Source organism: Salvia miltiorrhiza, chromosome 8 (genome assembly GCF_028751815.1).
Source record: "Salvia miltiorrhiza cultivar Shanhuang (shh) chromosome 8, IMPLAD_Smil_shh, whole genome shotgun sequence".
Classification (NCBI taxonomy): domain Eukaryota; kingdom Viridiplantae; phylum Streptophyta; class Magnoliopsida; order Lamiales; family Lamiaceae; genus Salvia; species Salvia miltiorrhiza.
In genome coordinates, this window is record NC_080394.1 from 39,214,508 (window position 1) to 39,281,751 (window position 67,244).

General features: G+C 38.2%; 4 protein-coding genes and 3 long non-coding RNA genes across 7 annotated transcripts; 6 read left to right on the forward strand and 1 right to left on the reverse strand.

Annotated features, from left to right (window-relative positions):
- The first annotated feature begins 7,622 nt into the window (after window positions 1–7,622).
- On the forward strand, window positions 7,623–9,575 carry LOC130996712 (uncharacterized). Its single transcript, XR_009092751.1, has 4 exons — window positions 7,623–7,909; window positions 8,009–8,084; window positions 8,509–8,626; window positions 9,199–9,575. It is a non-coding gene; the product is annotated as an uncharacterized LOC130996712 (long non-coding RNA).
- Window positions 9,576–22,500: 12,925 nt separating this feature from the next.
- On the forward strand, window positions 22,501–26,894 carry LOC130998460 (uncharacterized). The gene is made up of 8 exons (XM_057923879.1): window positions 22,501–22,698; window positions 22,744–23,205; window positions 23,280–23,510; window positions 23,694–24,342; window positions 24,447–24,507; window positions 24,608–25,559; window positions 25,606–25,848; window positions 26,766–26,894. The coding sequence occupies exons 1-8, from the start codon at window positions 22,501–22,503 to the stop codon at window positions 26,892–26,894; spliced, it is 2,925 nt and encodes a 974-aa protein (XP_057779862.1).
- An 8,826-nt stretch (window positions 26,895–35,720) lies between these two features.
- LOC130996713 (secoisolariciresinol dehydrogenase-like) lies at window positions 35,721–37,092 on the forward strand. Its single transcript, XM_057922021.1, has 2 exons — window positions 35,721–35,927; window positions 36,167–37,092. Exons 1-2 carry the CDS (start codon window positions 35,890–35,892, stop codon window positions 36,954–36,956), a joined length of 828 nt encoding a protein of 275 aa, XP_057778004.1. The 5' UTR covers window positions 35,721–35,889; the 3' UTR covers window positions 36,957–37,092.
- A 4,691-nt stretch (window positions 37,093–41,783) lies between these two features.
- LOC130996714 (uncharacterized) lies at window positions 41,784–42,671 on the reverse strand. Its single transcript, XM_057922022.1, has 4 exons — window positions 42,356–42,671; window positions 42,206–42,272; window positions 42,024–42,104; window positions 41,784–41,921 (listed from the first exon to the last, which is right to left on the reverse strand). The coding sequence occupies exons 1-4, from the start codon at window positions 42,619–42,621 to the stop codon at window positions 41,916–41,918; spliced, it is 420 nt and encodes a 139-aa protein (XP_057778005.1). The 5' UTR covers window positions 42,622–42,671; the 3' UTR covers window positions 41,784–41,915.
- Window positions 42,672–43,815: 1,144 nt separating this feature from the next.
- Window positions 43,816–46,703, forward strand: LOC130996715 (uncharacterized). Its single transcript, XR_009092752.1, has 3 exons — window positions 43,816–44,023; window positions 46,084–46,287; window positions 46,370–46,703. It is a non-coding gene; the product is annotated as an uncharacterized LOC130996715 (long non-coding RNA).
- Window positions 46,704–46,990: 287 nt separating this feature from the next.
- Window positions 46,991–47,839, forward strand: LOC130998461 (DNA repair protein XRCC3 homolog). Its single transcript, XM_057923880.1, has one exon. The coding sequence runs from the start codon at window positions 46,991–46,993 to the stop codon at window positions 47,837–47,839; it is 849 nt and encodes a 282-aa protein (XP_057779863.1).
- A 9,897-nt stretch (window positions 47,840–57,736) lies between these two features.
- Window positions 57,737–60,724, forward strand: LOC130996716 (uncharacterized). The gene is made up of 3 exons (XR_009092753.1): window positions 57,737–57,927; window positions 59,782–59,848; window positions 60,448–60,724. It is a non-coding gene; the product is annotated as an uncharacterized LOC130996716 (long non-coding RNA).
- Window positions 60,725–67,244: the final 6,520 nt, after the last annotated feature.

Below are 67,244 nucleotides of genomic sequence, written 5' to 3' on the forward strand. Positions count from 1 at the left end.
GATCACAAATCAACCTCCAGAACCTGTCAATTCCTAGGAAACAAGCTCATCTCATGGTTTTTAAAGAAGCAGACTTCAGTCGCCACCTCCACAACTGAAGCTGAATATGTTGCTGCCGGAAGCTGCTGTTCACAACTCCTATGGTTAGTCCAACAGTTGAAGGACTATGGGATAGACGAAAAGGAAGTCCCAATCTATTGCGACAGCTCCAGTGCTATTGCAATCTCCCACAATCCAGTTCATCACACCAGAGTCAAGCATATTGCTATTCGACATCACTTTATTCGTGATCACGTTGAAAAGAAGGACATCTCTATTGAATGGATTCCGACCGCAGTTCAGAGAGCAGACTTGCTGACCAAAGCTCTTCTAGAAGAAAGGTTCAACGATCTGTGTGGAAGGATCGGCCTCATCAACCCAGAAGAGTGATGTTGTGTTTGAAAATCTTCTCAAACAGTCATGCTGACTAGTGGTCAACCAATTGTTGTTCTACGACCGCTGATGTGGAAAGCAATGAAGACAAGCTCTCATCTGAAGAGAAGTCATCTTGATAAATCAACCAGGATTAAGTGGTATCGACTGACTACAATGATCAGTCGATCAGTAAGTATTTTTAAACTTACTACTTAAAATCAGTTATATCAGTTAAGAGTGTTGTGTTTTAGTTCAAAATTTTTCTCTAACTGATCAGTTTCTTTCAAAATCTTTAACTGATTGTTGGAAAATGGAATATCCGAGAAGGACAAGTATTTTTAAAAGGGGAAATTCGTATTTGATTGAACTTGTCCTGATCTTTTCTAAAAATCTTTCTAACCTTGTGCCTCTGTGATCAAATTTCTTGAGAACCTCATTGACATGACATAATGCAATGATATCTCTCACCTTTTGAAGCTTCCGTCCTCTGCAGTGACGGCGGACGTGAATTTTTTACTTCAAAAACATTTTAGGCACAGTTTTCGAAAAACTTTTCATCTTCTTACTTGGTAAATTTGTCTATTTATACCATGATGTCTTCACATATTTTCTTCATCAACTAACAACTTTCCACAGCCTTCACTGTGAGAAAAATTTCCAATCTTTCCAAAGTTGCAGAGAAAATTTGTTCCGACGAAAGGAGAAATCAATGACTGCAAAGTCATGGAGTGGGAGAATGACGCTCACATAGTTGGTCTTCACCGGACCCTTCCACTGGATCTCAACGTCTCTCCGACGTCAATGTTTGCTCTACCCTCACTTGTATCCAGCGAAGCGAGTGTCTTCCATCCTCATGCCCGGACCATATGGTTTGAAATACATGTCTCAAGAAGATGGATTTCACATGTTTCTCAGGCAAGTTTCTCACCTTTTTGTGAAGCTTCCATGTGGTGCAACAGCAATGAGCAGGAGCTCATTGTCAGCCGGCCCAACCCACTGCACAAGGTCTTCTCCTCATGGGCCTAGTGCTGGGTCATCGATAGTGGTTGTCCTCACGATTGGCACTGATTCGATTCTTCATCCTCACTTTCACTCTCTACATGTATGACAAGTCGCGCTTTGATCTAATTCTTTCATCAAAGGCTCGTCATGCATTTCCTTCATTTCTTCTCCCCCTCCTCTCGAACTCCTCTTTCCCATCCTTCCTTGTCTCTCTACCTCTCCCCTCGGACTGTATGCATAGCCGCATCTCTTGAATATCTCCAAGATGCTATGCATACTTTCCTTTCCTTCACTTTGCTCGTCTCCATCTCTCCGTCTCCTTCACTTCTCCGTCTCCCTTCTCATCTCTCTACCTCTCCACTGGCGTCCTCCTCCTTCTACATCTCGGGACCATTCCTCTTCTCAAGCCCTCCCACAAATGCTTGAGAATCGGAGTTGAAGTCCCATCCGATCATAGCTTCCATCATCAGCTCTCTTTTTGATGTTGGCAAAAAGGGGGAAAGTCAGAAGTCAGAGAGAAACCTTCATTCTCTAAGGTTTTTCCTGCATCTTCTTTCTTGACTGAAGATGGGATAGCAAAAGGATCACCAGAAGTTGTAAGGATGACGTTCCAGTAAAGACCTCAAATCAACGGAAAACAAGTGAGAGTGGAACAAGCTTAGGAACACGAAGACAGAAGATGAAGATCAAGAAGTTCAAGACGCAGTGATGCAGACTGTTGGAGTCCATGGGTTTCCCATGATGTTTTTGTTTTTCTTTTTTACTCCAATGTAAGTCTTGCTCTGTACCTCGGCTGATGGCTTATCAGTCTCACTTTTAATGAAAAGAACTTCTTTTTTATCTCAACCTGAAGACAATGACTCTTTGTCCAGGCTCTAATTAATGTTTTACTGTCTTCTCCTTGTTCTGTTTTAGAACTGTTGCGTTCTTGACTCTAAGTACAAGTTTATAGGTTCTATTGTTAAGGGGGAATTGTATTCACCCAGTTTTAGAACTTGTGCTCTGAGTTCAGTCTTTTTGTTTGTCTAGAACTGCTGTATGGTTTTGGCATCATCAAAAAGGGGGAAATTGTTGGGAACTTTGTGGAATATCCTAATCATTGTTTTGATGATACCAAAATCCATAGGTCTTAATTGTAATAGACTAGAACTGTTTGAACTCAAGTGTTAGAGTTCGTTTCTAGTTTAGCTTGCGGTTCTGAAGACTGAAGGACGAAGGACTGAAGATACCAACTGAAGTATCAGTTGAAGAATCAGTTCGGAACTGATTACTTAATGCGTGCCGCGTGGACTCAACGGACTGATACTAAACTCAAGTATCAGTTTAAACATTCTTCCTCGGACTGAACTTCCAACGTTCAAAGGAAGCCACGTAATCCAAAAAAGGACAGCCGCATTAAATGCAGAGATCTCAGGATCATCCCTCTTTATAGAGGTCATTCCTATTTGGTGGCTACTTTATCAGAGACGTCACATCTCCTGCTCTTCAAGATAGCCGTTCCCACCAAACAAGGAACCTCGAAGATTGAAGCCTCAGCCTAAATTCGAAATGCTCTCCAACGGAAGAAATCTTGAAGACGTTCTCCACCTACTAGGGCTGGGAATTTCGGGATCGGGTATCGGGTACCCGATTACCTGACCCAAAAAAATCGGGTATCGGGTACCCAATACCCAAAAAAATCGGGTTCGGGTTCGGGTTCGGGATCAGGTATTTAGGGTGTTAGAAAATTGGGTATCGGGTATACCCGATCGGGTATCGGGTATACCCGAAATACCCGAATTAATTAATTTAATATATTTTGAATTATTTTAAATTATTTAATATATTGGCACAACTGTAATCCAATCCCAGCCCTATTTCCCTTGAATCCCTTCGGCCCTTCCAATTTCGCAAATCCCAAATCCCAAATTTCCAATCCCAGCTCGCCCGGCTGCCCCCACTCCACAATCGTTTCCATTTCCGGCGACCTAGCGGCGCCCCTTGCCCGCCCGCAGTCGCCGTTGTCCTCGGCCGTCGCCGTCGTTCACAGACCACCAGTCCCACCGCGACCCTCGCACAGTCGCGCCGCCGTGCCGCCAGTGGAGCCCCGCAGCATCTTGCTGCCCCCGCCAGCCGCGACCTCGCCCAGCCCCCCCAGCCGCTTGTTCCGCCGCCGAGCTTGTCTACGCCTTTTCTTATTCTTCTTCTTCTTCTTCTTCTTCTTCTTCTTTTTCTTCTTTTTTTAAATATAGATTTTCTATGTTAATGTTGAATTTGCTGCTTTGAATTTCGTCATTGTCTCATTGAATTGGAATTGATTTGTATGATTTTCTTGATCTGTATGAATTTCGATTGAATTTAATGATTTGCCTCATTTGAATTTGCTGCCCTGCTGCTGCTTTGAATTGGCTCGGTTTAGGGAAATGGCGTAAAAACTATCGGGTATTAGGGTACCCAATTTCGTTTTCGGGGTCGGGGTCGGGTATAGGGTTTAGGGGATTTTCGGGTTCGGGTACCCGATTTTTTCGGGTAGGGTACCCGAACCCGACCCGATTCCCAGCCCTACCGCCAACGGATCTATTCAAGACCTCTCCTATAAATAGCATTCGAGGATCACTTCAATCTTCACCGATTCAACGACATAAGCTGAAACTCTGCCAAAATAGTTTCTCAGCCAAAAGCTTAACCTCCCCAAAGCTTGAATCGAAGAAGAGAATTCCAAAGCCAAAAATCAGTCACTACTGATTACACACATTCTCTTAGACCCTAGGCAAACCTCTGTTTACCCAGAAGCCTAGGTCAAACTTGCTCCAAAGAACTTGTTCTTTGAAGTATAGTTGGCAAGTTTTCAAACCTCCTTTCGAGAGAAAGAGTCGAGTGTTTGAGTGTTTAGAAGTTCAGGAAGGTACTCTGACTCCGTGAGATCTTAGCACGGGTTGTGCTAGGAGTGAGAAATCCGACACGAGTGAAGTATGGGTACTGAAGAGTGGAATCTTCAGTGGTACGGTTGTGTGCACCCGGCAAGCACACGGTTCGGTTTGCAGTGCACCAGTTAAGCACTTGCGGAGTGGATTGTTGGTCTGATCAATCGACCGTGGATGTAGGAAGTATTTTCCGAACCACGTAAATTTTTTTGTGTTATTTACAGCTTTCAGTTTTACCTTCTTACTTGTGTTGTTTCATTTGATAAACTGAATACTGAATAACTGCAAAGAGAAACATAAGACTAACAACGTGCTCAACCGAGGTTATTACGAAACAAAGTTATTTTCGCTGCGTATGATATCAGTTTGACTGATCTATCCTCTGATAGTCAGGAAGAGTGTTATCATCTCTGTTTTAACAAACTCGATGGAAGCCCTTACGTGCATCAGTTAAGTTCCAGTAACTTAACTGATAACTCTTTACTGAAGAGTTTTCAGTATCAATCGTTAACAGGTGTCAGAGTTTGCTTGTAAAGTTTCGTTTTGATCTCTATCTTGAGATCCCTCTGTTTTTAGGGGAGAAAAATAGCCTATTGGTGTATTCCCCCCCCCCCATACACCTATTCGAGACTCTCCGGACCTAACACTCTCAAAGGAAAGCTTGCTAACCTTTTCCCAAGCTTTCTGTATTTTCTAATGTTGCGGGTAATTTGTTGGATTTGAGTGATGTTGCATAGGCACACCCAAATGATGATACAATGAAGGTAGGTAGTATTAGTATGTCAAATTGTGAAATATCCTCTTTGTAACTACAACACATTTACAAAGTTGAGCATTGTTCTAGTGTTGTATATGATACATACTTTTGGTGCATTACTAGGGATAATTGTCTGTTCATGTCGCTCTAAATTATGAAATATGAAATCAATAGATGCATTCGACAAATGCAGAAACAACGGGGGTTATAGGTATTACCTCAACGTAGAGAGTTTAAGAGTTTATTTTGCCAAATACTTTGAAGAAGCTTATAAGCTCCTAAACAGTTTACAAGCTACTTTAAAGAGCTTATAAGATCCTAGCTCAGCCAAACACTGGTTGAAGCCTATTGCCTATAAATACATGAACTATACCTAAATTTTGGGTTTTAATCAGATTTATTTTTTTGGTTAAAAATACATAAACTTTTAATTTTTTGGAATTTAACTTGAGTCAAAAAGTTCATTCGCAAATAACTTGATTGTTTGCAGTCTGGTGGACAATTCGAAGGTACCATTGAAAACCTTTTGGTGATAACTATCTAATGATAAGGGTTTCGGTCACCTAAAGTGGTCGAAAAAAAGAAAAAAAAATATAGACTTTCATGAAATTAACTTTCATGTCATTTTTCACCTAATTCCGATGATCAAAATCCAATAATATAACTATCATTAGAAAGATAATGTCAAATATTTTTCAATGATGCCTTCAGATTGCCAATCGAATTCTAGACAATCAAGATATAATCAACAAATTTTAAACTCAGGTCAAATTTAAAAAAAATAAAAATTATATATGTATTTTTTGAAATCATCCTTTCACACACACACACATATATGTGGTTGTGTGTATGCATAGATTGTATGTATTACGAAAATTAGTGATTGACATTTATTCAATGGCATGGCTCATAAGCATATTTGCGTAGATTTATGCATATATATATATATAGGGTTGGGTTCCTGTAGTATCCAAGCTTATAATAGATCCGTAGGTCCAAATCTAGACCACACATTTATGACATGTGGCGCATCAAGATGGTGACACGTGGCAAGAAGCTTCCAAGTATTTCAAGGTAAAATCTGGAGAGGGGTAAAATTGGAATGTAATTTTCGGATTTAATAATTAAAAAAAAAATTAGATTTTCTCAAAATAGATACAGTATATTTTAGATGCATAAAGTATAATACGAAAATGCATGAAGGTTCATATAAAAATGCATAAAGTTTCATATAAAAATGCATAAGATTTCACCCCACCCCACCCCACCCCCACCCCCTCACACCCTTGAACCCCACCCCACCCACCCCCCCACCCCTGAACCCCACCCCCACCCACCCCCACCCCCACCCACCCCCCCCACCCCACCCCCACAATTTTTTTTAAACTGATTTTCTGACCACTGACCCACCCCTACCCCCCCCCACCCCCCCCCAAATTTTTATTTTTTATTTTTTATTTTTTATTTTCTCAAAAACTGATTTTCTGACAACTGACCCCCTCACCCACCCACCCCCACCCACCCCACCCCGCAATTTTTTTTAAAAAAAACTCATTTTTGCATGCATTAAAAAATTACATGTTTTACATGCATATACTTTCGCACAGAAATGCATATACTTTAACACAAAAATGCATTACATTTTTTGAAAAAATATAATTTTTTTTGGGCTGGAGGGTGGGTGGGGGGTCAGCGGTCTGAAAATCAGTTTTTGAAAAAAAATTTAAAAAAAATTGGGGGGGGGGAGGGGTGGGTGGGTGGGGGGTGCGGGGGGGTGGGTGGGTCAGCGACTCAATCAGTTTTGAAAAAAAAAAATTGGAGGGGGGGTTGGGTGGGGGGTTGGGGGGGGTCAGTGGGCAGAAAATCAGTTTAAAAAAAAATTGGGTGGGGGGTGGGGGGTGGGGTGGGGGTGGGGCAGGGGTGGGGTGGCGAAAATACCAGATTTATTAAAATGAAATGCATTTTTTGTATAATTTAATGCATTTTTATGTAAAATCTTTATGCACTTTTGTTTGATTTTGTATGCATGTGAAACATGACTATTTTGGGGGGTGGTAATGGGGAGGGTTGGGGGGTGGTGTGGGGTGGGTTGGGGGTGGTGTGGGGTGGGGTGGTGAAAATACCAAAACTGTAAAAATTAAATGCATTTTTCTGTTCAAAGTTATGCATTTCATGTGAAAACTTTATGCATCTTTGTGTGAAACTATATGCATCTAAAATATATCTATTTTGAGAAAATCTAAAAAAAATATATATTTTTTTAATTATTAAATCCGAAAATTACATTCCAATTTTACCCCTCTCCAGATTTTGCCTTGAAATACCTTGCCAAGTGTCACCATCTTGATGCGCCACATGTCATAAATGTGTGGTCAAGATTTGGACCTACGGATCTATTATAAGCATTGGATACTACATGATCTCATTCCTATATATATATATATAAATATATATATATATAGGGTCAAGTTAAACAAAGAAATACCCTATGTATAGAGAATAGAGAATAAATCTTGGCCCTTAAAACCGCTTAATCGTGCGGTTTAAAATAAATCCGCTGCCCAATTTTAATTACCACAAATATTGTTCGAAATTACATTTTAAATAGAATAAGGGCATTTTGGTATCTGTGCAAATCATTAAAAACTGCAACCACCGGATTTTACTCTCATTTACCGCATTTCATCCCCCCCAACATTTACTGTCAACCTAATCGATTCAAAATCCGATTTGAGGTTCCGAGGAGATTTCGACGCAACAAATCCAATTGAAGGTGGGTAATCGTCCGATTTGAGGTTCCAAGGAGATTTCGACGCAACAAATCCGATTGAAGGTGGGTAATCGTTTGAAGTTTCGATTTTTCACCAAACAAATCAATTCAAAATCTTATGGTTCAATAACTTTTGTTTTGTTATTTCGATTTCAATGTCAGAATCGTCGGCGACTTGTTCGTAAAGGGTTAGGTTTTGAAGATCTGCTGAAATCGAACGGACCAACTTCGATTGCAGGTAGCTATTCGTTTCAAGTTCTGATTTTTCACAAAACAAATCAGTGCTTTTTTTCGATTTTTGTTTGCCTTTCCATGGAATTAATTTAGGTAATATTGCTTCGAATATGATGTTTTGAACAACTGATTGTTGTTGACGATGAAGAAATTTTTTGTAAAATTGCAATTCGAGATTATGAGATTTCAGATATTGGGCTTTCAATTTTTTGAATATAATTTCAGTTTTTCAATTTCTTGAAGATATGGGTTTATGAAATATAAGTGTATTATAAAATTTGTGGTTTTGATTTTGAGGCTTTGGATGTCGATTTAAAGCATGATTGGATTTTGTTTAAAGTATTTGGGGTGTTGGTTGATATGTACAAATGCAGAAGAAAAAAAACGGTCATCGTTTCAATCGTCGGCATCTGCGACGAACGCGGAAGTCGCTCGCTGACTTTACGTGACGGGCTTGTCGAAGCACACGACTGCTGCCGCTGCTGGTTCGAGCGCGCATCCTGGCACCGCAGCACCCCGTGCTTGCTGCCCATCTCGCCGATCAAGGTGAGGATTTCAGTTGGCATTTTTTTTTTTTGGCACTTTTATGGAATTATAATTCAGGGCAAATCAACCACATGAACAAGTTTAAATTGAATTTACTTTGACAACTTAGTTAAATGCGAACTACACAATATATGTTTGTTGAAAGTTCAAAACCGAAATCATAAGACCTCATTTCCAACTTCAATATACTCTGGTTTTGATTGCATATTCGTTTTGGGTTTGTAGAACAATCAATAATATTCTATTAATGATCTCCAAATTTTCCACTGTAATAATCAAATGTTGTTTCGTTGAATTCTTTTAAATTTGTTGGAAAAAGAAGGTTTCACCAATATATCAGTTCATAAAACTTTGAGTTGTTGCTTTACCACCCGTTCGAAATATTTGTCGGATTGTTCAATTCATTCTCCATGTTTGTTCAAAATGTTTATTGCGAAATTATTATTTGATAAACATCTTATTTGTTTTTTTGTCATGTGTTCTAAATATTTCTTTGGTTGTTCAATTTGTTCTCCATATTTGTTCAAAATATATTTTGCGAAATTATTATTTGATAGACTTCCTATTGCGAGATATCATTGTCGTCATCCGATCCGAGCCCCAAGACGTTGGAAACATACTGAAGGCAGATGAACGGCTGATGCTGGTGGTGGAGCACGCAAGCGGAGCAGATCGCGGATAATACGCCCAGGTGAGGGATGCAGTGGACGAGGATCGGGGCTAACAAACAAAATGCATAATTCCCGATCCGCCATGAAAGTGGGTTTTCTGGCATAGTTCAAGATTTTCGAGAATGAGGAATGATTGTGAGAGTAGGAGGATGAAGAAAGATGCCTTTTTCTTTTCCATTTTTCTATTTTATTTTATAAATTTATTTTATTAATTTGTGAACAAATTTTCTATAGTTGATAGAGACGAATGAAGAGATTTTTCATAAGTATGATTTTTATTTGGCTGTTTATTTAAAAATTTGTTTTTTTTTTTCATTGAAAAAAATATGTTCTGTTAATTTTGAAATTGTGGTTTGTTCATCTATAAATTATGTTATGTTCATTGAAAATTAGAGTGCGTGTTCATTGATAAGATATAATTATTCGTTACGTATTATATTCCTGAATACTACTATTGATATCTAATTGAAAATTGTAAAAATATTTAACATATAACATTTCGAACAAGCTTAAAAAAAATACGAACATCTAAATAAAATATTCGAATTTTTTTTTACTGACATTAAATACTCTGTGATTATTCATTACATATGACATTCATGAATAATATGATCTTATTCATCTTAATGTTTTTAATATTCACAATTCTTGAATAATATTATCTTGCTGATATAAAATATTTAACATAAAGCATTTCGAACAAGCATTAAAACATTATGAACATAAAAATATTTTTGAATTTTTCTTGCTGACATAAAATATTTAACATAGAACTTTTTGAACAAGCATAATAAAATTACGAACACCTGAATAAAAATATTTGAATTTTTCTTACTGACAATTCCTACCAACATAAAATGAATTATATTCAAAGTGAGACTTGATATTATGTTACATTATATAGGTATCTCTCAAATTGAAATATTCATTCCAAAATCACAATCATAAATAACTGAAAAAGTTCCCAATGGGATCGAACTTCAATACCGTATAAACCACATGGACTTTTTCATAATCCTGCATTTCATTCACAATGGCGAATCAGATAAGGTTAATGTGAATCAACGAGTTAGATACAGAGCAAATTCTAGATCTCCATAAAATCAACTAATAAACAGTCGAAATAATATACGGATAATCCGACTAATAAATCGACAGAAAATGGCGATCTAGCTGTATACACATCAAAAAATCCACAAAATAAAATGAAAAAAAAATAAACAAATCATTGAAGCTAAACATGAAAAGAGTTCCTAACAGCAACGTCAGTGACGAGAACACGAACTTGATTGTTGGCCATTAGATTTGCCATCTGAAAAAAATCGAAGGAGACAAAGATAGCTTTTTTAGAGTTTGCAAATATCTGCCTCTCATAATGTTTAGTATTCTCCTCTCAAGGAGGAAAAACAAAAAAAATGTGAATTCAATGAGCACCATTTAACAAATGAATTAGCAATTTAAGTAAACGAACAGAAACAATTAATAAACGAACAGAGAATTACGCACAACAGTAAACAACCAAATGACGTAGATATATTATTTAAAACTAAAGTTTGATGAAGTGTTAATGCTAGTTTAATTGATTAAAAGCAGGTATTTTATAAAAGAAAAAACAAAGGAAGAACAAACCCATGAAGGCACAGAGACGCCAACTATGGGACGAGTGTACTTGACAAGAGCAGAACAAAAAAGCAAACGAGCGGAAGGAAACACTTCAGGAACTCCGGCCTCACCATCGTTCCCAAGTAAATCCGGCTCAAACAAACAAAAGACAAAGACCAAAGAACCCAAGCAGCCATGAAGCAGGCCAAGACGGGCACGGAACAACAACAATCACAAGCACCCCTAACGGGACTTAGATGCGACGAAGATGACTATGGCTCACGATGTCTCGGATGACAGCGTCCTCAATGACCTCAATCCCATTGCTCCAAAAACCCTCTTGTCTCGCAGGGTTTGCCATAATGTCCGCCACAACGTTCCCCACCCGATAAATATGCGAAACCCGAAAAGTGATCTCATGTAAGCGAGCTAACGTCTCCTTCCAATAACTGATGAAACGCCAAGGAACCTCCATCGATCGCTGCTGTAGGAGACGAACAACATATGAGGAGTCCGCCTCGAGCCAGAGCTTGCGCCATCCACGGTTATAAGCTATCGCAATGGCAGTGATCGCCGCAAGTAGCTCAGCTTCAAAAGCGAAGCCCGATCCTCCCTTTGTGTGGAAACACCCCTGAACAGTTGCAGCGTGGTCTCTGAACACTCCACCACCAGCAATTAAACCCGGTGAGCCGGACGCAGAGCCGTCCGTATTTACTTTGATCCAACCAATATCCGGCGGCCACCAATGCACAAATAAGAATTCCGGCGGAGGTGCAGGCCGAGAAGAAACCCCAATGGATCGTAAAGTGAGGTAATCGTTCCATTCATTGGCCATGTAGCCGAGCTTCAACGGCAACGCCTCGGCTTCCTTGAAAGCCGTCTTTATAAAGCTCAGAACCTTTATGGCAGTAAAAGCCTGATCGTCAAATATGCATGCATTCCTGCTAGTCCAAATCATCCAAATAGCGCTTAGAATTCCAATCTTCCACAGTCTTCCCAGAAGAGAGCTAAAATTCATATTCCACGCCATGACCAATAAACTCTGGATGTCAAGGCAGTCAAGCAGATGCAACTGCCTAAACCAGCCAAGAAAGGCTTGCCAAATCGGAATCACCCTAGAACATCCCCAGAAAGTGTGATTAATAGATTCCGCAGCAGTAAGGCAAATTGGACAAGCATTGGGAACAATGAGCCCCTGCCTAATCATGCAATCAATCGTAGGAAGCCTCCCATGAATGAGTCTCCAGCAGACAATGGAGCGGCATATAGGAACAGCCGGATCCCAGATCCACTTCCCCCAAACAACTTTGGGGTATCTATGTGATATATTGGCGAAAGCCAACGAGGAAGTAACATCTCCGCGCAAAGAGGCCTTCCAAAAGCGCTCATCATGCCCAGTCTCCCAAATGGATAAGAAGGATATCGCACACAATTTCAGGGAAATTATCAACAAAGTTTTCAGAGAAATGCCACTTGCCATCAAAGAAGTAATCTGAAATTGGCTGTTGTAATAAACCCCATAAAAAGACAGGAATGCCAAGTTTATCACGAATCCTATACCCCAACCAATCATCAAGCCAAAAGAGGGTGTACCGCCCGTTCCCCACCATGACATAAGAGTCATCCACCAGTACATTAATTTCATGCTTAACACCTATCCAGATCGAGGAGTTTGCCACATTCTCTTTGGCATAGCCCTGCGGATTGAGATAACGAGAAGAAAGGGTTTTGTGTGCAAAGGAATTACCTTTTATAATATTCCAAGCCAGCTTCATTAGAAAGCTCTTGTTCATTAAAGTAAACGAGCGTATTCCTAATCCACCCTCCTCCTTAATGGCGCAGCATCTGCTCCATTTTACCGAACAAGAAGGCTTTTGCTCAGTGTTCCCAGTCCATATAAAGTTTCTGCATTTTCGATCCAGCTCATAAAGAAGCGAACTTTGGCCAGCTGTAAACCATCATAGTGTGAGTTAAGGAACTTTGAATGACAGAATTCACAAGGCAAATTCGGCCAGCCATCGAAAGATGCAAACCCGCCCATCTTGAAAATTTATGAATAATTTTATCTTTGATGCTTGTGAGATGAGAAGCCCTTGGCTTCCCCACAAATAACGGCGCTCCCAGGTAAGTAATATGATCATTCCCTTGAGTGAAATTCAAGACCTGATTTATTCCACGCTTCATAGACGTAGAAACTCCCTTCGCAAAGTATATCCGTGATTTCTCCAAGCTGCAAACTTGTCCAGACAGCTCCCCATAGTACTCCAGAATATGTTTTATCGTTTTAGCATTACGAATGGAAGACCTGCAAAAAATGAGAATATCATCGCCATAGAGAAGATGAGTTGGGAACAACATGGATCTACAAAAGCTCATAGGAGTGAGGCGACGAGCAGCGACACAATTCAAGATCAGGTGACTAAGCATGTCTTCGGCGATGCCAAAGATAATAGGAGAAAGAGGATCTCCTTGTCTGACCCCTCTAGTGCAAGCAAAATAACCACTGAGATGTCCATTGTAAAGTATGGAAATTCTGGCCGAGCTGAAAATGATGGAAATCCATTGAATGAATCTTTCATGGAAGCCCAAAACACGAAAAACCTTGAGAATGAAATCCCAGTTCATGGTGTCAAATGCTTTCTTGATATCAATCTTGCAAGCCATGTTCGCGCTTCGATTAGTGCGATTCATGCAGTTGAAGCCTTCTGAACCAAGCATGATGCAATCATGGATAGACCGACCGCTGATAAAGCCAAATTGATTCTGGGAAACAATATCAGAAGCAACTCTGTTGAGCCTGACCGCCAAAACTTTAGAGATGATTTTAAAGAAGAAATTCGAAAGGATGATCGGCCTTAGGTCAGAGACCGAAGACACCGCCTCTGCCTTAGGAATCAGCACCAGAGTATTAGCATTGCAACCATCGGGGAGATAAGAATTTAGGAAGAAACAACGCACAGCACGGATTATATCTTCCTTAATTATATCCCAACAGTGATGAAAGAACACCCCTGAGAACCCATCCGGCCCCGGAGCGCTGGAAGCATCCATGCTGCGGACAGTAGCCGCGATTTCCTCATCAGAAGGAATATCAATCAAGCACCTATTATGTGCCTCGTTGACCTGCATGTCGATGTGTACTTCCAAATCAACCAAATCCACATTGGTGGCAGCTCCTTGCGAAAAAAGAGCAGTAAAATGTTCCACAATGTGGCGCTCAATAGCTGACTGCTCATAAACCATGTCACCCTCAAAGTTGAGATGATTAATGACCAGACCCGATTTCCTATTCCGAAGCGCCTTATGGAAAAAAGCCGTGTTTCTATCACCATCTTGAAGCCACTTGACCCGACTTTGCTGCTAAAGTTGTACGTTCTTTCTGGTAAGCATCGTGTTTATAGCAGCTTGCTTAGTTACTTCCTCATCAAAGTTATCATCCGTGTACCCTTCCCTTGAAATACGCGCCTGAACAGAAGCAAGCTCCTCCTGTGCTTCAGCTAACTTAGCATCAAGGTTGCCAAAGGTAGTTCTGTTCCATTCCCTTAGCACACTTTTTAATCTTTTCAACTTTATCATAATCTTAAAGATCGGGCAAGGAGTGTAAACCACGGCATCCCAGGAGTCCCGCACAAGATCAAGAAAACCAGCGTGGCCCACCCACAAATGCTGGAATCGGAATGGCCTTTTTCCAGGAGCAAAACGAGATTTGCATTGAAGCACAATGGCTGAATGATCCGACGTAAGCCTTGGCAAAACATGAGAATTAACAGAATCCCAAAGATTATCGAAAGAAGAAGAAATAAGAGCTCTATCCAGAAGAGTTTCCACATGATTGGGTAAAAACCTTCTGCCCGACTAGGAAAATTGCAGACCCGAGAAGGAGGGTTCCAGAAAACTCGTGTCATCGATGAACCTGCAAAAATCCGCACAAGAACTTCTAGAAGGGAGAACCGTGCTGAGACGCTCGTGAGCTCCTTTCACAGCATTAAAATCACCAATAAAAACCGTGTTTCCATCAATATAATTAAGAAGGTCAGCCCAGAGATTCCTTCTGAGAACCGCATCATTGGCACCATGAATAACCGCAACCCGAAAACAAAGATTCTGCCAAGTACAATTAGAAACAACCACCTGATCTGAAGAGAAGAGAATGGTAGTGGCCACAGCAGGCTGAGCCAAAAACCAAATGTTAGATCGCCGCGGCAATCTACAATTCTGGTGGCGAGGCGTGAGATTCAGAGATTGCCAGAAACTCATTTGAATTTTGCGAAACTTGGATTTGGGCTCAATGATGCCCAAAATCAATGGAGAAAAGGAACGACAATGCTCCTTGAGAAGCCGTTTAGACTCGTCCGTAAGTCCTCGGACGTTCCAAACGAGAAGATTCATCAGAGAAGAGATTAAAAATCTGTCGATGGGGTGTCCCCCATCTCCATTTCAGCAGCCCAGCTCTTAGCTGTCATATTATGCATGGTGCGGATACTCGGCGTATCCGGTTGCTCAACCACAAAATCATGAACTTGGTGTCCCAAATCAATAGATTTTCGAAGTCTGTTCTTAATAGAATCCGTGGCTGGAGTGTGAATGCTTCTCCCACCTCGTCCACTTCCTGGCTGCCGTCCACGACCCCGCTTTGCAGCAGCTTGATTGGCATCCTTAGGAATTTCTTTAAAGAAAGATTCAAGTCTCTGAATCTTCATGGCATTCTCAAGCGCTAAAGCTTTTAGATCGGTCTCCTGTATCGTCCCTTCTTTAAAAGTAAGCACTTCTTCAATCATCTCCCTTGTAGAATCATTCACCGTTCCTGTAGTAAGCGTTTCAGTAGATGACTTGTCAAGTTCATTGACATTTTCCACATCTACAGTTTCGTGATTATTCGAATATTTTGCAGGCACCAAGATTTTTCCAAGCATATCAGGCCCAGAGATAGCATTCCGATTTTGCCTGTATAGACTCAAGTTGATAGTCACCTGTGTCTTCAGTTTCCCCAGCATCCCGTTCGTCAATCGTTTCTTCTGCTATGTCCTGCAATTGCTGATCTGTCACAACTTCTTTTGGTTGCCAAGCAGCCGCCGCTCCTTGCTGCTGCACAACCTTCTGCTGTTCCTTATTAGTGATAGCATCTCCAAGCGTGTCCTGCTTAGGTGGGTCATTCTTCCCCTTAGCGTTGACGTTCTCCGCTCTATCCCTTGCTCGACGACACTTATCAATCGAATGCCCTGTGATCTTACATACAGTGCAGAAAGCAGGAAGATTTTCATAACTGAATTCCACATATAAGGAACTATCATCTTCATCAATCATTACATACTCACGAAGGGGTAAAGACATATCAATTTCAATCAAAACCCTCGCGTAATGTCCTACTTCTCCAACCGCCGAGGAAGCGTCAATTTTTAAAGGAGATCCGAGATACCTACCAATTGCGGAAATAACTTCCGGATGCCAAAGCTCGATGGGAAGGTAATAAATGCGAACCCAAACCTGTGCCAACGCTGAGGCTTCCTTGTAAGGATTAAACTTTGGAACCCATTCACGTAGTCTAAATTGACCTCCAGAAATTTCTTGAGTCAAAGTTTTCTTAACTATCTTCTTCTCATCCATCGATCCAAATTTCAACGTAAAATACCCCTTGCCCATGGTTATTAGTTGCCACTCATTTGGAACTTGCCAGAGTCGCTGTAGTTCCGCCTTTAGCTCGTGCGCCATACGTGGCTTGATCCCTTTGCGAAGTATCAATCTTCCAATAAGAGCATGCTTAAAGTCAGCCACCCGCTGCTTGTAAAATTCCTTGGGTATCATGAGCGTGTCCACGCCATTGATCTTGCTTGTGTTTAGGGCTTGAAATCTGTGAGCGGGGACATCTGGCTTGCGCGGTCGAGGAGTGACAGCAGCAGCGTAGGTTCGTTCTGGTTGCTTAGCGGTCTGCTCCACCGTTCTATCATCAGTATTCCCAACTGGAACAAATTCAGAATTTGGGAGCAGTTGTGACGAACTGGCCTTGTGCGGTTGAGAGCCACCCTTGTTCGGTGAGAAATTGTTCAAAACGGGTGGGAGGTTGAGCGCCGATCGATCATGTTCGCCACGAGGCAGGTGGTCGTCGGAATCCATATGTGCTTGCGTCTTGAAGGCGCTAGAGTTTCATCACCTTCTGATCTCCGACGAAGACGGCCCTCCGGAGGCGGACACGTGATGGCAGCGAAGAGGTGCTGCGCAGCCGTGGCCCGGTGGCCGTGAGAATTTATCGTGGGAGCGACTGGGAGATATGGGTAGATCTAGATCTGAAAATAAAGGCAGATGATGGACTTTTCTCTCCTCGTGACTGTTCTTTCTCTCGTCAAAAAACAGCTGCTGCTCGGATAACAGATGCTGATCGAAAGATGCTGATCGAAAATAACAGATGCTGCTCGGAGGAGAAGGCTGAACTGGAGTCCAAAGAAGTGGCCGGAAACTGCTGCTGCTTGCTCCGATGGTCAAAGCTTCTGCGGCGCATCTGTAGTCTCTCTGAACGGACTAGGATCAGGGCAGCAAGGCAGGCGGCAAAGGGAGCAGGTTCGCAGTGGGCGATTGGACGGCAGGCTCGCGACGCCGGCGAGCGGCAGCGCGGTGGTAGAGATACGAGCAATCCTCTTTTTTGACTTCTCTAGAGAGAGAATATCCCTAATCAAACTCCATCCACCCCCCGTTAATGCTAGTTTAATAACATAACAGTAAACTGGAAAAAAAAATAGCGAAATATGAAGTCCACTTTAAAAAGCAAAAAAAAAAAAATGGGAATTCATAACACAATTGAGAAATGAATAAACATCATCACAAAACGAACAGACAACTTAAAACAACCGAACAGGGAGGAACGCACTGTAAGGGATGTTGACGTAATGGTGTAGATAAACAAATCATATACAGAACTTAACACAAATATTCCTACAGAACTTAAAGCTTCTCAAGACTTACATATTTTCGGTATAATGGTGTAGATGGGAAAAACGTATCTACAGAAAATGAAAAATATTACCTAGATCTTCCATGAAAACAGACTTCATGGCCGCCGACTTCAAGCTTCCCAAGACTTACAGATTTTCGGTATAATAAGGAGAAGAAGAGGTTTTACGGTAGAAGATTTACGGTATAATGAGAAGCAGAACAAATTTTACAGAAGAAGAATTTACGGTAGAATAGATATTGAGAATCAAATCTTACCAAATAAAAATAGATAAATTAAGATTTGTTTTCCTAAAAACATGCTGGTCGAAAATATCAAAGTACAAAACTAACCTTTTCGGTTATAATAATAGAAAATATATAGAAAAAAAATGGCCATTAGATTTGTTAGATTGGATGATCCAGATTAATTCTCCTTTCCCTAAATATTTATCATTCTCTGTTTAACCTTTCTATATATATATATATATATATATATAGGGCTGCACTCCAGTGAGATTGCTATTTTTCGTGAGATCATGAGTACAATGAATAAGACAATATATAATGTTGAATAAGGCAGTATATACTGATGAATAACGATATTAAAAAAATTGATAAAATTTTCGCTATCTCCAGGATTCAAACCATAGTAAAAAAATTCGCCCTCTAAGTAAATTTCACCCTCTAGGTAAAAATTTCGCCCTCTAAGTAAATATCACAAATTAATCTAAGATTTCACCACATATAGGGGATCATGGGAACACTCCCCTATATATATATATATATATATATATATATATATATATATATATATATATCCCTATATATATATTATTTTACAAATATATGGGATGAATATATGTTTGAGTTTAATTGGCAAAAATAACAGTTGAGGAAAAATATTGTTACTTGAATGAGTTAGGACAGAAACCTTGTGAATGAAATCTGTTGGAACTTGAAGATTGGTCGGGCAATGGATTAGTGAGGAGAATGGAGAAGGTGGATGCTCTCTATTTCAGCCTTCTCTCACGAAATGAGTTTGTGTGGACTGAGTGAAGGAGAAGCCTTGGCTGTAGTATAGCTCTCAATTTTGCAGAGGAGTGGGTGACTACCAAGGATGGCTAAAAGTTGAAGAAGCTAAAGAAAAGAGCATGATTGTTGATGGGATTGTGACTGTGAGTGAGGTGAATGAAGATTTGACAATTAAAATCCTTCAGGGTTGAATTATAGAAACTGTAATAATTTTTCAGGGTTCGTTAAACAAATATCTCGTGTAATGCTCAAATACTTAGTTTAATTAAATATGCAATACATAAGATATTAAATAATTAAATTTACAAAAGTTTTTATAAATCATTTTGCTGGAATTTAAAATAATTCATTTCTTTATCCAACGTGAATCATCTTAGCTTCTAGGTTTAAAATTACTCTAAACTTAGCTATGAGGAAACAGGGTATTACAAAGGTGATTTTACAAAAAATTGATGTATGCATGTAAATTAATGCTCTAACACATTTATAATTTATATATTTGTAATTGTCTCAATTAAAGAGTGTTTTCACTGCTCATTCTTATCTCAAATTTGTATGTATATTAATATCCGCTAATTATACCAATTCATAAATATAATTTTATTTATACTTATAATCGATGAGCATGAAAAATCAATGTGAAATTTGAAATTAAAAATAACAAATAGGAATTGTTAGGTCCGGAGGGTCTCGAATAGGTGTATGGGGGGGGAATATACCTATGGGCTATTTTTACAATTTCCTCTAAAGCAGAGGGATCTCCAGATGGAGATCAAAACAAAACTTTATACGCAAACAGTGACGCCTGTTAACTGAAAACAGTTTTGACCAAACAGTGTTGACGACTGATACTGAAGACTCTTCAGTAAGGAGATATCAGTTAAGTTACTGGAGCTTAACTGATGCACGTAAGGGCTTCAGTCGAGTTTGCTAAAACAGAGATGATAACACTCTTCCTGACTATCAGAAGATAGATCAGTCAGACTGATATCATACGCAGCGGAAATTAAACTTAGTTTCGCAATAGCCTTGGTTGAGCACGTTGTTAGTCTTAGGTTTCTCTTTACAGTTAGTCAGTATTCAGTTTATCAATTGAAACAACACAAGTAGGAATGTAAAACTGAAAGCTGTAAATAACACAGAGACTTTTACGTGGTTCGGAAAAACCCTTTCCTACATCCACGGTCGGTTGATCAGATCAACAATCCACTCTGTAAGTGCTTAACAGGTGCACTACAAACAAAACCGTGTGCTTGTCGGGTGCACACAACCGTACCACTGAAGAAACCTCTTCTTCAGTACCCACGCTTCACTCGCGTCGGATTTCTCTTGCTTAGCACAACCCACGCTAAGACTCTCAGAGTCAGAGTACCTTCCTGAACTCCGAATCACTCAAACACTCTACTCTTTCTGTCTGAAAGGAGGTTTGAATGGGTGCCAACTATACTTCAAAGAACAAGTTCTTTGGAGCAAGTTTAACCTTGGCTTCTGGGTAAACAGAGGTTTGCCTAAGGTCTAAGAGAATGCATGTAATCAGTAGTGACTGATTTTGGCTTTGGAATTCTCTTATTCGATTCAAGCTTTGGGGAGGTTAAGTTTTAGGCTGAGTAGCGATTTTGGCAGAGCTTCAGCTTATGTCGTTGAATCGGTGAAGATAGAAGTGATCCTCGAGCGCTATTTATAGGAGAACTCTTGAATAGATCCGTTGGCGGAGAATGTCTTCAAGATTTCTTCCGTTGGAGAGCAATTCGAATTTGGGCTGAGGCTTCAATCTTCGAGGTTCATTGCCTGGTGGAAATGGCTCTCTTGAGGGACAGGAGATGTGACGTCTCTGATAAAGTAGCCACCAAATAGGAATGACCTTTGCAGAGATAAGGAGATCCAGAGATCTCTGCATTTAATGCGGCTGTACTTTTGTGAGTACGTGGCTTCCTTTGAACGTTGGAAGATCAGTCCGAGGAAGAATGTTTAACTGATACTTGACTTTAGTATCAGTCCGCTGAGTCCACGCGGCACGCATTAAGTAATCAGTTTCCTAACTGATTCTTCAACTGATACTTCAGTTGGTATCTTCAGTCTTCAGTCCTTCGTCCTTCAGTCTTCAGTCTTCAGTCTTCAGAACCGCAAGCTAAACTAGAAACGAACTCTAACACTTGAGTTCAAAACAGTTCTAGTCTATTACAATTAAGACCTATGAATTTTGGTATCATCAAAACAAGGATTAGGATATTCCACAAGGTTCCCAACAGGAATTATAATTATTTATTAAAATTTCATACTCATTAATTAAGAAAATTTCAAACATATTTAATAAAGAAAAATTACAAAAAAAAAATGAATTAAAATGTGGAAAATGAGTATTTAACATACTCCCTCTATTCCAATTCAATAGGTTACAACGCCTGAGCACGAATATTAAGAAATGAATAGTTTATAATAAAATAGTAGAGATAAAATAGCTTTTTTTTTAGGGTAAATTTTTGAAAAAAAAAGTAGGAGAGAAAATGAAGATATTCTTTTTTAAGTGAAAGAAAAGATAATTTTGTGTTGGCCACAATGAGATTTGGGGTAAATAATAAGTTGTTTGAGGATGTTTATTATGTATAATTTTCCATTTTAAGAAGTGGCCTATTGGATTAGGACGTCCAAATAAAGAAACATTGTCTATTAAACTCGGACGGAAGGAGTAAATAAGAGTATGTAGTAGATACCCATGAATGATATTCTATATTGAAACATAGTTTAAATGAATTAATTTTTGTGAATTTTTATCTTGTTAAATTTTATTCGAAATATAATATATCAATGTAATTTCTACTTTTTATAGAATGTAACTAATATAATATTGATGAGGACTGAAATATGCACCAGCGCTGTGCACTATATAATGGGAATATTTCTATTTATGCTCATGATTAGTGTTATTATTATTAAGCTAACCAATGCAGGTTTAATTGAAGAATTGGGATAATAAAAGAAATAATAGAGCTTCCGGCGTAGTCAAGCAAGCATAGGCGATTCAGACCAAGGTCAATGTATTAAAGGGGCTTAAGCCCAATTATCTGAGTAAATGGGCTTGAGGCCCTAGGGCTTATTTACATGCTTATAAATAGAGACTTAGGAGTGGGTTAGAAGAGGATGATCTCATTTTTACTCATTCATCTCTTGTAAAATGTAATTCTCTTAAAGTATAGTGAAAAAATCCCCAACACCCCGTGGACGTAGGTCTTCTCGACCGAACCACGTAAATCCGGTGTCGTTTACTGCTTTTTAGTTTAGGTGTTGGTTTCCCGTTTCACCAAATATATTTGAATAATTTCATATTATTATGTGCACTTGTATATATATTATGTATTGATTTTGTGCTTCTACTCCTTGTAGTAAGTTTTGTGCTTTCATCGAGGAGCATGATCTGATTCAGCCGGAACCTTCTGGGCCTTTTTTCACTTGGACTGATCGGCGGCGTTTTCCTTTTCCGATTGAGTCTGTGCTTGATAGAGCTCTTTTCTCTCAAGAGTTCTCTGATATTTGGCACTTATCTTTTGTTCTGGTTCTCTCTCGGCTGGGATATGACCATTCTTCTATTCTGTTGAGATGCCAGGACACGGCCTCTGCCCTGTTCGCCGTCGTTTCCATTTTTTGAATATGTGGTGCACTCATGAGGGTTTCTTGGATCAAGTCAGGGCTTCTTGGATTCTTCCTATTGATAGTCTTTGCCCGATGGTTAGAGTGATGAAGAAGCTGAAGCGTCTTCGTTCGGTTCTCAAGGCCTGGAACAGAGATACTTTTGGGAATTACAATATCGCCTTGGCTGAGCTGCACCAGGATCTGAGTTCCCTTCAGGTAGGGATTGATGAGCATGATTACACTTCTGACCTCTTTGATTAGGAGGTTTCTTTGCAGGCTCGGATTGGCACGATTCTCATACGTAAATCTGAGCATCTGAGGCAGCATAGTCGGATCACTTGGCTTTCTGATGGTGGTATGAATACCCGTTTCTTCCATTCTATGGTTAAATGGCATAGATCCGGTCAATCCATTAAGAAGCTAAGCATTGATGGGGTTATTTCGGAGGACACGGCTACCATGGCGGCTCATGTGGTTGGTTTTTATAAGGCTCTTTTCTTTGAGCCTGCTTCTGGGTTGGTGGATAGATCCTGGATTTCTAACTTCATTCCTAACTCTGTCTCTTCGGCTCATTCTGCTATGCTCACAACCCCCCATTCGGCTGATGATATTCGTTTGGTGGTTTTCTCCATGGATAAAGATAGTGCGCCTAGTTCGGATGGTTTTAATGGGGCCTTCTTTCAACATTCTTGGGATGTGGTGGGGGAGGACATGGTGGCGATTGTTAGGCTGTTTTTTTCCATGGCTATCTCCCCAATGGCCTTAACTCGAACCTGCTTTGTCTTCTTCCCAAGAAGGCGGATGCGATTCTTGTTTATGATTATAGGCCTATTGTGCTGGGTAATTTCTTTTTCAAAGTCATCACCAAGATTTTGGCCTCTCGGTTGAATGCGGTGGCGGCGGAGATTGTTTCGGCTAATCAATTTGGTTTTATCTCGGGTCGCTCCATTCAGGAGTGTATTCTTCTTGCTTCTGAAGGGGTTAACTATATGGAGCGTTCGGTGCTGGGGCAGAATTTGGCTCTTAAGGTTGATATCAAGAAGGCTTTCGATACTCTCAGTTAGGACTTTGTGGATACTGTGCTGGAGTGCTTTGGTTTCCCTCTCACCTTCAGATAGTGGATCAAAGTCATCTTTTAGTCTGCTCGGATTTATGTTCTCTTTAATGGGGGGCAGCATAGGTACTTTAGCTGTTCGCGAGGCGTTTGGCAGGGTGATCCTTTGTCTCCTGTGCTTTTTGGGTTGGCAGAAGAGGTGTTGAGTCATCTTCTTTTGGATGTGACGGATAGAGGCTTTATTGCTCAAATGCGTATGTCCCGGCCTCTCCTCTTCCCTTCCCACTTTCTCTATGTGGATGATGTCCTTTTATTCTGCAAGGCGGACCACCGAAGTTGCAAAATGATTGATTCTATTCTTCATATCTATGCTTCTGTCTCCGGTCAATTTTGTAATAAGGCTAAGTCCACGGTTTTCTTCGGCAAGGGTGTCCCTCTTCAAATGCGCCGGCGTTTGAAGCGTGACTTGGGCTTCTCTACTGGTTCTTTGCCTTTTATCTATCTAGGCGTCCCCATAGTTGCTGGTCGTGTTTCATCTTCTCGTCTGGCTTGCATTCGGGATCGCATTATTACCTATTTTCCCAGATGGCAGGGCATGCAGCTTTCCATGGCAGGTCGTATTTGTTTGGTTACCTCGGTGATTCAGAGTGCAGCTGTTCATAGCATGTTGATTTTCAAATGGCTGGTTAAGCATTTGCATGACCTTGATCGTGCTTGCCGTTCCTTTATTTGGACTGGCACCACCATTTCCAAACCGAACTCTTCTGTGGCTTGGAACAGAGTTTGTGCTCCTAAAGCACAAGGAGGTTTGAACATCAAATCTTTCACTTACATCAGTCAGAGCTTTATGCTTAGGTTGGGTTGGTTGTTGATTACTTCTGATTCGTTGGGCTTCCGTTTGTTTCGTCAGAGATATTTGGATTCCTGCTTTCGTCTGAGGTCTTCTTGGTTTACCTCTTCGATTTGGCTGGGTACTAGGGATGCTATTAGTTCCTTGGTTACTGATACGCATTGCTCTATCGGCTCGAGCTCCTCTATTCTTTTCTAGATGGATAATTGGTTGGGGTATAGGCTCATCGACAGAATTGGAATTCCTAATTCTATCCACCAGTATCTTATGCAGTCGATCTCAGATTATTTTTTCGATAGCTTCTGGAACTTCACGTTAGATTTTCTGCAAGCTTTTTCGGACATTGCTTTTGACATTGTCTCGGTTCCTATTGGTGGGGTTGGAGACCGCCGTGCTTGGACTCATTCACACTTTGGAAAGGTTACTTCTTCTCTTGCTATGGATCATATGCGGCCTAGTTTTCCGACGGTTGATTGGGGTAAGTGGATATGGGCGCCTTTTATCCCAGTCCGCAGAGCTATTGTTACTTGGTGGGTTATTCTGGGTCGTCTCCTAACGGCCAGTTTACTGCGTCGCCAAGGCTTTATGGGCCCTGGATGGTGCCCACTCTGTCGTGATACTGGAAAGGATATTGATCATCTCTTTTGGGAGTGTTCGATTGCTAGACACATTTGGAGCTCCCTCTTTTCCTGGTTTCATCTGGACGGTTCTTCGATCTTGGATGTTGGGAGTCTTGTCATTTGGGCGATGCGGGTTAAGGTCAGCAAGCAGGTAGCCAATCTTTGGCGGGTTGGTGTCATGTCTGCCGTGTGGAGTATTTGGAATCATCAGAACAGGGTGGTGTTTGATGAGGCTCCTATTTCTGCTGTGGCTCTGACTATTCAGGTCAAATCTTTTATTCTGGAGGCCTCCCATTTCAATTTGGGTGAGATGGCTAATTCGGTGGAGGAGTTGCTTGTACTTCACGATTTGGGGGTGTCGGGCAAACCCCATCGTCCTACTTCTTACATTTATGTTTTTTGGCTCCCTCCTCCTCATCCTTGGAAAAATATCAACATTGATGGTTATGTTCATGGTTCGCCTCCAAGTATTCATGTCGGAGGTATTATTCACGACCCTAGTTCGGTGGTTGATTATTTCCATTTCTCTGCTGGTTGTGGTTGGGCTTTCGAGGTGGAGCTTTTCGCTCTTATCAGCTCTGGAGCAAATTGTGTTTCAGGGTTGGGATTACATCTGGATTGAGACAGACTGCACTTATCTGGTTGATCTTTTTCGCTCTCGTTCTGACTATGTTCCTTGGAGATTCTTCAGTCGCTGGAGGAAGGTGATTCATGATATTGCTGATCTTCATATTATTATCACCCATATCTTCAGGGAGGGGAATCAGGTTGCTGATTTCATGGCCTCTTCGGTGACGGAGAAGGGTTATTGGTCCTTTGCGATTCCTAGTATTCTTCAGCTGGTTCGTGATGACAAGTGGCTTCTCCCTTATGTTCGGATCCTGACTTAAGGATGCTGCTCTTCTCAGGGAAGTTCTTTTCCTTTCCCTTTTTCGTTTTGTTCGGGGGGGTGGGTGTTCTTTCTTATTTTTGCTTGTGTGTGATAAATGTCCCTTCCTTTTTAGATTTTCTTGCTCTTGCACGTTCCTCTTTTTTAGCGCTGGTTCTCTTGTGGTCTTGGTTTGTGGTGATCTTTGGTGGCTGTCCTTGTCTCTCTGGTTTCTACTGTCCCGAGTTATGTAATGGGTTCAATATTTTGGCTGCAGCATCTTGATGAGCAATTTTTGACGTGATTTGTCCGGTAGATGCTAGGAGGAGTGTTTTCATTGAGATAGCCCTATTTCTTTTCTCTGGTTTGTTTGGTTGGTTTCTTGTTAAATTGCTTAAGGTCTCTACTCCTCTGATGGGTTCGGTTGGTTCATTATGAGCATGGGAAACCACGCGGGAATATTTTAGTTACCCCCAAAAGTTTTATCCTGTGAAGTTGGCTTGTTGAAAGCAATAGTGATCATATTTAAAAGACTGAGATTTGATTATAAAGGTAATTGCATTAGGAAATTCACTCCTAGCGGAGAATTGGGTCAGATCGGATTTTTTGTATCATTTTGCTGTTGCATCTCAAAGTCGTAGCTTTGCACATTGCTTGCGGTTTGTAGTTTCTTGAGGGACTTGGTCTGGTATGAGACATGTTTGGTGTGTTGGACCACTTATGTTCTTTCGCTGATCTTTGAGGTTGTTGCTTGAGTTTGCAGTGGTCTTTTTTGGAAGGGTTGTTTTTCCTTTTGTTGGTTTTTTCGTGGTTTGGGGTCAAGCTCGCTCGAGAGGTTCTTTGTGTCTCTCTCTTTTTGTTCAGATTCTTTGTTTTTCCTTTGGTTTGCAGGTTTCAGGTGTGTTTTGGGCTTCTATTGTTTGGGCTTTGGTGTTGCTGGCTCGCACTCCTGTGTCTTCTTCTGGTGCTCGTGTGTTCTGGGCGTCTGCTTTTGAGCGTTCCTTGCCCCTGCTATCTTAGGCGTTGCTTTTGCTTTTGGGTTATGTTTCGGGTTTTTTGGAGGCCGGTTATCCTAGGGGCAATGGCTCGGCTGGAGCTTCTGAGGTTGACTTTCCACCTCCTCCCGTTTCGTTGTTTTGGCGTTTTTCGTTGCTGTGTTGTTTTCTTTCGTTTGAGCTCTCTTTTTGGAGGCTCGATACTTAGTCTGCGCTTGTGCTTTCAAGGGATTTGAACTTTTCTTTTTTCAATAAAATTTCTATTTCAGCAGTATATATTATGTACAATTAATTATGTTTCCTAATATATAATAGTGTATTATTGATTCCAATTACTGAATGAAGAAATAAAAAAACGATTAAATTTAGACAATTATTGAAAATATAAATTGTGAGACTTAGAAAAAAAAACAAAAATATATATAAATATATACGAAGAAACGCCATATAAAAATACACCTATACATATTATTATAATGTTTTTATATAAAATTATATATTGCGTGGTAGGTTGAAACCTGAGAATATTATAGTACATGACATCAACGAGGGACCGTTTCATTTATTTAATATCCAATCTATATCTATATCTATATAATATATAATAACGATTACGGATTATTATTAATAGTAACTTTCATTTTCATTTATCCACCTTTTCATTCTCAGAAATTAAGAATATTGAAAATATTAAACAAATTCCTTAATTATTATTCTCTTTCGGCGGTTTATATCAATTAGAAGCAATTAGTTTATGTGTAATTACTTTCTATTTCATTTTTATCTATTGAATGTAGAAAGTTGTCATCCCAAAAATTTGCTACATATTATGCACAATAATAATGATGATTATATATAAATTAAGCAAAAATTAATGTACAGCAAAATGGAATAGAGTGTGTGATCCCAATTAAGTAGCTAATTAATTCAATTAATTTAATAATTTATGTAGCTAATAATAATTAATCTAATTAAATATGTGATACAGATCATACATAGACTTGATATGCATAGAGTGTGTGAACATATATAATCTTTGTTAGAGAAGAAAATCGAAGAGAGATGAAATGAGAATGATATATAATCAAAATAAAAAATTATAATAGTATTGCTTATAAGATAATGAGAAAATAAGTTGAGGTAGATAAACTTAATTTTTGAGGAGGTATAAGTTCTTAGAATTTATTTTTACAGCTTATAAATTATTTAAGAGCTTATTTTATCAAATATTTTAAAGAAGCTCATAAGTTGTTTTAAAAAGCTTATAAGTTGAACCAAACATCCTCTCTGATGTTTTGTGAATCAACGAAAAAAAATAGGAAGATATTTTGAACATATGATAGTATACTTGATATGTTTTGGATAAACATTGAATCATATTTCTTTTAGAGTAAAATTTTGAAGTAGCCAAAATGAAGCATAAAACACAATTTATGGCCACACATTGAAAAAACACAAATTTTGGCCATTTTTATAGCTTTGGGACGTTTTTGCCCTTAATTGGGCGGACTGGGTAGGGTCAGGAGCGCGGGTCGCGTGCCGGGTAGGATCAGGCACGCGGGTCGGGTTAGGCACTTATGGCACTATTAGTGCCATAAGTGCCAAGCTTGGCACTTATGGCACTATAAGTGCCATAAGTGCCAACGAATTTTTTTTTTTACTCCCCCTGCCCTGTCTACCGCTCAGACCCCCGACCCCACCCACCCCACCCACCCCCAAGCCAAAAACTTTTACTTTATTATTTTATTTTATGGCACTTATGGCACTAATAGTGCCATAAGTGCCAACGAAATTTTTTTTTACTCCCCCTGCCCTGTCTACCCCCCAGACCCCCGACCCCACCCACCCCACCCACCCCTAAGTCAAAAAAATTTACTTTATTATTTTATTTTATGGCACTTATGGCACTATTAGTGCCATAAGTGCCAACGAAAATCCAAAATAAAATAAAGTAAAATGGTCTTTTTAGCACTTATGGCACTAATAGTGCCATAAGTGCCAAACATGCAGAACAAATATAGAAACAACAGCATCATCTAAACCCTAAATGGAACATTTAAACCCTAAATGGATAATCTAAACCCTAAATGGAACATCTAAACCCTAAATGGATAATCTAAACCCTAAATGGAATATCTAAACCCTAGGGGAAAGTGTTTAAAAAGTTCCTTTTGGCTTGGGGGTGGGTGGGGGGGTAGGGTCGGGGGTCAGGGGGTAGGCAGGGCAGTGGGAGTAAAAAAAAAAATTATTGGCATGGGGTGGGTGGTGGGGGGATGGGTGGGGTTGGGGGTCTGGGGGGTAGACAAGGCATGGGAAGTAAAAAAAAAAAAAAAAATTTGGCTTGGGGGTGGGTGGTGGGGGGGTGGGTGGGGTCGGGGGTCTGGGGGGGTAGACAAGGCAGGGGAAGTAAAAAAAAAATTTTTTTTTTTTTGGCTTGGGGGTGGGTGGTGGGGTGGGTGGGGGGTGGGTGGGGTCGGGGGTCTGGGGGGTAGACAAGGCAGGGGAAGTAAAAAAAAATTTTTTTTTTTTTGGCTTGGGGGTGGGTGGTGGGGGGGGTGGGTGGGTGGGTGGGTGGGGGGTGGGGGGTGGGTGGGGTCGGGGATCTGGGGGGGTAGACAAGGCATGGGAAGTAAAAAAAAAATTTTTTTTTTTTGGCTTGGGGGTGGGTGGTGGGGGGGTGGGTGGGGGGTGGGTGGGGTCGGGGGTCTGGGGTTTGGGGGGTAGACAAGGCAGGGGAAGTAAAAAAAATTTTTTTTTTTTTGGCTTGGGGGTGGGTGGGTGGGTGGGTGGGTGGGGGGTGGGGGGTGGGTGGGGTCGGGGGTCTGGGGGGTAGACAAGGCATGGGAAGTAAAAAAAATAATTTTTTTTTTTTGGCTTGGGGGTGGGTGGTGGGGGGGGGTGGGTGGGGGGTGGGTGGGGTTGGGGGGTCTGGGGTCTGGGGGGTAGACAAGGCAGGGGAAGTAAAATTTTTTTTTGGCTTGGGGGTGGGTGGTGGGGGGGTGGGGGGGTGGGTGGGTGGGTGGGGGGTGGGTGGGGTCTGGGGTCTGGGGGGTAGACAAGCAGGGGAAGTAAAAATTTTTTTTTTTTTTTTGGCTTGGGGTGGGTGGTAGGGGGGTGGGTGGGGTCGGGGGTATGGGGGTAGACAAGGCATGGGTTAATCCCTAAATCTGGATCCGGGTCAAAGAAAGTTGTTGGATCTATTGGGTTAAAGGGTAAATTAGGTAGAGCACATAAAAGATGGCCAAATATTGATGTTTTAAATTTTGTGGACAAAATTTAAGTTTCAATCACCAATAGGGCCATCCGGCCCTATTGTTTCTTTTATTTATTATACTTATAAGAGTTTTAAATATATTTTTTTAGCTGGAATCAAGAGTTTTAAATATTAGCCGGCCTGCATTCATATAAGTTAAATTGCAGAGTAAAATGGGCCAGATAATATACTAGTTTACAAACTAACTCCAATTTCCATCCCAGAAAACAAGAAAAATTTTGTCGTCAAAACTTGGCAGTACGATTAATTTTAATTTTATGAGGTGGTCGGGTGTACCGTCCACTTGGATGGATTCATATTTAAATTATAATCCGTATTCTGATTTAAATTCGCATTCTAACTCAAATCGTATAAATGACAATATTCGGTTATACAAATGATACTGTTTATAATTGACATTATTCTATTATACAAATGACATTGCATATAAATGACACTATAACATTGTAAATGACATTGTATATAATTGACACTATTCAAAAATATAAATGACACTTCCTGTAATTGACACTATAAAATTATAAATGACACTATAATATTTTAAATAATGCTATAAGATTGAAAATGACACTATAACATTATAAAATGTTACAGTCATTTATATACTTGAATATTGTCAATTATAAGTAGTGTCATTTGTATAACTGAATAATGTTATTTATACGATTTGGATTAGCATGTGGGTTAGAATTTGGTACAGGTCAATCCGAGTGTGCAGGAGATTTTGCTTAATTTTATTTTGAGGAACTATTAATTTAAAATTTTATATGACACGCATCTTTAGTTCATATTTAATTGTGTGTTTTTGAAAGTTAGAAAGAGATCCAATTAATTGAATTTATTACTTGTTGTTTGGTTTGGATAATAAGTTAATCATTATTCGTATTTCAGAGTAATCCAATCACCCAATTTATTATCCCTCAAAATAAAGGGAAAATAAAATAAAGAAATTCCATTACTAATAATTTATTTTTATTGTTAAATCAAACACTCAATAAAAATAATAATTATTGTTATTATTTCACCTTATTATTTATTTCTATTCTTTTTTCATTCCTCAATTTGAACCAAACATGCGCATGGTCTCTTTGGTTGTAAAATTATCATGAGAAAAGGATGAAAATGAAAAGGTGGGAAAATTTTATCATTTCCACACTTTATGATTTTTTTTATCATATACTTCATTTATCCTATACACATGTTCTCTTTCTTGGAAAATGATGGATAAATTGTTAAATGACAATATTACCCTTATTATTGACTTAATTATTTTATGTCATACTTTCAATTTTATTTTATGCCATACTTCAATTTTTTTTATAATTTTTCTCGCCACCTCCACCCCCATCCCCCCCCCCCCCCATTTTTTTTTTAATTTTTCTCGCCACCTCCACCCCACGCCCCCACCCACCCCCTCCCCACCACTCCCCCACCCCCTACCCCCCAATTTTTTTTTAAAATTTTTCTCACCACCTCCACCCACCCATCGATCCCCTCCCCACCACTCCCCACCCCCCAACCCCCCCCATTTTTTTTTAATTATTTTTCACCACCTCCACCCACCCTCCCCTACCCCACGCCCCCACTCACCCCCTCCCCACCACCCCCCCCCTCCCCCAACCCCCAATTTTTTTTTTTTAATTTTTCTCACCACCTCCACCCACCCTCCACTACCCCATGCCCCCACCCCAAAAAAAAAAAATCTCGCCACCCTCGACCGTAGCCGGCCACCCCACTACCCCACGCCCCCACCCACCCCCTCCCCACCAACCCCCCTACCCCCCCCAAAATTTTATTTGTTTTAAATTTTTCCTGCCACCTCCACCCACCTCCTCCCCTCCCCCCTACGCGACACCCCCACTCCACCCCCTCCCCACTCCACCCCACCTCACCCCAAAAAAAATTCTTTAAATTTTTCCTGCCACCTCCATGGTGTAGGGGAGATAGGTGGAGGTGGCGAGAAAATTTTAAATTTTTTTTTTGGGGTGTGGGTGAGGGCGTGGAGTAGTGGTGCCACCGGGCCGCCGGAATGCTGAACCTGAACCGGCCCTTAGGGTCTTTGGACGGGCCGGTTTTCGGGCCCGGAACCGGCGGTTACGGGCCGGGCCAAAAACCGGCGGTTCAGGGCTGAAAATCGGCGGTTCCCGGTTTTTTACTTTTTTTTTAATTTTTTATATTATTTTTAATGAAATTAAATTATTTGTGTTAATTTCAACTAAATGTAGCTTCACTATTTATAGTGTACTACACATGGTAGAGAATCCTACATTTTTCAATGTGGATAATGTAGCTTCACTATTTATAGTGTACTACACATGGTAAAGAATCCTACATTTTTCAATGTGGGATAATTTCAACTTAATGTAGCTTCACTATCTATAGTGTACTACACATTGTAAAGAATACTACATTTTTCAATGTGGGATCACTCAACCTAACTTATAATTTATATTCATGTAATATATAACTTATAACTTATAAATATATAACTTGTAACTTATAACTTATATTCATGTAATAGTTTTTACTTTACAAATATTGAAAAAATATTAAAATTACACAACTTATACTATATAGTTTTATAAATTATGATGTTAAAAACATAAAATGTTAAAATTACTCAACTTAAAGTCTTAAATTACTTAATAACTTATATACTATTGTCATATAAATATATAATTTTTAAATAAATATTGTGTTTTTCAAAGCTTGTAATTACACAAGTAACCAAGTAAAATAATTTTCAAATTTACTCAACTTAAAAATCTTAATAATATAATAATATTTTTTATGTCATCTTTTTTGAAAATGACAATTGAATTGAAATAAAATAAAGGATAAATGATTAACACATTGAGAATCAAAAATTCAAATGAATTCATAAAAATATATATTTTTATTGAATTTATTCTATGTACCAAAAAAATATTACAAAGATATAAATTACATAATCTTAAAAAATGAATAAGTAAACTAACTAATACTAACTAAATAACTAATTGATCCCTAGACCTTATAAGTTATAAGTTACATATTTATAAGTTATATATTTATAAGTTATAAGTTATTACATGAATATAAGTTATATATTTATAAGTTAGGTTGAGTGATCTCACATTGAAAAATGTAGGATTCTTTACAATGTGTAGTACATTATAGATAGTGAATCTATATTAAGTTGAAATTATCCCACATTGAAAAATGTAGGATTCTCTACCATGTGTAGTACACTATAAATAGTGAAGCTACATTATATCCCACATTGAAAAATGTAGGATTCTCTACCATGTGCAGTACACTATAAATAGTGAAACTACATTTAGTTAAAATTATCCTACATTAAAATATGTAGGATTTGAATATAAAATTTAAAAACAATAAAAAAATTAGTCGGGCCCGGCGGTTCCGGGCCGAACCGGCGGGCCGCGGGCCTGCTGCCTCTTGAACCTGAACCGGCTGAAACTGTTGACCGGCGGGCCGGTTCAGGGCCGAACCGCCGGTTCCGGTTAGCCCTTGGCACCACTAGCGTGGAGTAGGGAGGGGTGAGTGGAGTTGGCGAGAAAAAAAAAAAAAATTGGTTGGTGGGGAGGGTGGGTGGGAGCGTGGGGTAGGGGGTGGGTGGAGAAGGCAAGAAAAATTAAAAAAATAAATAAATTGGGGGGTAGGGGCGTTGGTGGTGAGGGGGTGGGTGGGGGCGTGGGGTGTCCGGGTAGGGTGGAGACGGCGAGAAAAATTAATTTTTTTTAGGGGTGGGGGCGTGGGATAGGGGAGGTTGGGTGGACGTGGTGAAAAAAAATTAATTTTTTTTTGGGAGGTGGGGGGTGGGTTGGGTGGGGGCGTGGGGTAGGGGAGGGTGGGTGGAGGTGGCGAGAAAATTTTTAAAAAAGAAATAAAATTTGGGGGGTGGGGAGGGGGTGGATGAGGGCGTGGGGTACGGGGGTGGGTGGAGATGACGAAAAAAATTTAATTTTTTTATGGGGAGGGGGTGGGTGGGGGCGTGGGGTAGTGGGGTGGGGTGGGCCGCGTGGGTTGGAGGTGGCGAGATTTTTTTTTTTGGGGGTGGGGGGATTGGTGGGGGAGGGGGTGGGTGGGGGCGTGGGGTAGGAGAGGGGTGGAGGTGGTGAGAAAAATTAAAAAAAAAAAAAAAAAATTGGGGGGGTATGGGAGGGGGTGGGTGGGGGCGTGGGTGGGGGATGGTGTGTGGAGGTGGCGAGAAAATTTTTTAAAAAAATGGAGGAGGGGGGGGGCGTGGGGTAGGGAAGGGTGGATGGAGGTGGCGAGAAAAATTAAAAAAAAAATTGGGGGTGGGGGGGGGGGGTGGTGGGGGGTAGGGGGTGGGTGGGGGCGTGGGGTAGTGGGGTGGGGTGGAGGTGGCTAAAAAAATTAAAACAAAAAAAAAATTTGGAGGGGGGTGGGGGGCATGGGGTGGGGATGGAGGTGGCGAGAAAAATTAAAAAAAAAAAATTGGGAATGGGGGAAGGGGTGGGGGGGAGGGTGGGGTGGGGAGTAAAATTAATGAAAAAAAAATAATGATTTCGATCCGAATAAGACTCACTCACTGACATTCCTAGTGTTAAGGGCAAAATTGGAAGATCAAAAAAAATATACATCATGGAAAAATTTTATCACACCTATAGGTCATGATAATATTATCATGATTTAGGATGAAAATATGGGAAAAGGGGCTGCCCGGGAAAATTTTCCCTCCTGCCCAAAGAAAATTTGCTAATAAAGAGAACACATGAAAAAGATGAAAAATGAGGGAAATTATTTATTTTCCATCATTTTCCCACAAAGAGAACGCACCGTAAAAGAAAACAATCAACTACAAGTTGCTGCGTGATTTTCACCGATAATGGAATTGTCGATGACAGACAGAATTGGCTAATTACAATGCCACAAATCACAATATTACTTTTGGGGTTCTATTTTATTTTATTTTATTAATCTTAGTTTTATATAATAATGTTTGATTTTCATTTCTTTAAATAGATGAATAATATAATGAAAATATAAATTTACTATATTTTTATGTTTTATTATTTAAAATAATAGTAATATATTTATTTTAGTGTTTATAAGGTGGTATAAAATTATAATATCATCTCTTAAGTATAAAATTATACATTGTTAAATGAAAAAACAATGTCCAAAATTTATATGATATACCATTTTCATAATAAACTAGTATATAGAGCTTATCATTTTCATAATTATACATCAAAACAAACGCACTTTAAGTGCCCGTTTGGTTCAAGTGGAAGAATGAAAAGAAAATTAAATCAAATAAAGAAAAGGAATGGTAACCATAACTATTAATTTTATTAGGCGTTTGGTTTAACAATGAAAATGAATTACTAGGTAAGGGCAATGGTGATTGGGTTACCTTCAAATAAGGGTAATAATTAAGTTATTACTCAAACCAAACAACAAATAATTGGTTCAATTAATTGAATCTCTTACCAACTTCAAAAAACATCCAACCAAACATGGGCTAATGTATAGTTTAGATGTAGGCTGAAGCCCACTAGCCTGATTGAAAATTAACAAAACCGGTGAACTCCATATGACATTACTATATTCATCAATACATGAAACTGTGAATAAGATTAAAATTTCACCTGTCTTCATGGTCAACTTATTTAATTAATAGTTTTATCTAAAAACAACTTATTTAATTAATAGTAAGTTAGTATAGTAACAGCCTTTAAATTGTTTCAACTTATCCAAAGCTCCACGCAGCATCATGGCAACCTTCTCAACTCTCTCTGCGCTCACTAGAAGGTATATTTTCTTTCTCTTCCTCCAATTTGCCATTTAGTTCGATGTTTAATGTGCTTTTTGTTTAGTTCTTTACTTTTTCTTTTTCTTTTTTGAGAATGCGATGAAATTGATACCTGTCACTTATTAGAGGAAGAATTCACGAAGATTTAATCCGTTAACTTTTTTTTGAGTTTTTATCAATTGAGTTGCGCTTTATTATGAATTTAATATGGAGTAGTAATTAACTCTTTGACAAATAGGCTAGAAGGAAAAGTAGCGCTGGTGACCGGAGGAGCGACCGGAATCGGAGAATGCACGGCGAAACTCTTCTCGAAACACGGCGCGAAAGTCGTGATCACCGACGTCCAAGACGAATTAGGGCAATCCGTCGTCAAGCAAATCGGCGCCTCGAATTCGACATACATTCACTGCGACGTCACCAACGAGGATCATATTCGAAACGCCGTCGACGAGACGGTCTCCGCCTACGGCAAGCTCGACATCATGGTGAACAACGCCGGCATCGCCGACCCGCCGAAGCCGCGGATCGCCGACAACCACAAGGCGGACTTCGAGCGCGTGCTGGCCGTGAACGTCACCGGCGTCTTCCTCGGCATGAAGCACGCCGCCAGGGTCATGATCCCGGCGCGGCGCGGCGCCATCGTGTCGATGGCGAGCGTGTCGTCGGGGATGGGCGGCGCCGCCACGCACGCGTACACGACCTCGAAGCATGCGGTGTTGGGGCTGACTAGGAATCTGGCGGTGGAATTGGGGCAGTTTGGTATAAGGGTGAATTGCTTGTCGCCCTATGCGTGTGCAACGGATTTATCGAAGAAATATTTGGAGCTTGATGATGAAGCGCTTGAGCAATTCATGGTTTCCATGGCGAATCTCAAAGGTACAACTCTTAAAGCGGCTGATGTTGCGAATGCGGCTCTTTTCCTTGCGAGTGATGAAGCTCAGTATGTGAGCGGCCAAAATCTGTTCATAGATGGGGGATTTGGCATTGTTAATTCTGCAATGCAAATATTCAACTACCCTCAATCTTAATTCATTCTAGACTTGATTTCCATTTTTTTTAATTTTTTGTATCGACTATCTATTTTACTTCATGTAATAAATAAAAATGTACGTTCGATTTGTTGACAGAATTCCGTAAATTAATTGAAACAAATTTAAATGAAAATATACATTTTGGAGGATTGTTGGAGCCGGCTGAAATTAATTATAGTGTGCAGACGTAAACTAATTGATTAAACTAAGTACAGCCGTCCGCAAAATGTCGTTATGTGTTGTCAAGAAGTAGTATTATTTGAATGGCTTGCTTGCAGTCATATGTCACGTTAACCTCTGTCAGAATCTTAATGATAAGACCAATGTCTTGATTTTTTTAAATTTCTTTAGCTAAAAACAATGCAAACACAAAACATTAATTTTTTCAATCTGTTTCTAATCGTTTTTTATTATTGTAAACTTTTGTTTAAATTAATATAATGCTGAATTTTAATTTTAATAAAATTTATGTTGTTAATGTTTAGTTTTAATGGATCATTGCGTTGGTAACAAGCATCAAAGAACTGGCCTGAAAGGGACGTTAATGGTAGACGACTGACGAGGGATTATATATATCCAAATATGACAATCATTAAAGAAGATAATGGTCATCAACTATTCCTGCTACTATTGGGAAATGTCTTACCTAGACAATGCGTAATACGCATCGTCGTAAGATCTTGACACGTAGCATTCAACTGATATTCCTCGGCTCACTTTATTTTGGCCCGGTCCGAATTTCTTTTATACAATACTGCCTTGGATTTTGTTGGATGGTTTTGTTTGAAACATGCCACGTGTGCCTACATTTTATGTAGGGCTTAGTATATGTTTTCCATTTCTGCTAGGACACGTTTCGCCTCAGAATTTAGTCTTACTTTGAGATTAATAATTGTGCACCGTAGGATCAAATTTCAAATTCCATTTCGTCTATTTCGTCTCTTCTCCGTAGTTTTCGTATATTTTTTGTTGAGTTTGTATTGGTGAGGAAATTTCAACTGAATGGTTTATTTCGCCATGTATGCGAAGCCTTTTTTTTTAATTTTAAGTCTTGTTTCGCAGAACTTGAAGCTCGTAAATCTTTGTTGGGCAAGCTTTGGAAGGACGAATGTAGCGCATTGTTATTCTTCAGCATGGATACGAAAAGTTGTGGTGATTCTGGTATTTATGTTTTTGTTGTTTTCTTTTAGAGGCAGTGTGGTAGGAACACGTTGGAATTTGACTCCATTACTAATTTTCGCAATTTGATTTCAAAGCGCTAATTGGATAGTTGTTTTGTTAATTGAAGTTTTAGTAGGTAGATGAATAAATGTTATACTCCTAAAATTGTTATTCATTATTTTTTATGATGGACGATCAATAAATGTTATATTCGTTCGAAACAGAATCTGGTCGTGTCACTCTTTAATTTCCCTCATTAATGGTGCGAACTGTTTTTAGTGAATGAATATAAGTTGGTCAAACTTGTTGTCCTAACCCTAATGCGCAAATCTGCGTACGCACCTACTGAGTTCGAGTTTTTATGATATTGTTGTAGTTTATTTGACTCCGCGATGCCTTCTGCTGTATCTTGGCGAAATTCGCGAAATGTTGTCGGAGTCGAACATGTGCATATTGCGTGAGTCATGCTTAGGCCATCTACTTAACATCGGTGAGATCCAATTCCAAGGTGAATTACTGAAATTGTTGTGCCGGAGGTTACATTCTAGTAGCCTTCACAAAAATTCGCTATCGTTCAACTTTGGGGATCATATAGTCGAATTTGGAGAAGCCGATTTTTGTCTTATGACAGGCTTGAAGTATAGTGATCAGAATTCACTTCCCAAGCATTCCAATTTCCATGATGTTGTTTTCCGTTCTCGTAATGATTTGATATTCGCTGACATTGAAAAAGAATTCCGCAATGAGTGCGACATTAGTGGAGGCAATTCGGTTAGGAGTTTGAAGTTGGCGTATTTAATCCTAATTTATGGAATGTTGGTTTTCACTAACCAAGATACCGGGAAAGTGGATTTGGGATATTGTCATCTTATGGATGATCTTGAGTTATTCAATGATTTTCCTTGGGGTTTGGTAGCATACCATTGTCTTGTGAGCGCAACACATCGTCTGAAGTGTGACTTGTCGTCTTCTATAAAAGCTGGGGAGAATAATTCACTGTTGGTCTATGGTTTTGTGTACGCGTTACAATGTTGGGCATATGAAGTTCTTCCGCCTCTTGGAATGTTTTGCGCCACATTGAGTATAGAACATTTGAGGTCTTTTCCTAGAATTCTCAAATGGATTGTGAAGCGAAATTTGACGTCCCACAATGATGGCTTGCGCAAATTTTTTTTGGCGGAGCATGGATGTGAGCCTGTAAGAACCTTTTGGAGATTTCTATATTTAGATTATAACTGTCAGTTGCTATATACATAGTAGTTTGTCACGTGTAGTGTAAAACTAACGTTTAAATTTGCATGATTGTTTAGGTACGCATTTCTTTAAGTACTGATGAGATTAAGAAATTGGGGGACCTCGGAATAACTCCTTCAATGCATGTTGCATCCCCTACTCCATTCATCACGAGAACCAAGAATGTGGGCCGCAAATTAGAATTTGGCAGCGGAAGGACATAACTCAAATTCGAAGAAGCAAACCTCCAATAGAAAAACGTTGCGTTTGGGCAGTTCACCATTGAAGAGTACGTCTGCCAAGTGTGTTGATGCCGATGATTGTTCGATAGTTGAACCGAAGCACTACAAGAGTCACGTACCAAACTCCAAAAGAAAGCGTAAAGGTGCACATTATCTCAGTGATGGTACTCCTCGCAGCGATAGCTATTCAAATACAAATTTATGTACTCCGGAAGGTTGCACTGTCATCGGTGATGGAAAATTAAATGTTAGTATGTGATTTACTAAATTACTATTTTTCCCTATAAAATATTATTTGACACCCATTATATGTTGAAGCAGGATCTTACTATGTTGGTGTTAAGCCTGAAAGGGCAAATTAAGTGCTTGGAAGAGTATATGGAGATGAAGTTCAAAAGCTTCGAACATTTGATAGAGAAGTACTCAAACGGTGCGAGATGCTCATATGCTCGTAAATTCGGTTCTCAAACGGCAGATAAGTTTCAGAACATGAAATTTGGGTGCGAGGGTACCCAGAAGATTTCCTTGGATGGTGACGCTGCATCAGTACCTAAGAGTGATATATCGAAATTGATAAATTCATCTAAGAACTTAGATTGTTGTTCTGATGATCGTGATCGTGTAATCGAAGAACGTAAGATCTCAAAAAATGTTGTTGGGTTGGCCACGTACGATCCTAACAAAAGCAATTTGTCGGGTAATGAGTTGGACCGTTTCACAGCATGGATGTCATGTGATCATATGATTTCCTTGCCGTAAGTTTACTCTTCGACATTCAAATACTTGTATTGATTTTTGAAGTTCCACATTCCACGAATGCCTATATACTGTTAATGTTTCCCTAACGAAGTGCTAACATTGTTGTAGTGAAGACTCAGTGATTTTGCCGACATAGATTTATAAATATGCCGAGAGAGATTGGTTTGAAACTCTATTGAGGGATGATGGTTGGCTAGACAATACGGTAAATTCAAATATTTGGTGGCATTTCTGTTTTGTTGTATACCTCAAAATGTTTAACTAAATGCATAATTTTTTGTTATTATAGCACATAGATGCCCTTATCAATTTGCTTCTCATAACATATGACAAGCAATTAAACTTGAAGGTCTCCCGTCGTTGGACTTGCATGGAGGTTTGTTGTTGGGTGAGTTCATAATTGGTTATCGTATCTGGTATATTTTTATTAATATGTAATCACTCATTAATAAATTCGGTTTGTTATTTTTTATTTTTAGCAAGCACTTACAAAGGCAAATATGGATGACATTTTGCCTGTTATGAAGTCGTACATCCATGGAGAACGTCCATTAAATGATGGTTTGAAATGGTGTGAATGTGATAACGTCTTCGGCATTGCAAACATCCAGAATTGTCATTGGGTATTCTTTAATGTGTCATTGGAGAAACAAAGAATTACCATTTGCAATTCAGTGAAGCAGCATTGGGACACTGTTTTGTCACATTTTGCTTATGTTCGTCGGAACCTCCCCATTTTATGCAGCATGGACGGTTTATGGGAAAGTTCAAATCGTCCTCGTTCTCCATTGAAAGATTATTGGGATGTGGTCAATTACTCGAGGGCGCCAAAACAGCTAAACCAAAGTGATTGCGGTGTAATGGCTATAAAATTCATGGAGTGTTGTGCGTATGATGTTTCAGTGATGGAGATTCAGCCTAAGAGTTGTGAGAAATCCCGACAAAGTTATTGTGCCAAGCTTTTCGAATGGTCAGAGGCTATTAAGCTTTCCGTCTTGGAGTAATTGTTATGTTATTTGAGACACGTTCATATTTGGTATTTTGTAACCCTAGCTTAATGCGAACTTAAGGACGAAGGGGTAAATGTTCCATATTTTGAGTGGTGGCAAAGTAGGTCATCGTCATATAGGGTGGACGTCTACCGTTTAGGCGTTGGCATTAATGTCCATTTATTGTGAATGGCTATCGAAGAAAATATTCTTCTTTTCTATTTCCTTCCTGAGTCCATTTATTGCTTTAAATATTTATATATCCTATGCGTAAGATTTATTCAGTGTTGGTGAGATATTTATTTCATCGACAGTTGATTACCAATATCGTTTTTTCCCTTGAGTATATTGGTGTAAATTTTAAAACTACACCATTTTGCGTTAGGGACGAAAAATAGTAGTGATATGGTAATGCATGCAGATTGAAACTCAGTAAACACGAAGTACGTACGATTGTGCATTTGAAATACAAAGAATTTAAATAAAGTACAACCCGTTAATCTTATTCTCGCGCAATCACCGAATCAGCCTTCCTTGAATTAGTTCGGCTGGACGATTTACCGTTTGATAGTTTACTCCTTTTATGAACGGAAATATGTTGGACTCAGTGATTTTTTTTAAGGTTTAATTCACAACGTATGCGTAGGATTGCGGTAACGAGTATTAGGTTTTAGATGTACCTCCGTTGCCATTTGCTCGGGGAGAATGTCCAGTTTTGTGACGTCGAATTCCATGTGGTTTTCCCCACACATGGGACAGGTCTAGACCAATGCACGCAATTGCAAATGAAGCAAACTTATCAAACTTTGAAGCGTATGGCGGGACAATTTTTTTGGAAAATATTATAGATGTCTTTGCTTACCTCGGTTTCGTCTGCGATTATTTTCGCCATGCATGAGTAACCACATACAAGGCCACAAGGTAACACACTGAAAATTGTATACACACGTATATAAAATTGGTTGCAATGAAGTTGAGCACTTTAAAAAAAACTCAAAGGAGAAGTGATTACCAAATTTGGTGGTCTCCGGCAGTTTGAGTAGGGCATAAACAAAAGAGACATTTTATACAGACGTCTACAATATTTTGCTTGCGCTGAATGTGTGGCGGTGGCCTCCCTTCCTCGGGTTGTCTGTTGGTGTTGTCAAGTGTATCTCCAACGGCTAAACTCTCTCCGACGTTGTCTTTTTCCCACGGCAGACTAAGGTGAAGTTTTTCCATGTAATGAAATACGGACCAATCATCCCAGTCATCAAAGGGGCGATCGGCTCTCTTCATTGACGGCAGTCGTAGAAAGATATGTTTGTCGTTGGGTCGAGTATAAGAATTATTATGTGTGTTCATTCCCAAAGCTGAAATTTATAATGTGTAAAAAAGTAGTTGATCGAATAGGAGCAGCATTTAATGGAGTCATCCACTTGTTGCAATGGTTCTTAGTTTGAAGTTGCACTACATATGTAACTATCGAATATGTATTATATTTATATGTTCAATATTTACGTGACTTTAAATCTCTTTTGAGTTATGATTCTTTTCCCGAGTGTCATTTTGAATTTTTCTCCTATTTGACAAAAACCTTTGTTTCTTTTCATAAATAATAAAAGAAACACATCATTCATTTTGATGGGGATGGCTAAAAATGCTCATATTAAAATATGTACTCTTAAAAAAAATAAACTAAACGTACATAAAATTATTTTTTCTAAGTTTAGCTCATTATTTAACTATGTCTTCGTATTAGTGAAGTTTGAATTGGTCAGTGGAAAAATAAATCATATTAGTACAATTTTAACTAATAATGATAAAAAAAAGTGTGAGATACCGAAAAATGAACTCCAACAAAATTAGACATATCATTTTACCAAAATTTATCCTCAAGTATACTTATTTAATTATATATACTCCATCCGTGCATAAAAAATAGTCCATTTTTGTCATTTTGGGATGTCCACAAAAATTAGTCCATTACATTTTTGGAACCTATCTATCACATGGTGAGCCATATTCTCTACTCACAATATCTTTATAAACACCACTCATATTTTAATAATAGAAATAATTTTTGAGGGTGTTATGTATGTATATGTTATGTAAGAAAATGTTTTCCCATAGTTTTTTATGTTCTAATTTACCTTGTGAAAAATAAAATATTTCATAAGTATGAATTCAAATAATCCAAATTAATAAGCAATTTTCCCAACAAAATAGTTGTTGCATTTCAATAATTTTGGTACAATGGTGTGCGATTTAACCACGTACAAAAAAAATGCATTACCCTTTACATTTATATTTATCCATTTATATTTCCATGCACGTACTCCCTGAGATTCTTACTTTCACGTGAAGGTAAAATATGGGAATCAACTTTATTACTTTGTCATGTTCTTCGGTCGTGGAATCTTTAGTTGTTGATTTATCATCCATGTTTTGCTATTGTCCAGTGTTAAAAGAATATTGTGTACACATCAAAAGTTAGTTCATCAAATTTGGAGATTATTTAGCCATTGAAGAACAGCAGACAAGTTTCAAATATAAATGAGCTTCGTGAGAAGCTGGACGAGCGTAGAAGATCAAGGAAATACAAGCATTATAAGTCTGCGGATTTAAGTCCACGAAAAGTTCGGCATTCTGGTAGATGATTTATACTGAGTGATCCGTCAATTACCGATCTCGATTTAAGGTCTGCAGTTCAGTTGTGTTTTTTGCTTTGCATAGTGATTGTATTCATCATACATTCATATTGAAGTCTCTCAAACACGAGATATATTCCATGCATGCAAGGAGACGGAATGAGATTGAATGTACCAAATCTTATGTCTCACTTTCAATTTTGTGTAATTTCTTATATATATTTTCTTCAATTTCAATTTTATATGGTTCAGTTTAATTGTGTAATTATTAACTAGGGTTTATTCCATAAATTTAGGGTATACAATTATTTTTTATCATTGAATGTTATGATAGGTTGATAAATTCAAAGTGATGGTATATACTTTTTACAAAATTTATTTTTTGAAAATAAATATTAAATATAATTCATAGTATTATAGTTAATTTTATTTTTAATGAAATAATAATTTAAAACCAAAAAATAATTTTTTCAATGTACCAAATCTTATGTCTCGTTGTGTGTCTAACTTTCAACATTGTTTAGTTTGTTTTATATATTTTCTTCAATTTCAATTTTATATGCTTTAGTTTAATTTGAAATATATTGTTTTAACCCCATGGAGGTTGTTATTCGCAATTTGGTGGGTCGTTTTATACTCCCAAATTCCACGTTACGCCATTTATGCAGACATTTTTAGATTTTTAGTATTGTTAGACATATGGTCCTCATTTTTAAAGAATGCATAAAATTTGTGGTATTAACAAACACAGAGTCAAAGGATTTTTTAGGACAGTAACTTAGATTGATTTGGAAATTAGGACAATAATTTTCGGACTTGTAAAAATAGGACACTAATTTTTTTTAGAGTAAAAATAGGACACTAATTAATAAGCCACGTAAAAATAGGACATTTCTCGACCGACAATTGGCCGAAAAATGTCCTGCGGATGCAACACTTATTAATTAGTGTCCTATTTTTACTCAAAAAAAAAATAATGTCCTATTTTTACAAGTTCGAAAGTTATTGTCCTAATTTCCAAATCAATCTAAGTTACTGTCCTAAAAAACCCTCGAACTCAACAAACACATATGGTCCTCATTTAAAAAAATTATTTACCCTAATTTTGAATTAATGAACCCAAATAATCAATTATTAATTGAATTAATTATTTTTTTATAATATTAAAATATTATAAATTATAATTGACAAACAATATAATACCCATTTTGTGGCATTTTGCGGATTTCATGAATTAGGCCCGCAACATAGTTAAGATAAATGCAAATGTTCATATATAAATCATTCATGATAGCTAGCTGCAGTCCAACGCTACAGTTATTGTGCTAGTTAGCTAGCTTTTGAAATTTGACTACACAAAGGCCTACTCTGTAAAAAAGTTTACCCACTCTTGTCCTTCGTACCTACTGATTGTGACGGATCGTGGGGAGATATTTGGTAGAGATGCACGACATTACATTTTTTTTTAATTTTGTTCACCATTAAAATATTTCGTGAACCATATAATTATAAAGACAAATATACTTTTAATATAACATTACAAGTGGTTTTGGTGTTATCTTGCCTTCAAATTCTACATTGCCATTTACAGAGTAAGTGGGAAATGAACTTTTCAATTTTATGTAGGATGTTTTTTAAAACTTCTTCGTAATTAATTGAAATAAACTTTCCGCTGTTTTCTTCTGGAGGAACACTCAATCTCTGCGAAAAATAAGCTGCCCCGAAACAGTGATGTGTCATTTTTCTCTGGCATTGAACACCGCGACCCAATGAGGAATCGACAGCAACCCCTTTTCAAAGATTGACAACGTACTATTACAATAATTCTGGGCAACCGTGTCCGAGTACTAATATTTAATTATTTCTTATCGTGTTGAAACAATTTTCAATTGCTTTTACAATATTGAGTAATTCATAAGTAATTTAATGGATACATTATCATGAATTTTTAATGGATACCGTTTTCGTGGGTGCTAAGAAATTATCAATTTTCGGTTGAAACGCAAAAAAAATCTTAAAGTAATCTAATGGATACATTATAATGACTTTTTACATGACTAATTATAACTGTTGATAATATTTTTAAGGGTTAATCTTTAAAGCTTTTTAGGGAAAATCATCAATTTTCAAAAACTGAAGAATTCGCAGCGACAGCATGGGGTTGAATCGATCTTTCGGTAGCTCCAGCTCAAATTACGATTTTGAGAAAAATCAACAGAATATGTGTAATTGCAAGGTGCCTGCCGTGATTTTGACGTCGAGGACTACGGCCAATCCGTTCCGGCGTTATTATTGTTGTCAGTACCATCATCAGGTGAGTTATGTGCTTGATTTTGTTTGCAAATTTCCCTCCCGTTCGCCTGTATTAGTCACTGCGATTGACACTTGAGATGTAGGAACACGACTGCCGTTTTTTTGACTGGATTGATCCAGAAATGTCAACATTCCAGAAAGGGTGTGTCAACAAAGTTCGTCGTGAAAGAGATATGGCAGAGGAAGAAATCGAAGTATTGAGGAATGATTTGAAAAAATTGCAATGCCATTACAAGCTACTCAAATTGATCATGATTTGTTTCCTCATTTATTGGGCAATAGCATGGAAGTAGTTTGGTAAAGTGTTAAGTTTTTTGAACTTATGCAGCATGAAGTTTACTCCTTCAAATTTTCAGCTTTTATGCTATGTATTTAAGGCTTCAATCTTAATGTAATGAAGGATGTTATCCACTTGTACCGTTTGAGCTTAATGTAAGAAGATGAAGCATCTATTTTTTTGCCAATGTAAGAAGATGAATTTAGAGTAAAATTTTGTCCATTAAATCGATACACAAAGTAGTAGTTCACTTTGATATTGTGCAGTTGTAGCATTAAATGCTTTGTAAATATATAATATATGGGTGGTTAGCCTTATTTATGGCTAGACCTTATTTAATATATTAGTTTCGACATTTGCGAATTAACCATCTCATGAATCTAGTTTTTTCTTCCCAAAACAAAATTTATTTCATGCATCCTTTGAAATGAATTTGCAAACACCCCTTAACGTTTTGTGTACCAAAAAAATCACATTTGGTTGTCCTATTCTTGATCGTGTATTCGGCGGTGGAATTCCTATCTGTAGTATTACCGAACTAGTCGGCGAAGGTGGGACCGGGAAAACACAACTTATGTTACAATTGGCGCTAAACACGCAGTTACCGGAAGCATTAGGAGGTCAATCAGGTAATTCGTTGTACCCGAATTCGGAATTATCATTTCCAATTAGAAGATTGAATGAAATTGCTTCCAACAATCCCTTTCTCGAAGATAACCCGTTGGATAAGGTCTTTGTTCATTCCCTCGGAAGTTTTGACGAACTTTTATCAATTGTTGCACGTGTAGAACCGTTTTTGTCAAACAATAATGTTAAGCTCATTATAGTTGACTCCGTGACAACATTATTTAGAACGGAGTTCTCAAATAATGGGGCCGATATGTCGAGGCGACAACAAATGTTCTTCAAGATTGCGGGTAAATTTAAGATGTTTGCAAGTAAGTACGATCTAGTTGTTGTGATGACAAATCAAGTTGTCGACTGCATTTCGGGGTCCTCGAATGAAAGCATAGGGAACATTGAGACATTGCGAAGTTCTGAACGTAATGTCATTCCGGCTTTGGGTTTGTCATGGGCAAATTGCGTCAATACAAGGCTTATGATTTTGAAATCCAATAAGATAAATTGCGAAGATGGAAAATCAGAAGCGTCAACTAGTACAAAATGTTCTAAAACCTCCAGAACTTTGGTCGTGATATTTGCACCACATCTTGGACCAGCAAATTGTGACATTGAAATCAATTCTGACGGTGTATTCGGCTTCAATTCTTCGTAAGCGTATGTAATAAGTGCATCACATTTCATGGATTGAACTAATAAAATGATAATGCAATTTTCAGTTTATTTGTACATACAATTACGAATATATCTACCTATATTTTTTGCACGTTTGTAAAGTCCCACGAGTATATGATAAACAATTCGGAATGATATAGCTTTAATTCAATCTTTTTGCGGTGAATAAAACGTTCTATGATAAAGTATCACTAATACTCTTGAGATTCCATCCTGATTAGTGATGATTCAATCTTGAAATGTCAAATTCTCCACTTGATAAGTGGAGATTCAATGTTTAGATTCCAAATTCTCACTTGATAAGTGGAGATTTAATGTTTAGATTCCAAATTATCACTTGATTAGTTGAGATTCAATCTTTAGATTCCAAATTATCACTTGATTAGTTGAGATTCAATCTCAACATTCCAAATTCCCACTTGATTAGTTGAGATTCAATCTTCACTTGATAAGTGGAGATTCAATCTTGAGATTCCAAATTCTCATTTGATTAGTGGAGATTCAATCTTCACTAGATAAGTGGAGATTCAATCTTGAGATTCCAAATTCCCATTTGATTAGTGGAGATTCATTCTTGAGATTCCAAATTCCCACTTGATTAGTGGAGATTCAATCTAAACATTCCAAATTCCCACTTGATTAGTGGAGATTCAATCTTCACTTGATAAGTGGAGATTCAATCTTGAGATTCCAAATTCCCACTTGATTAGTGGAGATTCATTCTTGAGATTCCAAATTCCCACTTGATAAGTGGAGATTCAATGTTTAGACTCCAAATTCCCATTTGATTAGTGGAGATTCATTCTTGAGATTCCAAATTCCCACTTGATTAGTTGAGATTCAATTATCACTTGATTAGTTGAGATTCAATCTTGAGATTCCAAATTCCCACTTGATTAGTGGAGATTCAATCTTCACTAGATAAGTGAAGATTCAATCTTGAGATTCCAAATTTCCATTTGATTAGTGGAGATTCATTCTTGAGATTCCAAATTCCCACTTGATTAGTGGAGATTCAATCTAAACATTCCAAATTCCCACTTGATTAGTGGAGATTCAATCTAAACATTCCAAATTCCCACTTGATTAGTGGAGATTCAATCTTCACTTGATAAGTGGAGATTCAATCTTGAGATTCCAAATTATCACTTGATTAGTTGAGATTCAATCTCAACATTCCAAATTCCCACTTGATTAGTTGAGATTCCAAATTCCCACTTGATTAGTGAAGATTCAATCTTCACTAGATAAGTGGAGATTCAATCTTGAGATTCCAAATTCCCATTTGATTAGTGGAGATTCAATCTTGAGATTCCAAATTCCCATTTAATTAGTGGAGATTCATTCTTGAGATTCCAAATTCCCACTTGATTAGTGGAGATTCAATCTAAACATTCCAAATTCCCACTTGATTTGTGGAGATTCAATCTTCACTTGATAAGTGGAGATTCAATCTTGAGATTCCAAATTCCCACTTGATTAGTTGAGATTCAATTATCACTTGATTAGTTGAGATTCAATCTTGAGATTCCAAATTCCCACTTGATTAGTGGAGATTCAATCTTCACTAGATAAGTGGAGATTCAATCTTGAGATTCCAAATTCCCATTTGATTAGTGGAGATTCATTCTTGAGATTCCAAATTCCCACTTGATTAGTGGAGATTCAATCTACACATTCCAAATTCCCACTTGATTAGTGGAGATTCAATCAAAACATTCCAAATTCCCACTTGATTAGTGGAGATTCAATCTAAACATTCCAAATTTCCACTTGATTAGTGAGATTCAATCTTCCCTTGATTAGTTTAGATTCAATGTTGAGATTCCAAATTCCCACTTGATTAGTGGAGATTCAATCTAAACATTCCAAATTTCCACTTGATTAGTGAGATTCAATCTTCACTTGATTAGTTGAGATTCAATGTTGAGATTCCAAATTCTCACTTGATTAGTGGAGATTCAATGTTGGGATTTCATATTCTCCATTTGATTAGTGAATATTCAATCTTGAGATTTCAATTATCTATTCGAAGGGAGTAGATTCAAAGGATTATTATAACGTATGATTAAATAAGAATACATAAAATTTCTTTCCATACACGGGTAAAGACCGATGGATAATAAGGATATCACCTATGCTGCGTGTACTGATACGCAATACTTTGTACACAATATCGAGGTCCGTAAATTTCATTGCCGCCAAATTTTTCACCAATATATTTTACATTCCTTTCGTACTTTGCCATTCAACATTTGCCTCTACATATTGGCACGTAGCGCAGCTCATTTACCCACAAATTAGGGTTTGCTCATCTAAGCCCAAAAAAAAAACCACCATGCCTCCAAGAATTAAGCGTATTGGCGCGCTCATCCCAAACGACGCCCCGCGTTCAAGCCACTCTGTGCCGGCGGCTTCTAATCGGAGCATATTCGCCCACATTGATCGGTACGATGATGACTCTGCTTTTCATCCGGCGTTGCATGCACCGACCAACCAAGGCCACCAAACTACTGAAGACGTATCTGTCGTCGACGTCAACGACTCCAGTGAAGGGGGCGAATGGGAACATGAGCCTGAGCCTGAGCCATTTCACTGCAAGATATGCATACCCAAAGGGAAGAAACGTAAGACTGATGGGGAAGGTAGTGAGACAGCACTGAAGGAGACACCTCTGAAGTGCGGGATATGCTTCAATGCAACAACAGAAGGGGGCACCCAACATCCTCAGTAAGTGTTGTTGTGTTCAGATATGTACATTACCGCGCGAAGAGTTATTTTAATGATTTAATGGTATTTTTTTTTTTGCAGTGTGTTGAAGTGTGGTCACATATTCGGACTTGACTGCATTCTGCTATGGCTGGAAGCAAAAATGCCATCTACTGTAAGCGTCTCTGTTTAAAATTTTGCCTTCCAACACGATCTACTTGCTCATATCCCACATACATTTCGTGTTGCAGTGTCCGTGCTGCGTGAAAGCCACACACGACAGGGAGTTAATTCACCTGTATGTGACGTCCACTAGGGATGAAAAGGTAATAATAGTAAACATACATTCAAACAAATTCTTCATCTACTTGTACTGCGTCGTGAATGTGAACCTTTAAACTTTTTAATCGTATTTTAGCTGGAGGATGCTTTGGAGAAGGTAGATGATGTAAGCGAACTGAACAAGAAACACAAAGCCGAAAAAGCAAAACTCATCGGGGTTTGTTGTGAATATTCATGTTTTTCACTTCCATAGATTCTACTTGTTTATCTGCTATTGTTCGTAAATAAAAGTTGTCTTTGATTTACGCGGCTTGGGTTTGTTCCTCGCTCACAGCTCAACACTTTGCTCTGCAAGTGCGTGAAAACTTTCAGTGAAACGCTTGCGAAAGATGGTGCAGCATAGTTGGAATGAAGTTCATGAATGTGGTTTTTGTTTTTTGGTACGACAAATTGTTTATTAAGAGCAGTTCATTAAAACATAAAGAAAAAAACAGTCACTAATTCTTCCAATTTCTTTGACAATGCAGGCTTCTATCGTGTGGCGCATGTAACTTAGGTCGTGGCAAAATTATTGTCGTCTTCAGATTTAACGGAAATCTCTTTTTTTCCCAGAATGCGTTTCAAGCATTTTCCAAAATATTTAGATTTCGTTGAAATCTGTTCTTCTGAATTATGTATTTGCTTGGTCATGACCGAACTCATATGTTTTTGTAATATTACTAAATGCAAGCACGAATTAAGTAAACTATTTCTCCATTGTGTGTGGAATGTATCGTCACTTGCATTTACTTTTTAAGTTTTTAGACTACACAAGAATAACCCAACTGCTATTCACTCTTAAAACAAAAAAGTATAATTTTTGTATTAAATATTGATGGCCAATATTTGATTCAGTTAATTAAAGGAGTCGCAAATTGACATGTTGAAAATAGTACGGTGATGAGATACATAGCCCCGATTTTTTCATGGGTAAATTTGGTTTAAAACCATAATAAATTTTCAAATTTTGGTTTTTCCCACAAACTTTCATTCTTGTTTCAAAAAAAAGATTTATTATGAATTTTGAAACAAAAATGAAAGATTGTGGGAAAAACCAAAATTTGAAAATTTATTATGATTTTATACCAAATTTACCCTTTTTTCATTCCAAATCCTATTTTTGATAATAAATATTACAATTATTTGTCAATTCATATTTTTTCCTCATAATGAGGAACTCATCCAAGAGAAATCTCAGAATTCAATTTTGTTCCATATTATATTATAGGATGCGAGTGAAGTAGAATTCGACCATAATATGGAATCTAAAAAAATCATCCAGCTCCATATTATATAATAGAATGCAGAAAGAAGAAAATTACTTAATAAAGAATATGAAGAACCCACAGCCGTAAAATTTTACACATAATCATCCAAATTGCAATTGTGACGAGGATATGAATTAGTGTGATGCATATATTTTTTCAAAATCTCATTCTCCACTATTATTTAGAATTTCGGTAAGGGTCATCCAAATTTCAATATCTATTAGCATTTTTAAAAATATTTTAACTTAAAGGGCTATACATAGTAAAAATTGGGCTGGACTTGTAGGCCTAATAACACGTTAACAATTAACAGAACAACAGGAGTCTCACGTTCTGTCATTCCAGTTCACCGCTACTACAAACTTAACATTGACAACATATGATAATATTTAGTCCTGCATGTCTACTTAGTTGAAATATTTAGTTCATATTAAATGATGAAAGTGGGTTCTTTATTAAGCACAAAACTATTCAAATAGTTTTATGGGAGTACTTACGTATCTCAAATATTTTCAAAGCTCAATTTAATAAGTGCATGCAAACAACAAGTGGATTCTTTTAAAATTAACAATGCACGATCAACCATAACTTATAATCTGCATAGGTGACGAGTTTAATCGAAATGCAGTTCAAAAACAGACATAAGTTCAAGATGTTACTTAATACACATCAATCTCAAAAGTGGATAACTAGGACAATGCGAACCAATACTCCACAAATTAGTTAATGATAATTGCAATAAACAAAATCTAGTCGACAGAGAAACGATCGGGAGACGCGTCGACTTCCTTCATTTCAGAATCCAGTACACCAAAATCCACTGCAAGATAGACGAATGGTTTTATGAATAAACAAATCCAATTAACAATTAAGTAACTAATGAAATAGCTCACCTGCTGTACCAAATCCACTGCTTGATTCCTCGTTCTCACGACGAACTCCACGTTCCCACATTCTACTATAAATCTTCCCCCGTGAGCTACGTTTCTTTTTTCCAATCGGGTTTCTTATAGGCCGATGCAAGGCTTCCTTCCTCACGTTCTTCGAACTCTTAACCAAGCTACGAACACTGTGAATCATATCATCAATGTATTTAGTCATTGCATCCCTACAAGTGTTGTTGTCCTTGAATAACCTCAACAAATCATACACACGCTTTACGTTGTGATTCACGAAGACCATGTTGGTAAAATTGTTTGGACCACCACAATCGATAGCTCGCTCAACAATCGGCATACGTTCCTTCGCGTCACGTCTCCACCGAATCAACACCATTTCATCCGGAATTCTATCCAAGTTCAAATGAAAATAGACTTTGAATAGATGCCGACAAATAATACCCTCCGTCTCCCATCTATGACATGTGCAGATACCCTTCTTACTTTGTTCATTTACCGTAACAACACGGTAACCTTTCATTGCGGTGGAAGAAAATACCTTGAAGACACATATTTCACCGTTTATATCAACAACTTCTTCGGCCATTTTCAACGTAATGGATTTCAACACTTCGGACTCATGAATTTTGAAGACATTTCGAGTACAAAGCTCACCTAGTTGCAACAAAATACCGGTGCGTTGGACAAACATACCGGGCATGCCTCGGCACAAAACATCCTCCTCAAACTCGCGAGTTCGCCAATTTTTTTGCATCTTCTCAAAACCAAGGACAAACTCATAAACACTTGATGTACTAGAACACAATTCTTTGATAACCTTGTTTGTTACTTCACTTCTTGATGTAGCATGCAACCCTCCTGAGAATTTCTCATTCGTGAAGGCGGATGACCAACGCTTCCTAAGGGTATACATACTTTTAAACCATCTATTTTCGCGTAAGTTGAACTCCTCAATCATAGAATTCTAAGTCGCCTCAAACTCTTCAATATTTTCACACCCGTTCATACATCGATACCACAAACTCTTGAATTGTTTGTTGTAGTTCAACTTACCGAATTGCTTCCCCGCATTTTTGTTTATATGCCACTGACAAAGCCTATGAGATGCTTGGCGAAATGTGTTGTCCAAACCATTCATTAAAGCTTGATCTTGGTCGGAGAAGATGATTGTCGGCTCCTTACGATACATAGCTTCCAAAAACGTTGAAAACAACCATTCATATGACTCCGCTTTCTCATTCGATAAGAAAGCCATTGCGAACATCACATTTGTACGATGGTGGTTAATCCCAATTATGGGAACACAAATCAGGTCGTACTTGTTCATCTTATACGTGGCATCCACCGAAACAACATCACCAAAATGTTGGTAGTCAATAAGGCACCGTGTATCGCGGAAGAGCAAATTTCGAAGCCTCCCATCATCACCTACATTGACCTTCCAATAAAAAGAAGGGTCACTAGAACCTTTGTCCGTGAAGTACTCCAAAAGCTTGTTTGCATCTCCATTAGCAACTTTCATCATATTCATGCGATCTTTATTGAACTCATTATACACATCCTTGCGTAAAAATCCGATATTCGCACGACAACCGGCTTCGTTCTCCATAAAACGATATGCACGACTTACACCAATACCACTGGAAGTCAAAGCTATAAGCAATATCTTCTTAGATTGTGACATGTTTCGGGCGGATCGGAGAAGGTAACTCTCACTAGGGTGGACCAACTCGTGGTTGTGCAGTGTCTCAAAAACAGTCACTTGCCATGGTGACTCCTCGTCAACTCTACAAACACGTAGTTTCGCCTTGCAATAGCACCTATGGGACTGTTTCTTACATACCGGAACGCGACCTTTCGAGCTTTTGTTATCAGGAGAGCCCTCGCAGGAACAATGATAAAACTTGGCACGAACAATCATAGTGTTAAGAAAATAAGATTGGGTTCCTTTTTTAACCGAAAACCCCTTAAGCCTTCCGTATTCTCGATATAACACATGCACCTCATCCAACGTGTCGACCGAACAACCAACCTTTAATTTGCCTTTCACTAATTTTTTGGTGACTTGTATAGAACAGTCGGTTTCCTCCGTCCCAACGGCAGTACTGTCAACATTATTTGAACGAAGCGGAGCTTCACCAACGTCACTAACTTCAAAACCATTTTCATCACTATGGATACTCGACTCAATTACGTTATCCTCGGATCCTTCATCCTCAACTCGTTCGTAATTGTTACAAAATGGGGCACTGTTCACGTCACCACTGAAACTATCTTCACCACCATCATCTTCACAAGTAACATTCAAATCGAAGCTCAATTCACCCATATCCAAAGAACACGTATCTGGAGAGGATTGAAAATATAAGAAAAATGGATACACACATATAATATGAACAACACTAAATTTAACTGCTTCCTGAAATAAATTAAAAATTCATGAAAGTCTAACTTTATTACCGAGAGAACACAAAAGAGCCGAACAAAATAAGTTGAGAATTTCATAAACTAATATAACAATTAAACAAATTAAAGAATATAACAAAACAAAAAATTCTCGCAAACTCAATTGACCTTAATTATTTACACACAGCAGGCGGTAAATAAATATGTCGAAAAATTCAAGCACAATCAGGATTCACAAATAAATAAATAAGTCAATCACATTACAGTAGCAAAACATTATTACACCAATAAAAAATTCAAAAATTAATAGAAGTAACTCATTATCCTAATAAGTAATAACTATGACGAACTAATGAAACTCGAAATAACAAGAGCTTTGTCAACGGAAATTTTTTACCTTATCTGAGATCGCCCAACAATCTTTCAAATTACACGATCCAAAAACTAACGCCGAATGAAGAAAAGAAACAAGACTTAAAATTTTGTGTGAGATTAAAAAAAAGGCTTCGCAAACATGGCCAAGTAAACCATTCAGTTGAAATTTCCTCACCAATACAAACTCAACAAAAAATATACGAAAACTACGGAGAAGAGACGAAATAGACGAAATGGAATTTGAAATTTGATCCTACGGTGCACAATTATTAATCTCAAAGTAAGACTAAATTCTGAGGCGAAACGTGTCCTAGCAGAAATGGAAAACATATACTAAGCCCTACATAAAATGTAGGCACACGTGGCATGTTTCAAACAAAACCATCCAACAAAATCCAAGGCAGTATTGTATAAAAGAAACTCGGACCGGGCCAAAATAAAGTGAGCCGAGGAATATCAGTTGAATGCTACGTGTCAAGATCTTACCGACGATGCGTATTACGCATTGTCTAGGTAAGACATTTCCTTAGTATTGGTTTGCTCGACAAAAAAGACATAGTATTACGTCTACAAAATGATATAGAACTCAATACATTGTAGATTACCTGTACACTAATACAAGTAGCCCACAAATAAGATATTTGTAATAACGTACTTTTAATTAATACTAGTAGAAAGATAGTACGTTGTACGTGTAATTAATATTATTTTATTTGATAATTAATTATTTTAGAAAATCTATTAATTAATTACTTTTATTAGATAATTTATTGAATGGATATATTTATCTATAAGCCTTATCAATAGATATAGATATATATCACATAGATTAATGTAATATAAAATGAATTAATATATTCTTATAGATATATAATAGAGTAAAATTTTGAAGTAGCCAAAATGAAACATAAAACACAATTTCTGGCCACACATTGAAAAAACACAAATTTTGGCCATTTTGATTGATTTGGACGTTTTTACCCTTAATGAGGCGGACCGGGTAGGATCAGGCACGTGGGTCGCGTGCCGGGTCGGGTTAGACACTTATGGCACTATTAGTGCCATAAGTGCCAAGATTTTACTTTGGTTTTATTTTGGATTTCCGTTGGCACTTATGGCACTATTAGTGCCAACGAAAATCCATAATAAAACCAAGTAAAATAATCATTTTGGGCACTTATGGCACTAATAGTGCCATACGTGCAGCACAAATACAGAAACTGTAATACCCGTGCTTTTGATGACGTGTTTAATTGCTTGAGTTTGAGTAATTAGGGTTTAGATCCCTTGTTTGATTTACTTTGTAAACAGATGAGGAGTTATATGAAGTTTTCTTATTATTTTTAAGATGTTGAGATGTTCTTTCGATGATGTAAGAATGATGTGAGATTTTATATTCGTATTTGAGTTTGAGTATTTGAATAATTCGAGATAATTATTTGAATGAGAACGATGAACTCGGAAGTGAAATCTGAGTCCGTTAAAACGTTTTTGAAAATTTTGACTTTTTGACGATGAATAGTAAAATACTGCTATTTCGTCTTTTTGTCGACTTTCAAAATCTTACGTGCACGTCGTCGAGAAATATTCTTAGTTTTTCGATACGAGTCCAATAATGAAAGTTTTTATTTTTGGACGACGAGTGAATAGTAAATCGAGATTTCTCGATAAACGAACCGAGCTCGTTTATCAGAATTTCGAGAACGAGCTTGCGTTTTCTATATTTATATAGAATTACGAGTGTAATGAAAGTGAGTAGGAGTTAAGAGGGTGAGTAACGAAGAATGTGGGTAATTAGTCGTTAAAACGAGACGAAACAGGATATTTAACGACTAACGGGTTAATATCTTAAATATCTAAGGTTACCCCACCAAAACCACCCCCAAAACCACCCAACACCCCTTTATCTACCTCACTCACGGCTGAATTCAGCCAACACACTCCAATCATCTTTGCTCTCTCACACACACAACACCCAAAACACCTACTTATCACGCCAAACACCATTTTTAGCTTGGACGGAGGTTTCAAGCTCCGATTTGAGCACCGAGACGAGCGCCGATCATCTTTTCGATCACGTATCTAAGTAGGTAAGATCTCTACCTACGTTTTGATGGTTTTCTTTTCGATTTTCGTCGACGTCGAAAAACGTCGATTCTCGACTTTATTTTGAAAGGACGTCGGATCGTCGTGAAATTTTAGTATGTTGTTCTTGGGTAGATGTTGAGCATGTTTAATGAAGGGAGTAAGAACGGAACGAACCGTAGCTATGAAACCCATGAGGGCAGCCCCGTTTTTCACATATTAGCTTGTCTTTCGATTTTTGTTTGATCGTTTTGACTTGATATTTGTGCTTAGGGGTATGCTAGAATCGATATATATTAAATTCGTATTTTTCCAAGCACGAAAATTGTATAAGTTTTTAGAGTATGATTATTTAAATTCGTGAAGTTTGGGACGTTGCATAATGAATATTATTGCGTATATGTGTTCTACGATATCACATGAGCATGCTAATTGATTTACAATTTATGGATGATAATTGTTGAACGAAATTAAAACTGGAATTCTGTCAAAATTTTACAGCAGTTTCAAGCTTATGTTTCGATGAGTTTTCATTGCTTGATGGCTCTGAAATTTTAGTATGTTTATCTATGATATGTGTATTTCGTCGCTGCAAAATTTCATGTGTTTTGGATGATGTTTGCTATTTTAAAGATATTTTGAAAAACCCTTGACAGAATCTGCCAACTGTTGGTAGACTTCACAAAAACGTTTATATCTATTAATCCATGAAGGATTTTGCATCACCGTTTTTTTTAAACGAAACTAGACTTCAATACTTTTCTGAAAACATAAGATTTCGATTATTATGACCTCTGAAATAGAGCAGTTTATTATTTCAAAAATGCCCTGTTCTGCTGTCATATTTTTCCAACAGTAAAAGTGTATGAGTTTCATTGTTTATTTGGCAGATCATATGAACGTTTTCTCTTGTGAAATTTTAACCAAATCTTCAAGGATACCTTTAGTTTTGGCTGATTAAATTTGATGGAATTTTATTAAGGTTTGCCTTGGTTTCTAATGGCCTAAACAAAATTTGCAGAAACTGTCAATCTTTGACAGCCTGCACTAAAAGAGCAATATCTCCAAAAAACCTTTAACCTTTTTGGTTAACTACCATTTTTAGAGTGAACTACACTTCATGAAGGTTTTGAGATCAATTGGTATGAGAGTTTATGATGATTGAGTTGGTTGTTATGAATTTTTAAAGATGACACAAAAACAGCAAAACTTTCTAGAAAACAACTTGATTATATTTGTTTTGATGGATGATACGATATGACTAAATGGTGTGAGTTGTGAGAGTTATGATTAACGCACATAAATGTTGGTATCTGACACTCGAACAATTGGTGTCGAGTATAAATGATAGTTTACTGATAAAGAGTTTTGATGATTTTGAATTGTTTGGTTTGCGTTGAAAAGATGTCAAGATGTTAAGTTTTGAGTCGAGAGACGAGTTCACGTAGTGAGATTCACGCGATGAAATCTCGTGGCTGACATTATATATGAATGGGTCATGCCGAAATTTTTAGTGAAATTAGGATTTGAGCATAGTCAATTCTTGTTGACCCGTGACTCAAATACATGCCTAATGGAAAGTTTAACTTTCTAATTGGTTAATTAGACGAGATGAGAGCGAATAGATCTGCTAAGAAAGTGGACTTTTCGATGTGTTAAATATTTCTTTTAATTGAAGTGCTGTTAATTATAACATAAGGATGTTATAATTAATGAGTAATGACGAGAGATAATAATTGTTATATTGATTAACAATCAAGAGAGATGAACATTAGAGATACTAATGTTTCATAAAAGAGATTAGATTATTAATCGAGGTTTCTTTTATAACTTCTCACCAATTCTTCATAACGATGAAGGTCCTTTTGGGAAGTAACGACTTGAGGGAGAGAGTGACGTTACTCATTGATACAGAGACACAACGAGGTGGGCATTACTTTTACTATACGTATATAGAGATCCCCTACGTATCGTAGGCCTCTTATACGAATGAATGCATGAGATGATCTAACTGTTAATTTCAGTTTCATATATATCAAATGAGTTTAAATGTTACATTCAAGCAAGTTATTTCATGACAAAATCTTTGAGTTAAAGTTATTTCAAGTATTGTCTTGCCATAAAATGTTTCAATTTTAGTATGATATCTATCTGCTTTGGCTTTGCCAATGATGCAATCGAATTCGGGTCCTGAGCAGTTGATAGCTATCCTGCCAGGACTAGTGTACACCAGTGACCGTGAGTCATCTAGCGGGTTGGCCGGTCAAGTGACCGTGAGAGGTGGCCACCTCTCCGGCACAAAGTTCCAGATATGATAGATTACAAGAGAACTTAGTCTGCAGACGAACTTTAAGAATCACAAATGAATTTAGTAAGCTTGGGCCTTTTTAGCGAAAAACCCCTTGCTGTACTGTTTATGATGGCATGACAATTTACAGTTTTGAAGCATGTATTTTTATACCTAGGCATACGTGCCCACTGAGTGCTTTTGTACTCAGCCCTGCATATGTTTTCTAAATGTGCAGGTTGAGCTGATGTGATGATGGTGCTGCAATGAGCGGAGTCTCCAGGGTTGTTAATAAATAGTTAACCTGTCTAGAATATGTCTTCATACATATGTCTAGCTACTTTCCGCTGCAAGATGTTGTTGATGTTATAGTATGTTATGTCATACTTTGAGTCTTAAGAGAATGGTTGCATATGATGTATAACTTGATTAATGATATTAATTAACTTTTATGCAGTCTTTCATAGACTGTTTTCAATTGAGTATTAATGAATAAAAATGACGAGTTTTATTAAGATGAGTAAGTTTTACGGCTATAAATGACGCCCCTTTTCTTCCCCTTCTTCTTTAACCCCATCCCTAGTCGTGGATCACTCGGCCTAACTATCCCTAGTTAGGGCGGGCTGTGACAGAGTGGTATCAGAGCGAAGGAAAGCTCTGAATTAGAAGTCTTGAGTTTAGTCTAGAATGAGTCACTAGACTAATAGTTATTAACAACCGTGAGCTCAGCGCACCATCACACCAGGCTCAACGAGGTATGTAAAATTTCAAAGTTTATTTGACGTTAAATTTTGAAGAGCATGATGTTGAGGTTATATGATGAGTTATGATGTTACACTTTAAAGGTGCATAGTTTGAGTTTGAGGATGACAACATGATTAATAATGAGTTATTATGTTGTAAGAGCATATGTTGATGTTACATGATGAATCATGAGAGCGTTTATATCATATGATGTTATATGATTGAGGATGCATAATTATGAGTTATGATGTGATGTATTTGAGATGTTTTGTGATGAGAATTGTTTGAGCAGTTGTAATAAGTCACGATGATTTAGATGAAGGAATCTAATGTCATTGTTAAGAGAGATTTTTTTTTTACTAAGTAGAAGGATGAAATGAGAACTTGGAGCTAAAGCTTGAGAGAATTAGCAATTGCTTTAAGTACTTGTTGGTTTGAGTTATGAGTTTGAGTATAATAGCATGATTAATGATGAGTTATTAGCATGCTGCAATGAGATATTGTACGATATGTTGAGTTATTTTGTGACGCGAGTTTTGCTCACGCAACCTTAATGGTACTTGAGGAGGTATCATGAGCCATAGTCTTTGGAGATGGCTTTGAGAGAGAATTGTTGAGTTGTCTTACTGAGTCACGATGATTTAGATTAAGGGATCTAATATCATTGTTTAGAGAGATTCCCTACTAAGTAAAGACGGGACGAGATGAGAATTTAGATGTTTTGAGCTTGAGTTTTAAGATAACAGTACTACTTAATAGGAGTTTTGCTAAGTTATGTTTTGTTTATTTCTGTTGCTGGAGCCAAGTAGAGTTAGTTCCTAGAGTCACCTTTAAGTTCTCCTTATAGGTTGGCCAGGACTGTTGGCACTGCACGAAAGTGGACTGTTGTGAGATCGAACTCAGGAAAGATCGGATACGAGGATGAGGCGTACAGTATGTGGTACAAAGATACCCTAGCAGATTTTCAAACACATGTTCATAGACTATGAAAGGATGAAAGCCTTATGGTTGTTACTAGACTGGATGGCATCGTGCACCTAGTCCCCGTGCTACCAATCGAGTGGTAGGATTGAGCAAGGAAGAAAGCCACTCAATATGATGGGACATGTCGTCTTGAGCATTGGACCCACAGGAGATGGGATTTGTTACAGATACCCAGATTTTCTATGCGGATCTACTGACCGAATGCTTGTTTTCTACCAGGGACTCTAGAAGAGTGTAGTAGATATCGAGTCGATCCTTGAGTATCAGTTACCAAAGATGATAAAATGATAAACGATAATGAGGATGAGAAGAGAAGTCGATGTAGGCTAGAGCTAAGGATGATCTTGAGAGTATGCGCGGTACACCCTCGTTTTTGATTAGTTGCAATTACATTGCGATGTATATAACTTACTTAGGAGATACTGGTACTTGAGATTTTGACATGATGATAGATATGCATGCGAATTTAGTACCCTACTGATGTTAAATATATGGATGTTCCTAGTGTGCTAAAGTAGCAACTAGATGAGTTAACTGGTAGCAATTACCGTAGGAGGTCCAGACCGAGACATAGTACTATTAATGGTGTCGATTTAGAAGGGACATTACGATAGATACTATGGTTTTTGTAGGGTTTAAATAACCCCTTTATGTAAGCCCTCTAAAAAGAGGCATTCTACTGATGGATATATTAGGTTGACCAGAGTGGTCTTTTTGTTAGCATTTCGTGAGTGCTTATTGCCTTACAGATGAATGTTAAGGTGACCGTGAGGGTTTCCTTAAAGTTGAGTTAGTAAATTGAACTTGAGTTTCGAGGATGCTTAGAGCGTTGGTCGAGTTGAGTTTTCCTTTTGTGATTTCAAAAATGCCTCAAAGATGTCATCAAGAGTGTGATGTGAAGGATAGGCGGGATAATACTCCGCCACCACCACCACAACATGAGAGGAAAGTCAAAAAATATTGAACTTTCGAAACAAGAGTCTAGAACATAGGACCCTGAGTTTAAGTTTTTAGCTTGCTGGTGTGAACTTAAGTTTTGTTATGTATAGTATGTTGAGGGTTTAGAAGACACAGAATTTCCAAGTTCGGGATAGTATATCCCGTGTGACTGGGGAGTGATTATGTTGGACCTGGCCAGTCCGCATGATCTAAATCTCAGTAGACGTGTTTTGGGTTTATAAACCCATGTGTTTCAACTTTCGGTTGAAAAGCCAGATGGGTTCTTACTGTAGGTCATTTTGTTCGACCTGGTAGTTACTTCATTCTACCCTCTGGTCATTCATTTGAGTCTCTTGAACAATTTGTTTTGATGTTGTTCTAGGATTGAACCCTTACAACTTTTGAGTTATCCTAGTAGATTCTTTTAATGTATAAGACTAGTGAGAGGCACGTCAGAGGACTTTAACACCTGAGCAACTGGTAAACTATACTTGAGAACAATTTAAGACTACTCTTGAGAAGTATGTACCGAGGAGTACAGTAAGCAGCAAGAGGCTGATTATCGAAGTTTGATGCAAGGAAAGAAATCGGTTGTAGAGTATAATTGAGAATTCTGTGAGCTATCACGTTCGCTCATCAGAAGATGGATACTGATGAAGAGATGTCTGAGTTTTAAATGCCGGTTTAAGGCAGGACTTTAAGGTAGTATGGGCAAGTTATTGGATGCACCAGTTAGAATCCTGTTTAATACAGGAGCCTCGCATTCTTTAAGTGTTTGAAGCATGTTACCTTCAAACTCGAACCAAAACGAGCTAGTCCCAAGTTGAGAGTAATCACTCCTGTAGGAAGAGCTACTACAGTTTCTCACATGATTTCTAAATTAGACTTTGAGTTAGGATCACTAAAGATGAAAATAAGAACCTTGCACTTAATGCCTATGTGGAACGTAGACATTATTCTAAGGATGGACTGGTTAGCAGAGAACTTTGCCCCGATTGATTGTTAGAAGAGACAGATAACTTTCCAACCACCTGGGAAGGAACAGACATGTTTTCACGACATTGATAGAAAGAAGAGAATTCCAATCATTTCGGCACTTCAGGCGTCGAAATTGGTAAAGAAGAAAGGAGCACAAGCTTACCTAGTTTACTTGAATGATGAAGGAGAATCAAGTAAATACTTTGAGGATGTAGTAGTGGTAAGGGAATATAGAGATGTATTTCCCGAGGTCTTACCAGGATTGCCACCAACAAGATAGTTGGAGTTCACTATCGACCTAGAACCTGGATCAGCACTAGTGTCGAAGGCACCCTATAGAATGGCGCCTAAGGAGCTACAAGAGCTGAAGATTCAGCTACAAGAATTGCTCGAGTTAGGTTTTATTAGACGTAGTGTATTCCCGTGGGGAGCACCAATCCTTTTTGTAAAAAAAAGAAGGATGGCACGTTGAGAATGTGCATAGATTATCGAGAGCTGAATAAATTGACACTCAAGAACAAATATCCTTTGCCGAGGATAGATGACTTGTTTGATCAATTACGAGGAGCGAGTTTTTCTTGAAAGTTGACTTGAGATCATAATACCACTAGTTCAAATTTTGACAGGAGGATACACCTAAGACAGCTTTTCAAATGAGGTATGAGCACTATGAGTTCATAGTTATGCCATTCGGTTTGACGAAGGCACCAGTAGTTTTCATGGATCACATGAATCGAGTGTTCCATCAATAACTGGATAAATTTATCCTAGTTTTCATAGATGATATTCTCATCTATTCGAAGAATGAGCAGGAGCGCCAAAACATTTGAGAACGATGTTGGAAACGCTAAGAGTTGAGAAGCTTTTTGCCAAATTCACCAAGTGCGAGTTTTGGTTGAACGAAGTAACTTTTCTAGGACATATTGTATCATCCGAAGGAATTAAAGTTGACCCCGTCAAGGTACAAGTTGTACATGAGTGGAGATCACCAACTACGCCTAACGAGATTCGCAACTTTTTAGGTTTAGCAGGATACTATCAGAGGTTTATTAAAGGATTTTCCATGATAGCAAGATCGAGAAAAGAAGTTAAGTACAATTGGAAAGAGGAGTGTAAAGAGAGTTTTTAAGAGCTTAAAGGAAATTGACTACAGCACCAGTGCTGCTAGTCCCGGAAATGGATAAAGAGTATACCATCTACACAGATGCGTCAAAGAATGGGCTAGGATGTGTTTTGATGCAAGAAGGAAGAGTTATAGTCTATGCATCACGACAACTTAGATCCCACGAGATAAATTATCCAATGCATGATTTAGAGCTTGCAGCCGTTGTGCATGCCCAAAAAAAAAAATTTGGAGACATCATCTCTACGGAGTTAGATGTGAGATTTTCACGGACCACAAAACTTTGAAATACTTTTTCAAGCATAAGGATATTAACATGAGGCAAATGAGATGGCTCGAATTAGTAAAGGATGTTAACTGCGACATTAACTATCACCCTGGCAAGGCCAATGTAGTAGCCGATACATTGAGCCGGAAGGTCTCGTCAAAGTTAGGATGTCTTCTCACGAGAGAGAATGAGCTTATAAAGGACTTTGACAAGATGAGGATAGAGATGATAAAACCACCAGGGACGATAGCGAGTATTGTTGCGACGATGCCTAGTTTGAGGAAAATGGTGATTGAAGCACAAGGAAAGATGAGACAATGAACAAGTTACGAGAAAGTATAAGAGCATGAGATCTCAAGAGTTACCAAAAAGCATCAGACAATGCTATTTTATTTGAGGGGAGAATATGCATTCCCCGCGATGATGAACTTAAGAATACGATCATGAGTGGGACTCATGACACGCCTTACACCGCCCACCCAGGAGGCACAAAGATGTATCAGGTTGTGAAAAATAGATTTTTGTGGGACGGAATGAAATGAGACATAGCTTCGTTTGTAGAGCGATGCTTAGCTTGTCAGCAAGTGAAAGCATTACACCAACGACCCTATGGGAAGTTAAAACCGTTGGAGATTCCCGAGTGGAAATGGGATCACATAGCGATGGATTTTGTGACAGCTTTACCCAAAAGTCAAAGAGGAAATACAACAATTTGGGTGATTGTAGATCGACTAACAAAATCTGCACATTTCATACCAATCCTAATCGCGTATGGACCAGATAAGTTAGCACAATTGTATGTTCGTGAGATTATAAGATTGCATTGAGTACCGGTGTAGATCACCTCAGAAAAAAAAAAATTTACATCACGTTTTTGGATGAGTTACAGAAAGAGTTGGGTACAAGGATGAATTTTAGCATAGCAGGCGATAGAAGATATTATAGGAACTACTATCCTTGATAGAGGAGTAAATCGGGAGAATGTGTTGCCACTAATTGAGTTTACCTATAAGATGTGAGACAAAGTTTCGAGATAAGAGACAAAGTTTTCTTGAAGGTTTCACCCTCAAAGGGGATGAATAGATTTGGAGTTAAAGGACAGCTTAGACCCAGAGTTATAAGTCCTTACGAGATATTGCAAAAGATAGGTCCAATAGCGTATAGGTTGGCTTTGCCACCTAGCTTTGGAAATGTGCATAACGTGTTTCACGTGTCACAATTGAGAGGATACATATTTTCGACCCAAACCATGTGGTTTACTAAGAAGAAATGATCTTAGAACCAGACTTGAGTTATGAAGAGAGACCTCAGATGATGCTAAATCATAAAATTCGGCAATCGAGTAATAAGTCGATTGCATTGGATAAGGTCCAATGGAGATATGATACTTAGAAAGAAGTGGAAAGAGAGCTTGAGGATAAGATGTGAGAGAAGTACCCGAAACATTTACAAGAGGTACAAATTTCGGGACGAAATTTATTTTAAGGGGGAAGGTATGTAATACCCGTGCTTTTGATGACGTGTTTAATTGCTTGAGTTTGAGTAATTAGGGTTTAGATCCCTTGTTTGATTTACTTTGTAAACAGATGAGGAGTTTATATGAAGTTTTCTTATTATTTTTAAGATGTTGAGATGTTCTTTCGATGATGTAAGAATGATGTGAGATTTTATATTCGTATTTGAGTTTGAGTATTTGAATAATTCGAGATAATTATTTGAATGAGAACGATGAACTCGGAAGTGAAATCTGAGTCCGTTAAAACGTTTTTGAAAATTTTGACTTTTTGACGATGAATAGTAAAATACTGCTATTTCGTCTTTTTGTCGACTTTCAAAATCTTACGTGCACGTCGTCGAGAAATATTCTTAGTTTTTCGATACGAGTCCAATAATGAAAGTTTTTATTTTTGGACGACGGAGTGAATAGTAAATCGGGATTTCTCGATAAACGAACCGAGCTCGTTTATCAGAATTTCGAGAACGAGCTTGTTTTCTATAT

Excerpts from the sequence above, each read along its gene's own strand:
- LOC130998461 (XM_057923880.1), top strand. The coding sequence starts at position 46,991 with ATGAATTTGCAAACACCCCTTAACGTTTTGTGTACCAAAAAAATCACA.
- LOC130996713 (XM_057922021.1), top strand. The coding sequence starts at position 35,890 with ATGGCAACCTTCTCAACTCTCTCTGCGCTCACTAGAAG. Across the intron at positions 35,928-36,166 it reads CTCTCTGCGCTCACTAGAAG|GCTAGAAGGAAAAGTAGCGC; the intron begins GTATATTTTCTT and ends TTTGACAAATAG.
- LOC130996714 (XM_057922022.1), bottom strand. The coding sequence starts at position 42,621 with ATGAAGAGAGCCGATCGCCCCTTTGATGACTGGGATGATTGGTCCGTA. Across the intron at positions 42,273-42,355 it reads GCCGGAGACCACCAAATTTG|TGTGTTACCTTGTGGCCTTG; the intron begins GTAATCACTTCT and ends TACAATTTTCAG. Across the intron at positions 42,105-42,205 it reads TAATCGCAGACGAAACCGAG|ACCTGTCCCATGTGTGGGGA; the intron begins GTAAGCAAAGAC and ends GCATTGGTCTAG.
- LOC130998460 (XM_057923879.1), top strand. The coding sequence starts at position 22,501 with ATGTGGTGCACTCATGAGGGTTTCTTGGATCAAGTCAGGGCTTCTTGG. Across the intron at positions 23,206-23,279 it reads GGGAGGACATGGTGGCGATT|GCGGATGCGATTCTTGTTTA; the intron begins GTTAGGCTGTTT and ends CTTCCCAAGAAG. Across the intron at positions 25,849-26,765 it reads TTCCTAGTATTCTTCAGCTG|GTTTCAGGTGTGTTTTGGGC; the intron begins GTTCGTGATGAC and ends TTTGGTTTGCAG.